The 65,948-nt window shown below is 36.7% G+C and overlaps 1 protein-coding gene, 1 long non-coding RNA gene and 1 other non-coding gene across 12 annotated transcripts; 1 reads left to right on the top strand and 2 right to left on the bottom strand.

Moving 5' to 3' along the window:
• Positions 1–15,109: 15,109 nt before the first annotated feature.
• Positions 15,110–17,919, bottom strand: LOC145605646 (uncharacterized). 5 transcript variants are annotated; one of them, XR_014105126.1, is made up of 4 exons: positions 17,677–17,919; positions 17,400–17,535; positions 16,038–16,153; positions 15,110–15,397 (listed from the first exon to the last, which is right to left on the bottom strand). It is a non-coding gene; the product is annotated as an uncharacterized LOC145605646 (long non-coding RNA). The 5 variants fall into 5 exon arrangements; XR_014105125.1 differs by adding an exon at positions 16,483–16,628 and having other exon boundaries at positions 15,110–16,153; XR_014105122.1 differs by having other exon boundaries at positions 15,110–16,153.
• Positions 17,920–24,043: 6,124 nt separating this feature from the next.
• LOC145604812 (uncharacterized) lies at positions 24,044–35,568 on the top strand. 6 transcript variants are annotated; one of them, XM_081660775.1, is made up of 11 exons: positions 24,044–24,168; positions 24,504–25,006; positions 25,100–25,181; positions 25,257–25,643; positions 27,197–27,288; positions 28,248–28,279; positions 28,383–28,450; positions 31,518–31,706; positions 32,272–32,411; positions 33,323–33,534; positions 34,089–35,568. In XM_081660775.1, exons 1-8 carry the CDS (start codon positions 24,151–24,153, stop codon positions 31,704–31,706), a joined length of 1,371 nt encoding a protein of 456 aa, XP_081516901.1. In that variant the 5' UTR covers positions 24,044–24,150; the 3' UTR covers positions 32,272–32,411; positions 33,323–33,534; positions 34,089–35,568. The 6 variants fall into 6 exon arrangements, with proteins under 6 accessions (XP_081516901.1, XP_081516898.1, XP_081516897.1 ...); XM_081660772.1 differs by having other exon boundaries at positions 33,323–35,568; XM_081660771.1 differs by lacking the exon at positions 33,323–33,534.
• A 2,514-nt stretch (positions 35,569–38,082) lies between these two features.
• On the bottom strand, positions 38,083–38,188 carry LOC145606407 (small nucleolar RNA R71). Its single transcript, XR_014105288.1, has one exon. It is a non-coding gene; the product is annotated as a small nucleolar RNA R71 (small nucleolar RNA).
• Between the last annotated feature and the right edge of the window lie 27,760 nt (positions 38,189–65,948).

Here is a 65,948-nt window from a genome sequence, read left to right on the forward strand (position 1 = left end):
TAACAACCAAGGTTATAGTAATCAAAACTCAAGCCATGGGTATGGTAATCAAGGTCAATCTCAAGGCTTTGGTAACCATTACCATAATGGTGGCAATAGTCAAGGCCGAGGGAATTGGAACAATAACCAAAGTCGGGGAAATTTTCAAAACAACAACCAAAGGGGACCCCCTCCCGGTTTTGCTCCAAAGCCCCAAGCCAATGGTGAAAATTCTTATTCCCAACCATCATCATTTAAGTCAAATTTGGAAGAGTTGATTGATAATCAAACCAAGATCATTAACACATATATGGTGGTGAGTGACAATAAATTTAATGAGATGATGACTCATAACAAAATGCTTGAGACACAAATAACCCAACTTACAAACACTCTTAAGGATTGTGCTAGTCCATCCTCTTTGCCTTCTCAAGGAGTGGAACCTAAGAAACCCGTGTATTCCGTCACCACTAGGAGTGGGAGAGTTCTTAATGAGGGAGTTTCTAGGTCCATTGAGGAGGATGAGGAGAGGAGTGTTTTGAGAGAGGAAGATAAGAAGGGTGTGTCTAAAGGTGTTAGTTGTGAGGAAGAGCAAGAGAAAAAGAAGGATGATGAGAAAGAGCGTGAGGAAGTGAGAATACCCGATCTACCCTATCCACAAAAGTTTTTGAGGCACAAAATGGATGAGCAATTCGGTAAATTTCTTGAGATGCTCAAGGAGGTTCATTTTTCTATCCCCTTCACCGATGCTATCCCACAAATGCCTAGATACTCTAAGTTCCTCAAGGAGATTCTAGATGGGAAGAGAGATTGCAATAAGGTTGATTCGGTCGAAGTGGGAAAGTGCTTTAGTGCCCTCATCCATAGGGAGTTGCCCGAAAAGATGGAGGATCCGGGGAATTTCTCTATTCCTTGCAAAATCAAGGAGTTGATGTTTGAAAATGCTCTTTGCGATTTAGGTGCTAATGTAAGCATCATGCCTTATTCGATTTTCAAGAGACTCAAGCTAGGTGAGCTTCTTCCATCCAATATAACCCTTCAATTGGCCGATCGATCTATTAAGTTTCCTAAGGGGAGAGTTGAGGATGTCCCTCTCAAGATAGGAGCGTTCACAATTCCCGTTGATTTTATCGTGTTAGAAATTGAGGAAGATGAACACATTCCTATCATTCTAGGGAGACCTTTCTTAGCCACCTCGGGAGCTTTGATAGATGTGAAAGGAGGGCGTATTACCTTGAGAGTTGGTAAGAAGAAGGAAAGTTTAAAGTTGAAACCAATGCATGAGTCTTTGTCTCTTGTGCAAGGAATTATGTGTGCAAATTCCTCTCGTTCTATTGACAATGTGTGTATGATTGACTCTTCAACTAACGATGTTCTTGAGAATTTTGATGATGTTCTTTCAAGTTTTGATAGCATGAAGGTTAGTGAAGAGAAAATGATGATTCCCAAGCTTGTAGACGAGGAGGAAATTGAGATTCCTAGTTGGTTTGAACTTTTTCCTCAAGATGAAGGGGATGTCTCTATGATTATGGATGTTGAGGATCCATCTACATTGAGCAACAAGCCAAAGAAGAAGGCTCGTGATTCTAAGAAGTTGAGAAATAGGAAGAAGTTAAGAAAAGAAAAATTTGCATTTGAGAAGTCTTTGAAGGAGGTTTCACCAAGCAACAATGAAAGGTTGCTAAAGATTGAAGAATATTTTGCTCTTTCCGCTACCTTGAAGAAGGTGGTGTTCTTTAACCCTCCGTGATTTGGAGGAAGGGTCGAGCTTAGGACCTTAAGCAAGCGCTTCTCAGGAGGCAACCTGGAGTTTCTAACTTTTCTTTTTGATTTTTGAATTTTTCTTACTTTCCCTCTTTTATTTCCTTTTCTTTTCTTTCACTTTTCTACTTGATTGGATTTGTAGGATTCATTTTCGGGATTGGATTTCACCAAGTGAGCATGAAGAATGAGAAGGTGTTTTGCGGTATTTAATATGATTATGTTCGATTTTATCGAAATTTGAGGTAAAGGGGTAAGAATTTTAGTGAGGTAAGTTAGGGATTTTATGCTTTAAAAGTTGAAGGAAGTTTATGCTTGGTGGGTTCTTATGGTGGGTTCATGAGTCTCTAGCCTTGAACTCACTAAAATTGAATTTTGCTACTGCCTATGTTGGTGTTTATCACCATCATGATTCATGAACGCACCAAAGAACGCACCAATGCCTTAGAAAAAATAAAAAAAAAAAAGAGAAAGAAGGAGGTGCAGCCTGGTGCGGGCGCGCACGCCCTTGGTGCGGCCGCGCACCAGGCTGGTGCGGTCGCCGCGCACCCAGCAGGTGCGGGCGCACCAGCCTCGGCCGAAGCCCTCCTCCTCCTTTTTCTTTCCTTCCTTCTTTCTTTTCCTCATTTCCCCTTATTTCCCCTTACTTGCTTCAATCTCCATCACCCTCATCCTCCATAACCGCACCTCAAACCCTCCTCTACTTCATCAAATCTCATCAATTTTCCACAAATTTTCACTCCAAATTCATCAAAATCATCTACATTTTCATTCTAATCATCAAAAACATACTCTTTCACCAAATTAAACCCCTAATCTCTCTCCTCCAAGTTTGGGTAAAAATTGGGGCTTTTGTGTTTGGTTGAAATTGGTGGCTCAAATTGGTTCAATCTTGCTTCATATATGGTATAATCATCTTCTCTAGCTTCAATTTGTTTAATTATGTCATATATATGCATGTATTGAAATTTTCATGAGCATGAATAGTAGTAGTATGGGTTTTGTTGATTTTGATGATTGATTTTGATTTTTGGATGATTATTTGAGTTGTTTGTTGCTTGATTTCACCTTACATTGTGTTGTTTGTTGATTTTGTAGCAATTTTGAGCAAATTGGTTGAAAATTGTGAAATTTGAATTTTGGTAGTGTTGGTAGTAAGGAACAATTGTGGTTTTTGGTTGGAATTCTTGAATATTGTGTTGATTGTGAAGGATTTTCTTGATTGATTGGGTTGTTTGGTTGTTTGGATTGAATTTGAGTATTGGTGGAAGTTGTATTTGTTGGATTGGTGATTCTTGGAGATTGGTGTTGGTATTGTTGTGATTGTTTTTGGTGATCAAAGCTTGCTTCAAACATGTCAAACCTTATCAAAAAGCTTACCAAGAAACGAAAAACCAACGTTTCCATTGAAGAACCTACCCCTAGCACTTCTACCTCACAAAAACGACCACCTACTCCACTTCCAAAAAGAAAAATCCTCGACCCCAAACAAAATACCCGTTACCACAAACTCAAAGATGAACGAACCCTTAAACCCACTCGACATTATTTCCAACATGACATGACAAAGTTGGGAATTGATGAAGATGTAAGGGAGTTGTTGTTGAATTTAAGGATGGGTTCCTTCATTGCCGACGCCTACCGCACCTATAAAGAGCCTACATTGGAATTCATGGCTACAATTGAGCTTGTGCCCGTGGAGGGGCAATATAGGGTGCAATTTCAGATTTTCAACGAATTCTTCGACCGCTCCTTGGAAGAATTCAATGCGGCTCTAAACTTTGATCCACATGGGGACATTTTGGATCTAGAGCCTTATATTTTGCCGGAGTATGATCAAGATGCATGGTGGGAAGATATCTCCGGGATTGGTGAGTTCATCACCAAAGAGGCCAAGATTAGTAGTGTGTACCAACCTTGTCTTCGGGTGGTACATCGTCTTTTGGGTTATGCGGTGTTCCCCAAGCAAGAGTTGGGGAAAATGAGCAAGCTTGAGCTCAAGATTCTTTGTTTGGCCACGCGAGGAGATTATCGTGGCCGGTTGAACTTGGGATACGTCTTCGCCACGTATTGTATTGCTTTGAGGAACCGGAGCACCGGGGAGATTCCATGTGGGGGTATAGTCACTAGGCTTTTGACGCACCTCAACCTTGATCACTACTTGCCCTATTGCAAGGAAGTTGGGGATGCCTCCACTCTATATCTTGACATGCGACAATTGGGGCAAGTCCAATTCATCTCCAAACAATATGAAGAGGGGAGGTATGAGTGGCTAAGGGACAACAAGCATTGGTGATTTCTTCCCAACCCTTCCTTGACTTCTCTCCACCGGATTGACACTGCCAATGTGTGGCATGTTCCCAAGAGCTACCGGCGGCCATATTTTGACTCCGATGATGAGGAGGAAGATGATGAAGAAGAAGAAGAACAAAATCAACAACAACAACGTCAACGTCAACAACAACAACAACAAGTTCCACAACAACAACAACAACAAGGGCAACAATCTTCCTTTGATAGTGCCGATTTGGAGGCACTTAGCAACCAAATGAGCGGTTTGCAAATCCGCTTAGAGGGGATGTATGACCAAGACTTTGAGGCCATCTACAACCAAATGAGAGGTATATCCGAGATACAACAAGGTATGTTTATACAACAACAACAATTGTATGATGCGGAAGTTAACCGCGGGAACGTTGTTCCCTCGGTTAACTATCCTTACTTTCCGCCCCAACAAGGTCCTCTACCTTCGTATGGGCATCCGTATTGGCAAGGGCCTCTAGAGCCCGATTCCGAGCATCGATCCTACCCGGACGAGCAAGGTAACTATGATTACCGTGCTCCCGGAGGGTGTGACTATAGGGGTGACCCTAACTACCCCTATGTGCACCCTAACCACCCACTCAAGCTTGCTTTGCCCGAGAACTTCACTCCTCTTGCCCCTTAGCAACAAGATAACTTCAAGGGGCATTATGGGTGGCCCGAGGGGTTCACCGGAGGTTGGGATCCATATCCACCCCCAAATTTCGATGACCACATGGGCAACAATGACCCCAATGGGGCCGGGCCGAGTGGTAGTGGTGGTGGTGGTCATTAGTTCCCTAGCTTTTTGTGCTTTTTGCCTCCATCCCTTATGTTTTATGTGCTTGCTTTGTATTGTTGGGATGTTGAGATGTATCATTGTTTAGCTTGGGGGAACTTATTGTTTAGCTTGGGGGAACTTATTTTATGACTCGGTTGCCAATACATGTTGTTGTTGCATGCTTTGTTTGCTTTTATGATTTTTATTTGCCTTTGGCTTGATTGGTTTTATTTTCTTGGTCTCTTGTCCTCTCGTTGCTTGGTTGCTAGCCCGATTGTGCTTGATTTGTAGTTGTTGTTGTGATGCTTTGGTTATGATGATGTTGTTGTGCTCTCACTCCCTTGAATCCAAATCCCTAAAATCCAAAACCCTTTGATCCAAATCCTATGAATCCAAATCTTGTAGTTTAGTTTCTTTTGTTAGCTAGATAGTTGGTTACTTGTTTTCTTAGTCTTTCTTTCTTTTCTTTCTTTTATTCTTTGATAGAATAGTCCTAGTTTTTCTTAGTTATTTATAGTCTTTGCTAGCTTAGTTTACTTTTATTTTGTAGTTTCTTTCTTTTGTTTTGAAGTTACTAACAATTTTCTTTGTTTATAGCTTCTTTCATTTTTCCTTTTCTCACATGGCTCATTGATGATGCCTACGATCTTGGAACGCAACGAAGGTGGTTTCTACATTGCTTTCGTTTATTATGCTAAGCATGGATAGCCCGGTGAGACCTTTCTAGTTTTTCCTTTTATTTTTCTTTGGTTGCATAGATTAGGATTAGTTTAGGGGAAGTTGAATGGTTTGAGGATGATTGCTTGTTAACACGTAATGTGTTTGGGATCAATGACGATGTTGTCATTCGATCACTTGTTTGTCGATTGGGATATATGTGTTTAACTTGCTTTCTAGTTCTTTTCTCCTTTTCTCCTATTCTTCTTTATCTATGACTTTCCTTTTCTTTTCTTTTCTTTTATTTTTCTTTTCCTTTTATTTTCCTTTGTTTTTATTTTGGTTTGTGGTTTGATTTTGAGGCTTATTTTTCATTTTTGATTTCTTTATGAGTTGGACTTTATACATTGGACTTTGTCTTTTGCATAACGTTCTTCCTAGGTGGTAAAGGTATGCACGGTTTGAGACTATGTTTGGTTGACTATAGGATAGGTGTATGCTAGGGTAGTTGGTTTGAACTAGGAGGATCATGAAGCCGGATTCTACTTGTTTGTGGCATGTTAGTAGTTGCTCCCTATGGTCGATTTGACACCACTAGTGAGTTTTTGCTACATCCATGTGAGGTTCATCGTTTTTCAAGCCTTCAACCTATTTTGTATGAGCGGCGTGGATCCTTGACTATGCAAACCTAATCTATAAAGCTTGATGTATGATTCTTAAACCCGAGACCGAACTATCTAGGGAGGACAAAGGCACCTTTTTTGGGGTGGTATTTTTCTATTTTTAGGATAGTTTACTTCATATTTGTTTTTGGGTTTACATTTGCCTTCTTGTAACCATTTGAGCCTATTTCCTTCTTTTCAAGCTACATCTTTAAATCTTTGGCCTTTTGTTTCATTTTCTTTCTTTTCTTGTTTTTGTGAAGCAATTGATCATTCTTGAGGGAGTTGTGGTGATGTAGTTGAGATATATGGTTCCTTTGATGCAAGTTTGTGATTTTATTCTTCTTTGTGAATAATGGCAAATGTATATGAGAAAAAGTCGTCCTACATTATAAAAGGCATGGACAAATAAATGCAATATTGAAAAAGCCGTCCAAATTTAGAAAAAGGCAAGGACAAAGCAAGTCTAAAAGAAAAAACACAAAAAAATTGAAAAAGTGAAAATTCAAAAATATTTTGATGTATTCTTTTCTCCTTCTAAGCATTGAGGACAATGCTTCATTTAAGCTTGGGGGAGAAGCGTTTACACTTTTTGTATATATTTCTTGTGAGTATAGCTTCAAATAAGCTTGGGGGTGTTGTTTTTGTTTGGTGATTTCTTGATCGTGTTGTTAAGGATTGATCACCCTTTTGCTTCACTTTTTAGGAAAACCGCCAAATTTTAAATTTTAGCCTACCTTCACCCTTTTTGCCTTACATTACAACCTTGGGGAAAGACCTTTCGACCTAGAAAGTTGAGTCATTGTTCGGGGGAGGGAATCATGGGTCATTGCCTAAGGAAAGGGGATGCATAGTCAAGATTGTCGAGTAGCCTAAATAAATCTCTTTTTCCGGTTCCTTCGAGGAATCATTGGGATGCTCACTAAGGGGAGATTTGAGACTAGTAGGGAGAATGGGGTAAGATCGTTTGGGATGAACGTGGATTGTGATGTCTAGTTCCTATGCCTAGCATACCCTATGTTTCAATTAACCTTAGATATCTTGAAAAGTGCATACCTTGACTACTTGAGAAAGATTTTCATTCATTTGCATTGTAGTTTCTTTGTAAGTCCATTTCGCAAAGGTTTTGTTTTCCTTTTTCCTTTTCTTTTCTTTTTATGGTTTTGCCTCTTTGATGTTGGTGGAGAGTTGTGGGTAAACTCTTAAGATACCCTTACGAGACCTCACTCGTCCTCATAGGCGACTTTGGGGTTTAAAGGGCTTGTTGTAGCTAAAAACAACCGTGATTCCTACGACAGTGAGTCTTAGTGTATATTCTCGTCTTGAGTTTTTCTTTTTCTTTTTGAATAAGTTTTTCATCCTTATTCTTTCTTGCTTGGTTTTGCTCGAGGACGAGAAAAAGTTTAGCTTGGGGGAATTTGATGAGTGTCATTTATGGCACTCATTTGATCTCTTTTAGGATGATTTTCATTTCATTTTGTAGCTCTTTTCCTTAGTTTTTCTTAGTTTTGCTCTTTATTTCATTAGTTTGTGCTTTTCGTAGTTAGTTTCCTTGTTTTGTGCATTTCTTTGTTTATTCATTCTTTTTCCCTTTTATTTGTTTGTTTTCGTTTGTTTTAGGTTATCATCGTGTTTCCAAAGATTCCCGAGCCTTCCTCTTACATTTCTCATCAAGTTGGATGCCTTGTGTTCGCTTTTGGAGCTTCAAGTTTGAAGGAACGTAAGGAGCAAGTCAAGAGATCGATGCACGTATGCGGTGGGGGCGCCATCTTTGCCACAAACCCACCAAAATATCCATTTCAAGACTGCCTACCTTGGTGTTCATCATCATCACCTAGACGAGCGCACGAGGTTGAGCTAGGACGAAGAAGAGGACTTGAGAGCTGCTGCCAGGTGCGGGCGCGCACGACCAGGGTGCGGCCGCGCACCTGGGTGGTGCGGCCGCGCATCAGCTAGGTGCGGCCGCACCTGCCTGGGTGCTCTGTTCCGTACCCTTCTTCGTGCGCCCGCGCCTTCCGGGGTCTATTTTTGGACGATCTAACCGACTTTTCTTTTGTATCTTTCTTATATATAGTATTTCCTTCTATTTTTAGAGGGAGAAAGAATTAGAGAATCAATTAGATAATCATTAGAGAACTTTTGAGATCATATTTTAGAGAGAGAAACTCTAGGTTTTTAGAGAGAGAATTTCATGGTTGATTGTTGATGATTCAAGATTTCTTCATTTCAATTGATCTTTGATCAAGTATTGTAGGATTACTCTTCTTTGATTCAATATATAGTTTGATCTTTGTTGATTTCATTTGTTTTTCATATGCTTGGTTAATTGTTTTAGTTTGATTGATATTTGATTAAAGTTTGATTGATTTCTGTATTGATTTTAGATTTCTTAATATGATCATGATGAATGTGTTGATTTGCTTTGTTTTGATCTTAATTACCATGATTAGTGAGTAGATTACTTGCTAGGGCAATGGTGAAGCATGTATGAGTAATGGATTAGTGCTAATTGGGGATAATTGATGGAGTTGATAGTGTGATTAAATTTGGTTGATGATCATGTGCATGTGTGTGATTAATTGAAGATTGGCCAACTTTGATTGTTGCACTAGATTGCATTGTAAGTTCACATTGATACGGACCATTGATTTGTGGCTTGCATTTACACGATTGTGGTGTCTTGTGATGTTTCCTAGCTAAGAGTTTATCGTAGTTGACCCTAGTTAGACCTCTAGGAGAATAGCTTGATATGCTCTATTAGTTGCATGATTGATCTTCCCTCACATTGTTTGACTTAGCCAATTTGACCTCCCAATTAGTCAATTCCATTATGAATGCATGTGGATCCTAGCCCTAGTGCTTATCACATTTGATTTCTTCAAGTTTATTTGCCGTGTTCGCTCTAGTTTTAGAATTCACAACCCTACCTATAGACTTCGGGATAGCTTGACTATAGACGATAGACAATAACCCACCATTCCTTTGGGTTCGACCCTTGGCTTACCATATACTTGTATAGGGTTGGTTAAGTGTTTATAAATTTTGTTTGACCTTGGGTAGGGGTTAGCCCCAACGACCTAGCTTCGACCCTCGATCAGTGTACGGGAAGAAAATGTTTCCAAAGAAATCAAGGCTTTATCCCAAGGTCCTGACTATACCGTGAGAATTTTTAAAGGATACCTTATAAATGGTAACAAATTTCATACAACTGCACATGGGACAAAAAGGAAAACTCAATGTAGTGGAGTTAGTGTAACATCTTCAATGTCGAGTTTTGCAAGTTCTAGGGATCAAAATCCTGTTGTAGGGGACGTCAAATATTATGGCGTGGTTGAGGATATTATTGAGTTAGATTATTTTGGACATTTTAAAGTGGTATTGTTTCGCTGTAAATGGTTCCAAGTAGAGCAAGATGAGTTTGGGCTAACATGTGCAAATTTTAAAAGGTTCTTCTATACTAATGACCCTTTTGTGATGGCTAATCAAGTAAACCAAGTTTTTTATGTGCAAGATTCCAAGGAAAAGCATTTGCATTATGTTATGGAAACTATCCCCGGAGACTTCTTTAATATGAGTGAAGAATCAGATGGTGATGTTGGAGTTTCTTATTGGAATGAATCTACTAGCGATGGTGCTCGCCCATGGGCAACTATTGATGATGACTATGATGTTAGTTAGTTGAGAGAGGACTTGCCTGCCACTACTGTCGACGTTCCAGAATACATGTTAGATATGCAAGCAGAGCCGGAAATTGATGATTCGGATGATGAAATCGAGGACGATACTCTATGGGATTTCATGCAAGCAAGTGAAGATGAAGCTTAGGAAATATGATTAGTCCTTGATAGTATTCTTTTTTTTTTTAGTGTACTATGAAGTAATAAAAGCTTATGGATTTTAGCTTAAACAGTTTTTGTTTGGTTTGACTGCAAAATTATCTGTTTTAATGACCAAAAGTTTGGTTTTTTATTTTCTTTTGGTTTTGCGATTTTTTGATAATCTCTTGAAGCTTAATTTGTTTGTTTTGGAGTAGAATCAGCCAACTGCCCAAATAAAATAAGTATGATGTTCCTGTAGTCATATCTCATCTTGTCCTGGGTTGCTTGGCTCAAAGCTTCTTGCTTTCTTGACTGACCTGTACTTGATTGATTTCCCCTGTTTTATGTCTCACAGGCTTGCAATCGTTACGGGGTTTCAGAAACTGCTTTTGGTGTTGGTATAACCTCTTAAACTAGCTTTTGTACATGGCTTGTAACGCTATTAGATCAGCTTATGAATGTTGGAGGAGATACTAAAGAGTATTCTAGCAGCCAGCCACCCGCAATAGCATGTAGCCACCAGCCTGCCATGCTGCAGCCAGTTGCCAGCAGCAGCAGTAGCTAGCTCTAGAAGCAGGCAGCAGATAGCCGCCAACAGCATGCAGCAAGCAGCCACAAGCAGTAGACACCAGACCACCTCAGGCAGCAGCAGCTTGTAGATATTGGGATAATATCATTTCAAGCTTTAATCTAGTAAAAATATGCTGAATTTTTCTGCTGCCATGTCAGATTTTAGAATTATAACTTTTGAGAATTAGATTTTGGGCTGAAATGTTGCTTTATAAACTTGCTTTCTTAAGAAGCATTTCCATATTCCAAATCAAAGTGAATTGTATTTGTCAAGTTCCAATTTTCATACTAAAGATTCAACCTGTGTGTTTGAGGTATATAATAAAGAATATACCTATGCTCTCTTGTTTGGGCCCTAGTATGTCATGTTTTCAGATTTTCTGATGTATTGGATGTTCAAGTGCTTGTTACCATTCACTTTGACATTTAAAGATCTTATCTTATATTCCTGTTTGTATGTGAGCTTATGGATATAATTGATTTCCATGTTTATGTTATAACTGTAATCGTGTTGTCTTCCTTTTTAACTAGCATAAGTAATTCCTCTGTGTGTTTGTGCTACCTATCGAATCTTGCAATTTATTCTGAACCTCTTTCTCTCCTGGTTTGCAATATCATGATGTCTCGATACGGATGAGACTGAGACCACCTGATGAGTGTAAAATTCTAATACCAATAATTGACGAGTGAGTATCACACCAATAATATAATTGACAAGCGGATTTGTTTTTTTTAGTTAGCTATTCGAAATGGAAATTTCTACATTGATAAAAGCTCCACTCTTCATGTTTAGGTTTGTGTTTGAATTCAGATTTTGATAAAAAAAATTTAGTTCTTGGTAAAGCTTTGAATTATGAGTAGTTTTCTTGATTTTTATTCATAATTAATACAAGTAATATATAGGCACTATGAGATAATTATTAACTCAATTTAGATTGGTTGATTAATGGTTGAGATAAACTGTAATGTAAGTTTCTGATTGTGATTTTCTGGTTTTGATTATAGTCACTTATGATCGCATCAATTCTTAATATAATTGGATGGCTTGACATGTCATTTGCTAGATAAGTGTGAAATTGCATAAGCATTTTGCTAATGGCCTAGTCTTTGTTTATCCTGAAATAATATATGGCATTGAATCTGGCATTCTGTTTGGGTATACCTAAGATCTCTCTCTGAAATTCATAATTGTTTCCAGAGCTTTTTATTTTTGTTTCCTGCCTTTTTCTGTTGATATGCGTCTGTAGTAATTGTCTATTGGCTATTTATACTTAAGCAATTGCAATAACAGGATTGATTGGATGATACAAAGGTGTAACCCGTTCTCTTAATTTAAGACCACATATATCGTATGTAATTTCATATCCCTAACTAATCTTCGTTTCTTGATGTTCAGAGAGAAGCATTGTAAGGTAAAGCTCATCCCTACTTTCTTATTTCTGTTCCTTTGCAGCTTCTCATTCACTTTCTTCATGTAGCACTTTGTCCTTTTGCTTTACTCTCTATGGATTTTTCTAATTTTCAGAATTGATCAGTTTATCAGAATGGATTATAGCTACTAGCTAACAATCCTGACGTTTATGCACATGTTTCTATCAACATTTTGGTTCTGCCAATGGCCCTAGATTGCAGTGTCTTTAGAGTATTAAACATCAAAATTATCACACCTTAAATATTCCCAATGTCCCACACTTAGCACTGTCAGCATGTCTCAAATCTGTAGCAGTTAGCCGTTCGCAACAGGCAGCACTTAGCATTGTCCCACACTTAGCACTGTCAGCTGTTAGCAATCGCTAGCCGTTAGCAACAGCTGGCAGCCAGCTAGCAGGCAGCAGCTAGCAGCCAGCGGCCAGTAGTCAGCAGCCAGCGGCCAGCAGCCACTAGCAGGCAGCAGCTAGCCGCCAGCCACATGATGCAGCTAGCTGCCACCAGCAGGCAGTAGGCAGTCGCCAGCCGCAGGTAATCGCAGGCTGCAGCAGAAACTCTGTTAAAATATGCTGAATTCTTTCAGCTACTTTTTAAAACTTGTGACATGCTTAATCAAGAATTCTAGCTTGAGCAATTTTGTTTTTGTTTGATTGCAAAGTATTTGTTAAATTGGACTTTAGAATAAAATTTAGTTTGAGAAAATTTTACTTCGAGTGAAATCATGTCGGTAACTAAATTAGATGCTTGTAATTTTGTAAGTATTTTTATTCTCACTAGATATATGGTATATATCCCAATTAGACACAAATATTATAAGATCTTGGGGATTTTGTGAGTTAGTTGATATTCTTAGAACATCCATGTCAGATTTTGGAATTATAACATTTGAGAATTAGATTTTGGGCTGAATATTGTCAAGTTCCAATTGTTATAATAAGGATGCAACCTCTGTATTTGAGGTAAAATAAGGAACATAACATATGCTTTGTTAGGTGACTGTAAGTGATTTAGCTTTCTCCTGGTTTTCTGATTAAGCAACTTTAGGTTCTGCGAATAATGTGCGGTACATTATAATTTCTAGCAGGATCTGGAGCTTCTTCAGGTTGATGTGGAGAGGATACAAAGGCAGAGGCAGTGCACCTGTTTTCACTAGCTCACCCATTCAATTTGAAGCCCTAGTTGCTTTATACACCCTCGACAACAGCATTTTGGACAGCAAAGCAATTGAAGTTTGGATTGATTCATTGGAGGTTGTTAAGTACTTCTGCAACGAACATTGTTGCTCGTGAGGTCAACGCAATTAACAGGGACATCAAACTTAATATTTCAACCTGTTGCTCTTTCCACATCAAAAAAAGTTAGTAGAAGTTATGTTATAGAGGCTCATAATTTGACTACCACAGTTAGAAAAAAAAAAAAGCCTTATTGGACAATATCCTTATACTTTTGATGATTCGAAAATTTGAGTGTATTCTTAGCTTAGCTAGGCACTTTTGGTATTGAAAAATAATATATCTCAGCCCATATGATTTTTTTCTAAGTGTTATTGAGTATACTATAGTAATTACATTGTACCTTGAATACTCTTTCTAAATAAAATGTCTTGATTGTTTTTTTTTTCTTTTTTTTTTACACTTTATTAATAGAGACTATTTTTTTTTTTTAAACAATAGAGACTATTAATATAATGCTAAAAAAAATAATAAATAATTATATAAGAGATTATACCCAATTTAGTATTAATAGTAGTTATGATTACATCTAACAAATTAATATATGGCAATGTTACAACTGTTGGCAATAATTAATTTAGTAATCAATATGTTTTTTAGCAACATGTAAATTGATAAGTTGTATTAAATAAGACAATGGATACACATGAAATAATCAATATGTTTTTTAATAAAATTGTTGCATAGGAAACAATTTTATTGTTGTTATATTTTTGGACAACATTTGAAATAAAATGTTGCCTTATGTAAAAAAAAAAAAAAAGCTACGTTTTACTAATTGTTGTCTTACATATTCTAAAGCAACACTTTTTAAACCGTTGCAATGTAGTGTAGTATACATTGTTTAAGATCAACGTAACAAATATGTTTTGTTGCCTTTTACTACAAAAGGCAACATTTGTCAAATTGTTGCAATTCTGTGTGTTGCCTATTCTCTGTTGTTTTTTTTTTTTTTTTTTTTTTTGTATGCTGAACCATCACTAGGCTTCCAGACTAGCTCATAGGTAGCGCACTCACTGCCGGAAGAATAATCAGAAGGGCTCACCAGCCCGGCAGAGTCAGCTCGCAGGCTGACCAATTAAGCAAGGCCGAGTCAGCCTCCAGGCTGACCAAGTAAGACTCTATACAAAGGAGATCGTACACCTATAAATAGAGGACAAAGTACAACGAAAAGGAGGTTAGACACACAAGTTATTACACTATTTACATCTCTCTAAGTACACTTTCTCTCTCTAAACACATTTTAACTTAAGCATCAAAGGGGGGGTTCCTCGAGTCACCCCCGAGGGCTGTTCACGTGTGTTGTCTTACGCAGGTCATCAACGGGACCCAGCTCGTGCCACACTAGTACAAAACTAACCTTAAGTAACACCCAAAAAGTGTTACATAATGTGGTAAATTTGTTATTATAGACAATAGGTAACACTTTAGTGGGTGATACTTACGCTCATGTTCCCTAAGGTCTTATGTAACACTTTTAAAAATGTTACTTTAAACCTTCTTATGTAACACTTTTTTATATTGTTAGTATCATTTTTAAAGTGTTACCTTTTATTTCTTGGGTAACACTTACTTATCTTTAGTAACATTTTTAATTATACAATAACACTTTATCCAACTTTATGTATCAGTTTTTCGATCTAATGTAACACCTCGTTGATTATTAGGTAACATTTTTCAATCATCTTTTGACATATTATTGTAGTACTTTATTTGACATTATGTATCACTTTTTCCAAACTATTGTAACACTTTGTTATTTAATAGGTAACATTTATTATTATTATTATTATTATTATTATTATTGAGGAAATTTACATCTACTACTACTAATACCATGATTATTTCGAATATGCACAAAAAAATAATTAAATATATTAAAATAATATTAAAACGTACAACCACTACACGAATGTGAAAGTAACATATACGATAAACATTAATTTGAATTGAAAAAACTTCATATCCTTACAACAAAAAAACCATAAACACCAATTTTTTTTATTTCGCTGAATAATCTAATAATCCAAAAAAATAGTCAACTTCGGTCTCTTAGAACACCAAATCCCAAACAGAATTGGTATAATCGCAATCAACGCAGTTGCAAACAAACATTGGTAGTAACCGAAGACAGCAGCAGCTTGCAGCTCAGCGGAAGCAACAGACATCAGTTACAACAGCAATAACAATAGCAGCAGTCATCAGTATCTGTGACATCAATAACAGCAATAATAGCAGCAGACAGCTCCTTGCTTAAGACAAGGCATCATGGAAAGAACACACAATTTCATCCACCAATGCAATCTCATATAAGCGAGTTACACATGTTCTTTATTTACCCTATCTTTAGCCGTGTTAAGATCATGCACACATAACCAAAAAAAAATCAACAATCTACTTCGCTAAAAACCAACTTTATTTACAAATATCTAACGTCCGCCCACTTTTACCCATTATTCGTTGTTTTATAAACATAAAAGAGCAAATCTGATATCATAATTTCCCCTGTGCCTTTTTCAGATTTATTAGAATCAGTCTCAATTGGAAAGGGGTAAACATACTCAAGACCCGACCAAATTAGGTTTGATCCAAGGATATTTTACCAATATTCCTTTATTTACAAATGCCATTAGGTCCACAGAAATCATTTCAATCACCATCATAGCATGTCTCACTATAAAGAAAAGGCAATATATTACTAAATTGCGTAAAAGAAGTATGTAAATCACACAATTTTAAATATATATTCAAATGAGCTTCTAATCTTGAAAAGAACATAAGTAACGTTTATTTATATATCTAGCATCTTTTGACAAGAAATTCCCAGGGCGAAATCAATAATTCTTACCTTAAGACCAGCTTTAAGTTCCAATCTTGAACATGTGCTTTCCACTTCGTCCATGAAGTGTGAACAAGAAACTAATTTCTCGGTATCTTTCCTCGTAGCATATGTAACCCAATTCCCTAAAAATGATATTGATCATAATATATAATGCAAGGACTATAACTCATAATTTTAAGTTATTTAGCAGTAAAAATAAATGAAATAAATTTGGAGCAAGGTGGCAGCATTTAGACATATATCAAATATAGATCATTGATTTCTCATAGACCATCAATTCTATTCGATTCCAATTTAAACAAATATTCTAAGCAAATTCTTCAATAATAATGCTCTGCTAATTTACCCACCTTCTATTTTAACAAAGATCTGTTTGATTAGAAAATCTCAAAGTCAACTATTTTGCACACAAGAGAAAAAATTTTGAAAACACCTAAAACAATTAACTTACCAGAGCTAGCAGAGCATCTTTTTCTTTGCAAAAATAGTTCTTGGTAAACTTAAAAGAGGTTGAATGTTGATTTTAAACTGCCAATGTCTCAGATATAGGAGTCATCATGCATTAATATCATCAACCTTTTCCAGCCTGGTTACAACCTTCAAACCATTAAAGATAGATACAAATTTACATACAATGAAATATCATCGACATGGCACAGCTAGCCTATTCCTTTTTATTTCTTCAATACTCGTATTTTACATGTTAGCCTCATCTTTTCATTGTATTTTAATTTAAAGTCAACCAAATATCATACTCCATATAACATTCTGAAAACTCTCACATTTCACTTAAAAAGACTCCCTTATATACATTTCGAAAATAAAGTCCATATTTCACCAATTAGTTAGGAAAAATTGCAAAAATTAAGGAGATAGATTCAATTTGACATGATTTGTAACTCACATGAATAAAAACACCCACATGAAAGGTATAGTTCAATATCTCACTCAAATTCATCCTTCAATAAAGTATACATAATTTCACAACAATCAAATAAGCTAATATCCGTAATTAGAAAAATCAGTTCAAAACTCAGCAAATCAACAAGTTAAATTCCAACCCACAATCTTTTCATTTCAATTTCTTGATCAAGTCGTTATTCAACAAATGTCACCTAAATTTGCAACAATACAACAATATACACTAATATTCATGATTGATTTCAGCCCATAAGTAATGCAAGGTACCTAAGACAGAACCTAATTCATAAAACTGGTGAAGATAAGACATTCTTATCAAAATATTGAAGCTCAAATTAAAATCAAATAACCCATTTACAGTTTCAAGCTAAAATAATTAATAGATGAAATTAAAAGATAGTTTCATAAATTTCAAATTTTTAAGCCTAAATATAAAAGAAAACAAACCTTTTTTCAATTCGAACCTAATAATTCGCTCATCCATTACGAGATGAAGTTCTCGCGGTTCAGGGGACACTTTATTCAGCCGTCGGCAAGTTGATGCAACCGGAATGGTTGAAGAAAAGGAAACCCCAACGACCATCTAGATTCAAAAATCGATATTAGTACTTTACGGTTTGTATGCTAATCTATTACGAATGTAGGAGAGAGAAAATTAAAATCAATTAATTGACGATGAACCCTAGATTTTGAAATGGAAAATTGATGATTTAAAACACTTTACCTCGTAAGCTGCTTCAAATCTTCATTTAAGGGGAAAGCTCGGATTTGCGGAGGATCGAAGAAAGTTCGGAAGTCGCTTCAGAGAGAGATTAGAAAGTCGCTTCAATGAAGGTAAATTCAGAGCACAAGCTTTGATGATGAATTAATGACTTGATAATGGAGTTCTGAGTATAATAGAAAAGAATAATAAGAGAGAAAATGTGGTTTGGGGATGAATTTAGGGGAGGATACAATAGAAGCCAAATCAAACCAATCTAGAAAAATACAAGGAAGGGGGCAAAAACATAAATGGATTTTTATAGGGGCAAATTAGTCCGAACACTGTAAATAAGAACTTTTTTTTTTTTTTTTTTTTTTTTTTTGAGAAGGTAGATAAGGATTTCTTGTTAATGGGCATCCTTATTTTCATGATCTGACTTTTATAGGTTAGGAAGGAATTATAGGGATAAATAGATTCATAGATAATATAGTTATATAGATATCTTAAAGAAATAAGTACTTCCTCCGTGTTTTAATAAGTGTTACATTTATCAAATCCGGCCGTATTTTAATTAGTGTTACACTTTTCTTTTTGGCAAAAACCTACATTATAATATTATATCTCTCTCCTCTTATGGTCCCCACCCAAACCTAAAACTACTTTTTTTTATTATTATTATTATATCCACACCTGGAACAATAACCTTGTGGAATAATAATAAATTCATTCCACTTAAACCATTCAATTCCAATCATTTAATAATCCAAATGTGGTTAACAAACCAATCCAATAAAATTATGCTTGTATCAACATTTCATGCATACAATTAATCCAATATAATTCAACGTGCTTGCATCCATAATTCCAAACAAACATAATCAATTCACCAAAACATGTCTCATAAACATAAGCACATAAATTAATTAAATGTATAACCAAACAATTTCTATCAAAGCAAGTGTTCTCTAATCATGAAATTAAATTCTTTTCTTTTGTTACCTAAACATGATACCACTTACAACGAAGTAGACATGTACGTACCTCGTGTAAACAATCCTTTGTGCCACTTTTAATTACTTAAAAGTCTCATAGGGAATAATCACCTCCTAGAAAACAACCAAAAATCAAGAATTAATACCCAAATAAATTTCTAGCAATATAATTAGATTTAAAAATGTTTTTATGCTTAATTAATCAATAGAAATCCAATAGGAATAAAAGCCCCAAATTAATTGATCATAAGAACCCTAAAATCCCATTTTAAATAAATTAAAACCCTAGGTTTTATAATCACAAAATCTGAAAATTTATAACACAATTAAAATTTGAAGTTATAAGTTTAAGCTATCAAAAACATGAATTTGATACTAAAAATATAATCTTTATATCACAAAATCAAAACCCAAAACTAATACATTAAAATTCATACAAGGTAAATAAAACAAAGGGGGGAGAAGAAGAGGTAGGCCCTGTGGGCTACTGGTGGGCCGGCAGGGTCGCCGGAGGTCTGGCGGCGGCGGCAGATGGTGCGCCGGAGGTGGCTGGGCGGCAGTGAGCTTTGCTCACGTAGGAAGAGGAAAAAGGAAAGAAACAAAAAGAAAGAAAAAAGAAAAGGAAAAGAAAAATAAAATAAATAAAATAAAGAAGAAAGAAAATAAGTCTAACCTTTTGTGTGGGGAAAATTTAGGGGATTAATGGGGTATTTATAGGAGAGAGAGTTGTAGGGTAAGTAGGAAGATTGGACCTCATATAATAATGGGCCAAATGAATGAAATGGAGTAGACTTAATTTGTATTGGGGGCATAAATTGTAGAACATAGGTTCATAAAATAGTTTGTGCTAAAATAATATTCAAACCAAATTAATAATTTGAAAATTTTGAAATTAAATTCCGGAAAAATACAAATAAATATTATTAATAAAATTAAATTTTATTTATAAATTATTTAAAAATACGGGGGATTACACTCCGGCCACACGGTATGACTAGCCACACATACAAATCTTCCCATTTAAAAATGAGGTGGCCAGTGGCGCAAGTAGAAATGAGGGAAAAAATATGACTTAATGTGGGTGTTGATTGTTAGTTGATTGAGTTGAATTATTTTTCAATTTCTATAAAATTTAAGAATAAAAAAAGAGGTTGTTTTCAAGTTGTACTTCGTATGTCATTATTTTGAGGGTTAAAAATATGACTAAGACATCTTGATAAGTAAATTCATTATTACTCATTAAATCATTTTATTTTAAAATTTTTGTGAAAGATATATGAGTATCAAGATTTGAAAGTCATGCATTGCACGGGCGCTATACTAGTTATATACATAAAAAAAAATACTTTGGTTATATATTTTGTCCACATGCAGTATACAAAATATGTATATATTTTTTTGTTTATTTAAAAATATAATGTTGAATTATAAATAATACTCCGTAGTTAAATTGCCGTGCATGACACGTGACTTAATCTAATTTATAAAATTTAGAGGTCATCAACATTGACCCGACTCGAAAATAGAGCGGATTTGGGCAAGCATAAAAACGCATATTTAGTTTAAAAACCCGAACTTGGTATGAAAAAGCCCAACAAACTCACTTTGGCCCAATAAACCCGCTACTTTTTGCATATTTGGGCACAAAAAATTGTGTTAAGGCCCGACTTGACCCGATTTTTTATCACCTCTATTACAAATGTGGCGGGTCATGGCTTATTAGTAGGGGTGTTCAAATCCGGGTACCCGGGTTTTCGGGTAGTTGGTAATCTGTCCCATGTCCCGACCCGAATATCTCGGGTACCCGGGTTTCGGGTACCCGAATTATTCGGGTCGGGACATCGGGTACCCGGATTTTCTCATTCTCTCATTCTCTAATTGTCATTCTCTCATTCTCAAAAAGCTCAAACACGCAAATACCAAGAATAGCACGCATACAAGCATAATATAATCATAAAATCACCAATTAAAAACCTAAGAATGAATCAAATAACCTCAATCAAACAAATACTCAATAAATTAATAATCTTTTAAAAAAATTCAATTACAAGAATAAGAGAACAAAGGAAAATCAGAATTAATTCGAACTTTCGAAGATCAGACAAAGGAAAATCAGAATTAATAATTTTCAAAGACGACGACAGCCGCTCTCCTCACCCGGAACTCAGTCGAGACCGCCATCAATCCATCATCAACAACACAAACCCTTCGAAAAGTACTCAAAATCAACCCATCATCATCAACAACACAAATTCTTCGAAGATTACTCAAAATCAATGGCTTACTCTGAAAAGCTCAGATGGTGAGACATTCGAGGTAGAAGATACGGTTGCTTTGGAATCTCAGACAATTAAGCATATGGTTGAAGATGTTTGCGCTGATATCAGAGAGGAAGAGAGGAAGGTCCGTAAGAGGAAGATCTGTGAGAGGAAGAGAGGAAGAGAGAGAGGCACGAATTGAAGCAGAGAGAAGAAGAGAAAGGAGAGGAAGAGAGAGAGCGGCAGAGAGAGGAAGAGAGAATCAGATAAATGAGAACCCTAATGGAGTAATGGGCTGGGCTAAAATTTGAGGGGTTTTTTTTAAAGAATATTAATTTATTTTCGGGAATCCGGGTACCCGAATATAAAAAAATGCGGCCCATGTCCCGACCCGGATAACATGCAATTTTCCCGGGTCGGGTACCCGTCCCGAAAAAATAGATTTTTTCCCCAAATTTCCCATCGGGTATTTACCTGGTCATCGGGAAATCGGGTCGGGATAATCGAGTCGGGTTTTTTTGAACACCCCTACTTATCTATACTTAGTATTTAAAAACTCAAACCATGATACACACATGTCCCCATCCTATGCTCTCTTTTACAATCCAATGTGCCAAGTGTTCACTATTCCAATCCAATGTGCCACGTGTTCACTATTCCAATTCAATGTGCCAAGTAATCACTATTCCAATCAAATTGCCACGTGTGCAATTGTCCTATCTATCTATCTATCTATCTATCTATTAATAATAGTAAACTTATAATAATACTACATAATAATATTATTTAAAACTTATAATAATATTACAGAATAATATTACTCCGTATTAAGAGATATCATTATTTGGATAATCGCAAGAAATTGTATACATCCCAAAACCTTACGGGTCTGAGCTTGAGTCTATATCATTATGTATGCAAGCAATATTTTAAAGCATAAAAATTTCATAAATAATATTACAAACAAATTTGATTAAAGATAATTAAGCAAAGTAAACAAATTAATCAAAAATACACATTGCCGCACTTTTACCTTCATTCCACCTGTACAATTTAGACTACGCAATCTTCCTTGTTTTTTTTTTTTTTTTTTTTTTTTTTTTTTTTTGACACATAATCATCTTCTCTCTTGATTACCTTTTATTACACATTTATTATTTGTAATATGTAGTATATGCAAACCGAAAACGAACCCAGCAAATTCCATGGCCGCTCCATCTTCATCGGCAAATTAACCCACAATAATCCCACACACTCTTCCTCTTCATCTCCCCTCTTCAATTCCCACAAATTTAATTTCTTAAATCATGTTTTCGGTTACAAATTCTTCTCATAATAATGATGATAACGATTTTTGGGTATTTATTCACTCATCTCTCAATGCAATATTAACTCTGTATAACATAGTACCTCCAGTATCAAATTTATATGCAGATTCGCCTTCACATTTGGTGAGTGACTATCATGTTGTGCTTTTTTTTTTTTTTTTTTTTTTTTTTTTTTAATTATTCTTATTTTGTAGGATTTATATTGTAACCCCCAATTAACAAGATTTGGAAATGGTTGTTTGATTTTGTAGAGAGCTTGATGCAAATTGAAGGTTGTTGCAAGATGTAAAGCTCTTTGGCTAATTTAATCTGATATTTGTTATAAGCTTCAACATTTTTGGGGAATTGAAATTGTGTTGTTGCATTAGCTTATCTGAATTTGGATTGTTTTTTCTTTGTTTAGTGGGTTTGTTTTCTCTGTGATGGTTGTTTACTTTATGGCATAGTCACGTGTTGCTTTACATTTGAAGTCTCATATGGTGGCTTTTTATCTGCACTCCCGTTGTTTTATAAATTCCCAGTTCTGTTTTCTTATCATCTCTTGCATTTTGTTTAAGATAAATTATAATTAATTATTAATTAATTTCTGGACCTGTCCATAATGGCATCATTGGATAGCTAGATCCAAGGATAGCTCCTATGAAAATTAGTCTTGAAATATTAGTGGAAACTATTACCACTTTGATGAAGTGGATGTTGTTGAGCATTCAAATAGACTTAATACCATGGAGATACCTTACTAATCTGTATGATTCGGAAAATATGTTGTCATATGAAACTTATTACACTTTTTATCATGCTATTTTTATTACACTTGAACTATTTTTATCATGCTTGCTTCTATGATTGAAGTTCAGAGAAAAGTGTATTTTTGCCATTGAAGGAAGCTTTTGGATAATTAACAAGTTACTTCATCAGGAGAAGAGACAATTTAGTTAAGAGAGATGTTTGTCAAAGCACTTGCATTGCATTTGTTCTCTCCTTGGTTTCTATTATGTTGAACTTAGGGCTTGTGGTCAAGAGTTGAAGCTTTGTATGACTAGAGTTGATCAAGATTTCTATGAAAAATTATGGTTGATTGATTAATAGCTGCAAGGGAGCATTTAAAATAAATGTTGGAATTATATCTCTTTGAATTACTAGCCTTGTGGTAAAAACCAACCAGGAAGCCTTTGTATCTAAATTGAGCTTAAGCAAGAAGAAGTGAAGCCCGATATCGTAACAAAGGCAACAACAAGCAAAAAACATAAACCAAAAAGGTAAACAACCATCGTCAAGTTAAAGTTTATTAAAAATAAAAAACCCCCTTACTCATATTTATATTATTTCATAGGAATGACGACACATTCCCAGAAATAGAAGAAATTCAAGACAAAAGTACCACATAACGCAAAATCCACGACATGAAAAATGGAGTCCAAAAAGAACACACAAATGTGGATGCTACACGACGAAGAATGAAATCTCATACCCCATCTATCCTATGTAAACATAGTTACTCTAGACATATATTAAATAATATTTTGCAAATCTATCTTCCAAAAGACCATGCATACTCTCTTTTAGAAATACATTTCAGTCTCATATTTGATATAAAATGCAAATATAAAAAGTCATAGTGACACATAAGATAACACACAAATAAAAAATGACGTCTACATAATAATCAAATCAAACGTGCAAAAAAAAAAAAAAAAAAAAAACCAACTAATAACAAGCCCGTACATTGTACGGGCCAAAAGACTAGTTAACTTTAATAAAGGCCTCCAACCCTACCTCTCTTTTTTTTTTTTTTTTTTTTTTTGTTTGGACAAATCCTACCTCTCTCTCTCAGTAATCGCAGTTCACGTTATCCATTGGAGCGCAGTTCAAGTTCTCGGTTGATTCGCACAGCGCCTTCTAATACTTGTATTACCCATGGAAGACGATCATGGGGTAAGTTGTTTGCTTTTTTGTATCATCTTACCAATTTCACAATCTAGGGTTTATCTCTGATCTAATCTAATTTAATTGTCAGTGCATTAAGTGTAGGGTTCGAAAATCTCAACTATTGGTTCTAAATTCTAAGATTGTGAAACATCATAACCAAAAGAAAAGAAAATTATGAGCCTAATTTTATTATGAATCAAAATATCCCTAAACTTATGTATTTTCTAATTTATAATTAATAATTTTCATTTATTTCATAGAAAGATTTGACCTTTATATTAGAAGTGTAATAAAGTAGTAAAATTTCATGGTGATGTGATGTTGGGGTCTTGTGTGAACAGATAGATGAAGGTTTTATGACTCCTGAAGAACAACTTGAATGTTTGATATTGGGTCTTGGGAATAACGCCCCCCCAAGGTTTTTTTTGGGAGTGGCTGAGAAGATTGGTGTTACTCATAAATTAATTGAAGCAGAAGGGGCTGCTTACCTTGTTCCATATTATAACTTATTGACTGAAATCAAAAGGCTTATTGGTATCGACGACAAGGATCAATTTGCCTCTTTCCTGATAGCCAACCGTGAGTTGGTGCAGGAATATTCTCCAGTTGAGGTTTTCGAGTTGATCTGCCAGCATTCTGCTGCTGCTTGTGCTGCTGCACTGCTTGAATCTGGACTCGATGTGGATGTAAATGTGGAATTTTTTGGGGGAGATTCCCCTTTGAACATGGCGGCTAGGAACTTATCTTATGGCATGACTAAGGTTCTTTTAGATCATGGAGCTGACCCTGATCTTTCATGTTTTGGTTTTGGAACCCCACTTTGGAATGGGGTATATGCATTCAGGTGCGTGCCTCGTTCCCAAACCTTCCTGTTTCATGGTTTCTTTATTTGACTTTTAGGAGATTTACTCTTGGGTTTGCGTTTTCAATGTCACAGTAAGCATAAATATTTTGAAAAAGGTTGCGCTGATGAAAATTCCATCTTCAAGCTTTTCTACCTTTTCTGCTTACCAGAATTGGTGATCATCTACTTTTATTGTTCTTTCCAGTTTTTACTTACTACTCTTGAAAATAAAGTTCATGCTTTGACTTAGTCCTATGCTTGGCAGAAAGAACCCATTGATACTATCAGACTTCTGGCGTCACATAGTCATAAAGTCAAGGTTTTTTGCATTGATTTGATAAATTGTAGTTCTGCCCAAACATATGCTGTATTGTTGTTGGTTGCTTGGGATAAGCTCATGGTCTCGTCTGAGGGGGACCTAGAGACCACCCCAGTTGGGCAACACATATGTCGGGGGTTAAGAGATGTATCATACCTGCATGAGATATGTGGAGTCACTTGCAAATTTTGGGATAAGTTCCAATTGAAAATTAAAATGGAAAGGGTGATGAAGAAATTGACGATAGCATGGTATGTGGTCAAAACTATGTCGATGGCTAGAGGTGTCATTGAGCGCTATTGTCACTCAAGGGTTGAGGTACACCTTCTCAGTATTTCGTATTTATCTTCTTTATATCTTCTTTCTCTTACATCCTTGATTTTACTGACATTTAAATCCAAGATAAATATTTAGCAAAAAAACCTTGCTATTATTAGAATTGTTAAGTAGGTGCTAAAGCCAAGTAGTTATAAAAAACAATGTAAAAGCCTACTTGACTAGAAAAATAGCCAAAAAATACTGTAAATTTGTGTGAAAGAAAGAATTAAAAGAGGTGAGAAAATCGATTAGATTATCATGTGGCCAAAGGAAAAGAAAAATGAAAATTGAAAAGGAAATTGTGGTCAACAACTGAATTAAAAAAAAAAAAGGAATGGTAATTAAAATTCTTATGTTTTTAAAAGTCATGTGAATAAAAAGAGAGTAGTAAGTGAGAGAAAAACAAGAAATGGTAAACCATCCCTTTCTTCTTTCATAATTATGGCGTAGATTCATGAATTTCGTGGGTGTTCAAATCCGCGTTGGTTGTGTGATTTGTGTCGACATAGGTTCGGCGGCCTTTAAGCCAAGTTCGAGTAACATAGCAAATTTAGTATTTTTATTACAGATGTTACAACAACAGTACACAATCCGTTTCTCCATGTGCGAAGTTTTAAGAGAAATTGGATAAAGTAATAAAATATGGAGGTAGTAGGGTAGGTAAAAAAATAAAAAGTTGTAAAAAGCAAAAGTAGTTGAGAAAATTGGAGGAGAGAAAATATGAAATTAATAAAATATGATTTATGTTGGGTCTACTAGTTGAGTGAAATGAATTAAATATAATAAAAGCTTTCCAAATTAGGAAATGAATCAAGTATTTAAAAACGGTCGGAAATGAAAAGTGGAGCAAGTATCTAAAAACGGAGGGAGTATATATTAGGGTCATATAGACATTATCGCATGAGTTATATACATAGATCCTTTCTCCATTCTTCTTTGACATTTATCGCTTTCAACCACCCTTGTCCAAGCTTGCTTTTGTCGATCATATCTCACCTTCTCTCTTTGCTACTCTTCAAGCCTCCTTATCGATGCGGTATACTTTGTCTTCGTATTACATGACCAAATCTTCTTAAATGATACACCCTCATCTTATAATTTTGCTTTTAATCGAAGATTTTATATGAAAAATCTACAATATTGTTAAATCTCAAAAGGAAAAGATGTTGATGATATGGCACTCTTATGTCATAATGAGTTTTATGACTAGGTGCCACATGGATAATACCTTTAACATGGATAAGTATCAAATGTCTACCTGTAACGTGGAAGCCATTGCAGCAACCCATCTCTAAAAATAAAAGGGGAACTCTTAAAGGTCAAGAAGGAATTGAATGACAATTGGAGTTATCTACATGGAAGTGGTTGTGAGTACTAGAGACTAGTGTTCGTGCTTTCAGAAACCTAAACTTTGTGATAAAAGCTCTTCTAATATGTTTGGAGTAATGACATAGGAACTTCAACGTCTGTTACCTTTATTTCTGTTTTGTTTTTCTCCCTTTTTCCCTTTGCATTGTTTTTTTATTGACATTTATTTTCCATCTCTATTCAAGAGTGTACCGATGTCTGAGCTGCCAATCCACATTATATCTGAGCTTGAAGATGCGGGACTTAGCTTAAAGCCTGGTGGTGCCAACATACAGGGGTAAAGAGAGTTTGATGCTATATTACATATGCACTAACATTTGGTTGAGCAGTCTGTTTTTTACTCCTACTCCTATTTGGTTGGCTGAATAGTATGTTTGTGCTAGTGTAACCCCTTAATTTTGGCAAAAATAGTCACATGAATATATTGTCTTTGAAAGATACATGACAAAGTGTGTGTAGTCATACAATTTGCATCCTCCCCTGTTAACTAAAGTGCTAGCATAGGAATCGTGAAGTACTGCTGAAATTATGCCCAATAATTTGGGTAGGTTTATGGTATGATGAAATCCTTAAGTTGACAAGCAATTTCATTAGAGATGTAAAATGAACAGAACATTGTCGAATAATTGCAGACTTGCAGTGCAATTAATTCTTGAGAGCTTTTGTATGAATGGATAATTTGAGATTTGGGTGTTTGCATATGTAGTTACTTGAGAATTGCTTATACTACCTCCGTTACAGGTTATGTGCAACGATTAGACATTTTCCCTCTCTGCTTTATGTTATGTATATATATATATACATATATATATATACATACATGTATACATATACATACATATATACATACATGTATACATATACATACATACGTACATATACATACATGTATACATATACATTTCCATTTTTTATGAAAGGCAATTTTTACTTTTATTAATTTTTCATTTACTTTTTAGAAAAAAACTTGAAACTATTTTGTAAAGTTGAAATATTATGAAAATGCCATTAATGATACGGGAATCTTTTGAGTGTCTAGTTAACATGGTCTAAGGGCCTAGATTAGTTCATGTTTCCTTTTTAGCCTTGGCTCTCATTATATTTATTTATATATTGAAGCATCTCTTTGTAGTTTTATTATATTCTATTTTATTATAAAAATTCTGATAGAAGCATCTCCTTGTAATTTACATTTTAATATATCACTTAATTCGTTTGTGATCATGATTGGTGCAGTTTGATGCCCAAGCTTACCTCAAAGGCTAAAGGTATGTAGTTTTGATGACAATTGAACTAAGATTTCAATAGAATTCCGTATATGGAGTAAATGACATGATGTTAAGTGGTAAAAGGGCTTTTGATGTCATACAGTGCTTCCGGAGCGAAAATGTTATGTGGAGCCATACCAATCTGGTCCAATCTCATGTTCTTTTCTTGGGGTAAAGATTCCAACTTTTTTTTTACTAAAATGCTTTTTATTATTATTCTTTTCGTTTTTAATGATAGTAATTTCTTGTTTTATTACTATATATTCTCAGTTTTTCTTAGTTGCGACACTTTTTATGTGCACAAATTCCAATGCAATGTAATATAGTATAAATTGAGGGAAGCCACGTGATTTAAAAAATTGAAGTTTGGTTAAGGCTTCCTATCACCACCCCCTCCATTATCTTCCACCAGTTTGCCACCATCAAAAAAATCGCAACACCACACTGGCGACCACCACCCACTCCACAGTCCACACACACTAACCAACCACCATCATCACCCAAATATAAAGCACCACCACCTAAATCTAAAAACACCAACTAAACACCACCACCTCTTAAATCTAAAATTACCTAATCATTCACCACCGCCCCAAAACAACACCATTCGAACTACCTAAAGCACCACCACTTATAATAAAACACCACCACCATTCAAACCACTCAATTCACCATCACCACTAATAACCAATCAAAAGTTGCAACATTTCCTCGTATTAATATTTGCAACACATTCCTAAATTAGGAATGTACAATATTTGCAACACATTATATGAAAAGTTTTTTTTTTATTTTTTTTTTTATTTTAAGCTGTACTAATACTCTTAATTTAGTCTAATGGCGCATTAAAATATATTTTTAACAATATTAACCCCTCCAATTTTAAGAGGGTGTGGCAAAATATAGCTATAGAGGTAGTTATAAGATGTGGTAGTAGCTTTTAGCTATATGTGTAGCTCTTAGTTGTGGAAATAATTAATTAAGTATGAGTGTTTGGTAAAATAGTTTTTAACTAGCTAATAATTATAAAATTCTAAAAAAATAGAATTAAAATTCCAACAACTATTTAATTTTTCACAAAGTATTAAATCATGTAGACTTACTATTTTAAAAGTTCTGCAAGTGTGTCTTGCTAGTATAAATAAATGAAGGAAATGTATATATACATCCTCTATTCCTAAATAATTGATAAGGTTAAATTTGGCACACATGCCAATACACTAGTTTGACCTTAAATATATATGACCAAGTATTATTTTAAAAAAAATATTAAAATGTTAATATTATAAAACTTTGGAAAAATTGACAGGAATAATCACAACTTAGCTCGATTCGTCCAAAATAATTCCAACTTTTAATTATTTTTTAATAATCTGAACTTTTATATGAATTTGCTTTTAATGGTCCCAACAGGTTATAAAACTCAAAACTCAAGTAACCTGACACGTGTTAGGACGTGATTGGTAAAAAAAAAAAAAAACTAAAAAGTAAACAAAAATAATTTAAAAAAACTTTAAAAAAATTTATAAAAAAATTAAAAAAAAAACCACAACCACCGCTGCCACCATGATCCCACAATATCGGCTGTCGACGCCTAGGTGGCCCACTCCTCGGGTGGAGGAACTCGCCGGCGAACGTCCCCTCTCCCGCCGGTGAAGCCCGCCTCACCTCTTCACCCTTTCCACGAATAACCCATCTGATCCCCAAATTCCTCCACCCCGCCGCGCCGCCTTCCTCCTATTTCCCCCACCCCGATCCACTGCATAAACGCTCTCCCTCCTCAAAATGATCCTTATCCCCTAGTCGCCGGCCTAAATCCAACTCAAACAACATAGATCGAAAACCTAACGCGAAACCTATTACCCACACCAACCCAGAAATCAGACGGGAATGGGAGAGAAGGGTGGGGTGGGATTTGTTGGCGGGGTGGGGGGAAATGAGACAACATGATAGGCGCCGGCAGCCAAGGATTCAGGTAGGCGCTGGTCGTCGATAGTTGGGGTCGGGCTGGGCTAGGGGTGGTGGTCGGTCATATGTGGTTTTTTTTTTAATTAATAATATTTTTAAGTTAATTAATTAAATGATTAAACCAATAATAAAATAAAAATAAAAATTAAACTTATTTTTGACCAATCATGTAATTACACGTATGTATGTATTATTTTTTTAAAAAAAGATTACCTATTCAACATGTTACTGGTCACCTGTCACCTGGGACCATTGCAAACAAATTCATATTAAAGTTCGGATTATTAAAAAATAATCAAAAGTTGGGACTATTTTGAGCGAATTGAGCAAAGTTGGGATTATTCCTGTCAATTTATTTCTAAAACTTTAAGTTAATACTTACGTATTTAACAATATATTTCATGATGAAATTTGTTTTTTATACATCAAAAAATGACCGTCAAAGCTAGTTTATGAATAGGGATTTCATTTGACCTCACCCTAACTTTGAAATTTTGGTCATTTTCTTAAAATATATTGTAATATTCTATAGTGATTTCAAAAAAGTGATATCACTTGAGTGACTTTGACCGACTTAACCTTTTTTCTATTTTCGGTTCATTTTCACTTGAATTTCTTGTAAAGCATGTTATACACTTGATTTTGTTGATTTTATTCGTGCTCATATAAAGGCATCTTAGGATTCACTCTGTATTATTACCCATCTTTTAGGTGCATTTGAATATTAATTCGTGGAAGTTTACTGCAAACAATATGGTTTTTTCACCATATACCCGAGTTTTCTCACAAATACAACATATATTTTTGATGAATGATGATTGTTAACTCGTCAGTCATTAGGGACCACTCTAAATACATTCCCCTACCTCGAAACAACCCTATTTCTTCCCCCCCCCCCCCCCCCCAAAACCACGCTAAATTTCCTTTTTTCATCCTTGAAACCAATCATACGGATATATTTATGGAGATTTGGAGTGGTTTCGGGTGTTGGAAAAGGAAAGGAGTGGTTTTGGGGATATGGGGAGAGTTCTAACTTCTAAGGTGGTTATGATGCATAATTAACTAGATTTCACTCACCTTGTTGTTTTAAGGGTAAAAGGTGAATTTTTTTAACAATTCAGGGGTATATATAGTGAATTTGAAAATTTTTAAGACTACATGATGAATAAACAAAAAACTTGGGGGTATATGGTGAAATAACCGTTAGACTTACATTATTGGTTTGTATGTACTATATGTTGATGTTGCATTAATTAATTATTTTGTGCAGAAGCTTGTGACAGGTACTTCTGAGTCAATGTCCTTGTCATGTGCTCAATATCGGTCAATTCGCATCCTTAATCCTATGGAAAATCATCTCTGGAAATCCCCACAAGTGAAGCCATCGTCGCATAATGTTTTAGCGTTAGCTAAAGTATGTGCTCCTCTAATGTGGTTTGCCAAGAGGAGTATCAAGTAGGTACGAATCTATAACTCTTATAAAAGTCCATAGCACATTTACTGTAGCACAAAATGAGCTCCCAAATTTACTGTTCATTAGGAACAGGGAAATACCGCCCCTGCCCTTTGCCTCCTTTACTGAATCACCAACATTTCAGGGATAGGATTGTCTTTTTGTATGAAGACTCTTCTGCCCCCTTTCCCTTTCTTTTTCCTTCCTTTCCCTGATTTTACTGTCTTCCATTCATTTTTGAGTTGCTTTTACGTGCGTACTCTGAATACTCCATTGAAGCGTCTTCTTAGCTCTCTCTCCTCGCTCCTTTGTGATGAATTTGAATCGTTTAAAGTAATCAAATTCATGTGAGATTTTTGAGAATTGGGGTAATTGATTTTTCAATTGACTTGGCAGCAACTTTAGGGTTTAGTTTTGGTGCAATTGGTAATTGCTTTTCTCTTTTCTCTTTTTTGAAATTCTCCCCCAAATTGTTTGAATAAAATGTGGGATCTGAACCTCCTCTATTGAAGCGTACCTCTGAGTTCTCGATTGAAGCGACTTTTGATATATTTCTCTTCCTTTTTAACAGCTTATGTGCTGAAGATGTTTTCTCTTGTGATCATCGAATATCAATTTCACAATCTAGGGACTCCGGAAGAAAATCAAAACTCCATCGGTGGTGCAAGAGAAGGAGAACCTGGAAAGCTGCATCATCATCAGTTTTGTTGGGTTTTTTTTTTTTTTTTTAATTTCTTTTGTTTTTTTTTGGCTTTTAGTTGTTAGTAATTGAGATTGCTAATTGAATGTTGTTTTCTTTCAATGAACATTGCTTTGTGCTGAAAATACATGATTTTGCCAATTGCAATATATGGTGTTTTAAATTTCTGGGTTATTTTGTTTTTTTTTTTTTTTTTTTTGATAATTTTGATGGTTTTGCTTTGATTTTCATGATAATTTGCTGGGCCATTTTTGTTTCATGATAATTTTGATGGGTTTTTGCATTGTGCTGGGGTTTTAGCATTGTATTACATTATAATTTCCTTTTTCCATCTAGGGCTTGTGCTCTGGGGAGATTCTCTTTTTGAAGTTGCAATTTATCTTTACGTATTAAAAGTAATTGGAGTCCTGCAGGAGGACCAATGTTAGTTGTGACAATGTGATGAATGGGAGTCTTTATTCATATTGGATTCGGTAGAAATCTAAATTTACAAATCATCTCTGTAAGCACATGATTTTAAAGCATAAAATTGCATGTAATACTGTAAATCTTTAGTTTGCAGTACACTCCGTATTTTTCAAGCCATAAATAGTTCAAATTCCATCTTACCATTCCCCCCCCCCCCCCCCCACCCCCCCCCCCCCCCCCCCTCTTTTTTATTTTCTTAAAGTAATATGTATTTTCATTTAATATTAAAGCTAGATATACATTTTATAAAGTATACAAAATAACAAAATATATTTTCTAAATTAATGAAAGATATGGAGTTGCTCATGAGTTTCTTGAGTCGTGTTTGAGGTCAATTCAATTTGCCTCTATAAGGTTTCAAGACCAAGTGGAACTTGTTTTAGTTAGTTGCCGATTAAGATTTGATACTATGTTGATCAAGTAGCTTTTAGTGATTTTGTCTCATTCTTTATAGGTTCATAGAGGGACTGGAAAGGCTGATATATACGATCTTGCCTTCTTTCAAAACATTCAATGGTTAATTGTATCAAGTGATAGAGACACTATCCATATATTCAGTTTTAGAGTCCGTGTATTTGATGATGTTGAGTAGCTCGACCTTATTCTACTCCCGAATTGCAGCATCAGAATTCTTCATCTTCTCTTGATTCCCTCGATCCTCAGAATGTTAGTGTCGGTGCTAATCCGAGTTTATCTCTTCCTCTTGTAAAAAGTATGATTAATAGTATACCTGCTATATTATGTGGTAGATATTAATAGAAAAAATTCTGTAGATTGTTTCTTGGGGGGGGGGGGGGGGGGGGGGGTAGGTTGGGGAGGGAGTATGGGTTTGTTGGTCAGTTGGTTGTGAACGCAATTGAGCATTCAAAGAAGGCAAATCCTTTATCCCTTTTGTAGAACTATGTACTGTCACAAAAGAACTAAATGTAATTAAAGAAAATTCTAACGTTTGTCTAACTCTATCCACGCAACTATCTGAAAAGTTCTATAGTATCAAACTACTATAAGTATATTGATAATTTAGTACTCACTTGTTTTAAATTAGGAAAGAGTAATGTTATAGCAGAAATAGGGGGAAAAAAGGTTTTTTAATGATAGCAGTCTGTTTGTGTTTCAGAAGAGAGTTTTTAGTGCATCATGAATTAAGCTATTAAAGGATGTGCTTTAGTAAGTTGCCTTCATTGACCAACACTTTATATCCCTTGTTTTTCTTTTGGCAGGAGTACTACCAAAATATATAAGTTCTGAATGGTCATTTGCGCGTTTTCACTTACCTGAGAATGCCCGATGCATTGTTGCATTTGGATCCCACAACACTATTATTGTGGTTGGCTTGGATGGAAGGTATATGGAATTTATACTCTATTTATGTTGATCTTATGATTGCCCCTAGACTTGGAGTGAATCATATAGTGACATGATAGAGTTTTTTATTAACTTTTTTTTTTTTAAAAAAAAATATATATTTAAGTTATATATCTTTTATGTGACAATGACAGCTATGCTCTTGTTAATTTGTTATGACTTGATGAGTGAAGGTTAAATTACAATTTCGAAATGGATGATTTTATAACTTAGTGTAATATGTAGCAAAAGAAACAAACCAATATGTAGTGGGTTGATTTGAGTGAGGACGTTCAAAATAAATTTATGCAATAAGTGAGGAGTTTCGTCAAAAAAGTATGGAGTCGGTAGAGTGGTTAACTAAAGTAATAAGTCTGTATTGTGCTGGGTTTTTTGTATTCTACTACATTATAATTTGTAAGATAGTGCTTATACATGAATTGATATTGCTGGAATTATCAACACTATCTTATATCTTCATCCAAGGAAAAAGCTTATTGTATGGAACGTTCTTGCAACAAATGCTAGCTTGAAGTGAGTAAATGCCTTATAAGTGTCTTGTATTAGAATGGATAGAGGAGTACTAAAGATAGTTGAGCTTTATGGCCTTCATCTTCTTTCCTATATTAGTAGGTGGCTGAAAGTTGTGATTAGGCTGCTGCTTCTTTCCTATACAAAATGTAGATATATAGCCTGTTACATGGAGGAGGTAAAGTCAATAAATCATAAAAAAATTTCTTTATTAGAATCTCTATGCCGAGTGACGCAATCTTAATTACCGTGTATTCTTTTTAAGATTTGATACGAATGAAAAATATACTTATATTAGACAATGTACATAGTAATAACATATAACTATTAGAAAATTGTGGGATATTTAAACACTTTATTGTCTTTTCGAGTACCTGAACATGAGATTGTGCTTGCATCTACAATCCTTATCATTTCATATTTGTGTTGATAAATTCATTTTGTTAGTTGTGTTTGATGTTCATTTTAGAACACCTGGAAGTGTATATTTAGAGGCTAAATCTGTTAATTAGGAAATTTTTTTTAGCTTTGTCTTGCTTGTGCAATAGGGATGTGATCACCCACAAGCTTATCACTCTGAAAGGCGCCCTTTTATGTTGCAATATGTTATAGAATTATAGTATGAAATATCAAAACAATTCAGCTTTAATGCACTAAATGTGAGCATTAATACAGTTGATTACCCATGTTTTGATATTTCATACTATAAGTTTATTACATACTCCATACTCTATATGTATGTCCAAGGTTTTCTTTTAATTTCTTAATATTTAACTTGAATTCAGCACAATTTCCTTATCATAAAAGGGGTTTCCACTTCATTGAGGGGGAGAAGAGAAAGAGGGGGGGGGGGGACGTAAGACTACGATTACTAAAATTGTTAAAACCATTAAAGAGAGAGAGGGGGTGTAGAGAAACATAATAAGCAAGAGAAAGGGGAAAGGGGAAAGGGGGGTGAATGAAGGAATGAGAGGGGGATAAGGAAGAGACTGAGAGAGAAGGGTTACTAGGTGATGGCTAAGATGATATAGAAAGATCGAGGTCCTCAAGGATACAAGGCAAAGAAGAGTCAAGAAAATTACAGCTCTTTTAGGAGACCGTTACAAACCGGCAACTCCACTGGGGAGGATTTCTATCTTAATTCCTGAAATTTATTTTGGTAATGATTTAGAATAAACGGATGAGACTCGAAAAGTTCTAAGTATTTCATTGATGAGTGTCATTTATGGCACTCATTTGATCTCTTTTAGGATGATTTTCATTCCATTTTGTAGCTCTTTTCCTTAGTTTTTCTTAGTTTTGCTCTTTATTTCGTTAGTTTGTGCTTTTCGTAGTTAGTTTCCTTGTTTTGTGCATTTCTTTGTTTATTCGTTCTTTTTCCCTTTTATTTGTTTGTTTTCGTTTGTTTTTAGGTTATGATCATGTTTCCAAAGATTCCCGAGCTTTCCTCTTACATTTCTCATCAAGTTGGATGCTTCGTGTTCGCTTTTGAAGCTTCAAGTTTGAAGGAACGCAAGGAGCAAGTCAAGAGATCGGTGCACGTATGCGGTGGGGGCGTCATCTTTGCCACAAACCCACCAAAATATCCATTTCAAGACTGCCTACCTTGGTGTTCATCATCATCACCTAGACGAGCGCACGAGGTTGAGCTAGGACGAAGAAGGGGATCTATGAGCTGCTGCCAGGTGCGGGCGCGCACGTGTGGGGTGCGGCCGCGCATCAGCTAGGTGCGGCCGCACCTGCCTGGGTGCTTTGTTCCGTACCCTTCTTCGTGCGCCCGCGCCTCCCGGGGTCTATTTTTGGACGATCTAACCGACTTTTCTTTTGTATCTTTCTTATATATAGTATTTCCTTCTATTTTTAGGGAGAGAATCAATTAGATAATCATAAGAGAACTTTTGAGATCATATTTTAGAGAGAGAAACTCTAGGTTTTTAGAGAGAGAATTTCTTTAATTCCTTTGATCTTTGATCAAGATTGTAAGATTTCCTTTTCTTTAATTCAATCATTAGTTTGATCTTTAGTTAGTTTTCAATTGCTTTGTTGAATGTTCAAGTTTGATTGAAGTTTGATTGATTTGTGATTTGATTTTAGTTTGTTCAATTTGATCATGATGCATTGGTTGTTTAGCTTTATTTTGATCTTGATTTATATGGATTGTGAGTAGTTAGATTGCTAGGGTAATGGTGAAGCATGTATGAGTAATGGATTAATGCTAATTGGGGAAAATTGATGGAGTTGATGATGTGATTAAATTTGGTTGATGATCATGTGCATGTGTGTGATTAATTAAAGAGTAGCTAACTTTGATTGTTGCACTAGATTGCATTGTAAGTTCACATTGATACGGACCATTGATTTGTGGCTTGCATTTACACGATTGAGGTGTCTTGTGATGTTTCATAGCTAGAGTTTATCGTAGTTGACGCTAGTTAGACCTCTAGGAGAATAGCTTGATATGCTCTATTGGTTGCATGATTGATCTTCCCTCACATTGCTTGACTTAGCCAATTTGACCTCCCAATTAGTTGATTCCATTATGACTACATGTGGATCCTAGCCCTAGTGCTTATTGCAATTGATTTCTTCTCGTTTATTTGCCAAGTTTGTCCTAGTATAGAATTCATACCCTATTTCTAGACTTCGGGATAGCTTGACTATAGACAATAGACAATAGCCCACCATTCCTTTGGGTTCGACCCTTGACTTACCATATACTAGTATAGGGTTGGTTAAGTGTTTATAAATTTTGTTTGTTCTTGGGTAGGGGTTAGCCCCAACGACCTAGCTTCAACCCTCGATCAAAATGGCGCCGTTGTCGGGGAATGGTGTCGTGATTGTGTATTGTTGTTGAGTTTATTCCATTTTATTCAAAAACACAAAAAGATTTTCTTTTAGGCTACACTTGTAGCCATGCTACTAATAATTTTGTTTGAGATTGTGTGCAAGTGAACATGGGAGAAGCTCATAGAGTGACATTGAAGGAGTTGGGCACTCTGGGCGCTTACAAGTATGAGAGCGGGATCGCTCCATTATTGATCCTGGATGGTGATTTTGAAATCAAACCGGCTATGATCACCTTGATTGAGAGAAAAAAATATGGTGGCACAAAAAGTGAAAATCCTCTCAACCATCTCAAGGATTTTGAGAAGTATTGTAATACAATTATGGTAGCCGGAGTTGCTCAAGAATATATAAGGCTCAAGTTGTTTCCCTTCTCTCTCATTGGAAGAGCTTTAGAGTGGTTGGACAAGGAGGTAAAGCCAAGGTCCCTTAGGACGTGGGATGAAGTCACAAAAGCTTTCTTGTCCCTTTTCTACCCACCAAAGAAGACGGTGGAGGCTAGAGCCTTAATCCAAAGTTTCAAGCAATTGCATAGAGAGAATCTCTATGAAGCATGGGAGAGGTACAAGGATTACCAAAGGGAATGCCCTCACCACAGAATTCCAACCTATCAAGTCATACAAATTTTCTATGGTGGTTTGAGCTCTCAAGGTAGATCGAGCCTTGATGCCGGAGCCGGAGGGTCGATTATGAACAAAACGGAAGAAGAGGTTGTGGATGTAATAGATGATGTGGTAAGGAACTACATGGATTGGCATGATGTAGAGAGGGAATCGGCAAGCACAAGTGGCTCAATCGATCAATCTAATGTCGTCAACGATTTGTCCACATTGGTCTCGGAGTTAGGAAAGGAGGTGAATTCTCTCAAGACCAAGCTCGAGAGTCCTTCACAAGCTTCTAGTCTTCCCTCCCAATTTAAGGGGAGAGGTACATCTTCCTACTCCAACCCCCTTTTTGCTTCTTGTTGCATGCTAAGAGAATGCTTGGTTTGTGATTTATGTGGAAAGAATGATCATAATGCTTCTAATTGCCCCAATGTTCCTTGTGATAGATATGATGGATATGAGAATGTGCATATGAATTGTGTTGATAATAATGATTTTGGACCTAGATTTAATGCTCAAAAGAATTTTGGGAATAGGAATTATCACAATCATGGGAGCTATGATAATTATAACCAAAATAGTGGTTATGGTAACCATGTGACCCAAGAATTTTGTGGTAACCATAATAACTTTTGTTGTAATGATCAAAGCCATGGCCAAGAATATGGGGATCATAACCAAGGTTATGGTAACCATAATCAAAATTCCAGCTAAAATCATGGTAAGGGTAATTGGAGTAATCAAAGTAGGGGAGATTTTCAAAATGATGTTCAAAGAGATACCCCACCCCAAATTACTCCAAAGACTCAAAGCCAAGGTGATGATTTCTATGCTCAACAATCCCAATTGAATAGGCTAGAGAATTTCATGATGGCTCAATCCGAGAAGTTGAATGAATTCACATTGTCTTGTAACAAAATGTTTGAGTACCTATTTACTCATGGAAAGAAGCTTGAGAACCAAATTGTTCAACTAGCCGACCCTTTGAGAGATTGTGCTAGTCCATCTTCTTTACTCTCACAAGAAGTTGACTCTAGGGAACTGATGTGTGCTATGACCACTAGGAGTGGTAAGGTCCTTAAAGAGAGTGTTCCTAGGAAGAGTAAGGAGAGTGAAAAGGACAGCGATCCGAGTGAAGGGAATAAGCATGAAGAGCCTAGCAAGATGAGTGAGGATTCCAATGATAAGCCTAAAGAGAAAGAGCGGAAGCAAGACGAGGTTTACAAACCTAGACTTCCTTACCCCCAAAAGCACAATAGGCACAAATTGGATGAGCAATTTGGGAAATTCATTGAGTTGCTTAAGCAACTTCATCTTACTCTTCCTTTCACCGATGTGGTAGAACAAATGCTAAACTATGCTAAGTTTATTAATGAAATTTTGAGCGGTAAGAGAGACTGCAATATGGTGGAACCGGTGAATTTGGGGGAGTGTTTTAGTGCCTTTATTCATAATGACTTACCCCAAAAGTTGAAAGATCCCGGAAATTTCTCCGTACCTTGCAAAATCAAAGGAAAATTGTTCCACAATGCTCTTTGTGATCTTGGTGCTAGTGTTAGCATCATGCCTTATTCCGTTTTTAAGAAACTTAAGCTAGGTGAGCTCCTTCCATCCAACATGACCCTTCAATTGGCCGATCGGTCTATTAAGTTTCCAAAGGGAAGAGTTGAGGATGTTCCTCTCAATATAGGAGAGTTCACCATTCCCGTTGATTTCATTGTGCTTGAGATTGCGGAAGATGACCATATCCCTATCATCTTAGGAAGACCTTTCTTAGCCACCTCGGGAGCCTTGATAGATGTTAAGGGAGGTCGTATTACCTTGAGAGTTGGTAAGAATGAGGAAAGTTTTGAGCTAAAACCAACGCATGAGTCTTTGTCTCTTGTGAAAGGAATTATGTGTGTTAATTCCCCTCGCCCTATTGATAATGTATGCATGATTGGTTCTTCAACTAACAATGTTCTTGAGAATTGTGATGATGTGCTTTTGAGTTGTGATTGCAAGAAGTTTAGTGAAGAGAAAACGAAGGTTCCCAAGCTTATGGACGAGGAGGAAATTGACATTCCTCATTGGTTTGAGCTCTACCCTCAAGAAGAGGATGATGACCCCAAGAGTGTGGATGGTGTGAAACCATTTACAAAGAAGAACGAGGCAAAGAAAAGAGCACGAGCTTCTAAGAAAAAGAGAAAGAGAATGAGATTATGGAAAGAGAAGCTTGCTTTTGAGGAGTTATTGAATGATGTCTCATCAAGCAACAACGAGAAGTTGCTAGAAGTTGAGGAGAAATTTGCTCTTTCCGCCACTTTGAAGAAGGTGGTGTTCTTTGACCCTCCATGATTTGGAGGAAGGGTCGAGCTTAGGACCATAAGCAAGAGCTTCCCGGGAGGCAACCCGGAGATTTCTAACTTTTCTTTTTGATTTTGATTTTTATTATTTTCCTTTCTTTTAGTTTCTTTTCTTTCACTTTTCTACTCGTTTGGATTTGTAGGTTGGATTCTTGGGATTGGATTTCTTCAGGTGAGCATGAGGAATGAGAAGGTGTTTTGCGGTTTTTGATGTTATTACACTCGATATCATCGAAATTTGAGGTAAAAGGGGAAGAATTTTAGTGAGGTAAGATAGGGAATTTTGTGCTTTAAAAGTTGAAGGAAGTTTGTTTTTGGTGGGTTCATGTGGTGCTACCATTATTTTGGGATTTTGAACCCACTAAAATGGGGTTTTGCTACTGCCTATGTTGGTGTTTATCATCATCATTATTTGTGTACCCACCAATGGCCGCACCCACTGCCATGCCCCCTTATCTTCTCCTTCCTTCTTTCTTCTTTCATTTCCCCTTATTTCCTCCTTCTACCTTCGACCCCCATCACCCTCATACCCTCAAAACCGCACCAACCTTCTTCCATAAGTCATCAAATTTCATTTATCCAAAACCTTTAGATCCAAGTCCCTTTGAATCCAAATTTTGTAGTCTAAATGTCTTTTAATTAGCTAGTAGTTTAGTTGGTTACTCAGTGTTACTTTGTAGCTTCCTTTTCTTCTCTTTTTGGTTTTGAAGTTACTAACCATTTTCGTTGTTTATAGTTTCTTTTGCTTTTCTTGTTCTCACATGGCTTTTTGATGATGCTCACGATCTTGGAACGCAACGAAGGTGGTTCTTTCTATCGCTTTTGTTTATTATGCTAAGCATGGATAGCTCGGTGAGACCTTTCTAATTTTTCTCTTTATTTTCTTTGGATGCATAGATTAGGATTAGTTTAGGGGAATTTGAACGGTTCGAGGATGATTGCTTGTTAACACGTAATGTGTTTGGGATCGATGACGATGTTGTCATTCGATCACTTGTTTGTCGATTGGGATATATGTGTTTAACTTGCTCTCTAGTTCTTTTCTCCTTTTCTCCTATTCTTCTGTATCTATGACTTTCCTTTTCTTTTCTTTTCTTTTATTTTTTCTTTTCCTTTTATTTTCCTTTGTTTTCATTTTTGTTTGTGGTTTGGTTTTGAGGCTTATTTTTCATTTTTGTTTTCCTTATGAGTTGGACTTTGTACATTGGACTTTGTCTTTTGCATGACTTTCTTCTTAGGTAGTAAAGGTATGCACGGTTTGAGACTATGTTTGGTTGACTCTAGGATAGGTGTATGCTAGGGTAGTTGGTTTGAACTAGAAGGATCATGAAGCCGGATTCTACTTATTTGTGGCATGCTTGGTAGTTGCTCCCTATATTCGATTTGACACCACTAGTGAGTTTTTGCTACATCCATGTGAGGTTCATCGTTTTTCAAGCCTTCAACCTATTTTATATGAGCGGCGTGGATCCTTGGCTTTGCAAACCTAATCTATAAAGCTTTATGTATGATTCTTAAACCCGAGACCGAGCTATCTAGGGAGGACAAAGGCACCTTTTTCGGGGTGGTATTTTTCATTTTTAGGATAGTTTGCTTAATATTTGTTTCTGGGTTTACATTTGCCTTCTTGCAACCATTTGAGCCTATTTCCTTCTTTTCAAGCCACATCTTTAGATCTTTGGCCTTTTGTTTCATTTACTTTCTTTTCTTGTTTTTGTGAAGCAATTGATCATTCTTGAAGAAGTTGTGGTGATATAGTTGAGATTTATGGTTCCATTGATGCAAGTTTGTGATTTTAATCTTCTTTGTGAATAATGGCAAATGTGTATGATTAAAAGCCGTCCTACATCATAAAAGGCATGGACAAATAATTGCAATATTGAAAAAGCCGTCCGAATTTAGAAAAAGGCAAGGACAAAACATGTCTTATAAAAAAACACAAAAAAATTGAAAAGGTGAAATTTCAAAAATATTTTGATGTATTCTTTTCTCCTTCTAAGCATTGAGGACAATGCTTCATTTAAGCTTGGGGGAGAAGCGTTTACGCTTTTTGTATATATTTCTTGTGAGTATAGCTTTGAATAAGCTTGGGGGTGTTGTTTTTGTTTGGTGACTTCTTGATCGTGTTGTTAAGGATTGATCACCCTTTTGCTTCACTTTTTAGGAAAACTGCAAAATTTTAAATTTTAGCCTACCTTCACCCTTTATGCCTTATGTTACAACCTTGGGGAAAGACCTTTCGACCTAGAAAGTTGAGTCATTATTCGGGGGAGGGAATCATGGGTCATTGCCTAAGGAAAGGGGATGCATAGTCAAGATTGTCGAGTAGCCTAAATAAATCTCTTTTTCCTGTTCCTTCGAGGAATCATTGGGATGCTCACTAAGGGGAGATTTGTGACTAGTGGCGAGAACGCGGTAAGATCGTTTGGGATGAACGTGGATTGTGATGTCTAGTTCCTATGCCTAGCATGCCCTATGTTTCAATCAACCTTGGATATCTTGAAAAGTGCATACCTTGACTACTTGAGAAAGATTTTCATTCATTTGCATTGTAGTCTCTTTGTGAGTCCATTTCGCAAAGGTTTTGTTTTCCTTTTTCCTTTTCTTTTCTTTTTACGGTTTTGCCTCTTTGATGTTGGTGAGAATTGTGGGTAAACTCTTAGGATACCCTTACGAGACCTCACTCGTCCTCATAGGCGACTTTGGGGTTTAAAGGGCTTGTTGTAGCTAAAAACAACCGTGATTCCTACGACAGTGAGTCTTAGTGTATATTCTCGTCTTGAGTTTTTCTTTTTCTTTTTGAATAAGTTTTTCATCCTTATTCTTTCTTGCTTGGTTTTGCTCGAGGACGAGCAAAAGTTTAGCTTGGGGGAATTTGATGAGTGTCATTTATGGCACTCATTTGATCTCTTTTAGGATGATTTTCATTCCATTTTGTAGCTCTTTTCCTTAGTTTTTCTTAGTTTTGCTCTTTATTTCGTTAGTTTGTGCTTTTCGTAGTTAGTTTCCTTGTTTTGTGCATTTCTTTGTTTATTCGTTCTTTTTCCCTTTTATTTGTTTGTTTTCGTTTGTTTTTAGGTTATGATCGTGTTTCCAAAGATTCCCGAGCTTTCCTCTTACATTTCTCATCAAGTTGGATGCTTCGTGTTCGCTTTTGAAGCTTCAAGTTTGAAGGAACGCAAGGAGCAAGTCAAGAGATCGGTGCACGTATGCGGTGGGGGCGTCATCTTTGCCACAAACCCACCAAAATATCCATTTCAAGACTGCCTACCTTGGTGTTCATCATCATCACCTAGACGAGCGCACGAGGTTGAGCTAGGACGAAGAAGGGGATCTATGAGCTGCTGCCAGGTGCGGGCGCGCACGTGTGGGGTGCGGCCGCGCATCAGCTAGGTGCGGCCGCACCTGCCTGGGTGCTCTGTTCCGTACCCTTCTTCGTGCGCCCGCGCCTCCCGGGGTCTATTTTTGGACGATCTAACCGACTTTTCTTTTGTATCTTTCTTATATATAGTATTTCCTTCTATTTTTAGGGAGAGAATCAATTAGATAATCATAAGAGAACTTTTGAGATCATATTTTAGAGAGAGAAACTCTAGGTTTTTAGAGAGAGAATTTCTTTAATTCCTTTGATCTTTGATCAAGATTGTAAGATTTCCTTTTCTTTAATTCAATCTTTAGTTTGATCTTTAGTTAGTTTTCAATTGCTTTGTTGAATGTTCAAGTTTGATTGAAGTTTGATTGATTTGTGATTTGATTTTAGTTTGTTCAATTTGATCATGATGAATTGGTTGTTTAGCTTTATTTTGATCTTGATTTATATGGATTGTGAGTAGTTAGATTGCTAGGGTAATGGTGAAGCATGTATGAGTAATGGATTAATGCTAATTGGGGAAAATTGATGGAGTTGATGATGTGATTAAATTTGGTTGATGATCATGTGCATGTGTGTGATTAATTAAAGAGTAGCTAACTTTGATTGTTGCACTAGATTGCATTGTAAGTTCACATTGATATGGACCATTGATTTGTGGCTTGCATTTACACGATTGAGGTGTCTTGTGATGTTTCCTAGCTAGAGTTTATCGTAGTTAACGCTAGTTAGACCTCTAGGAGAATAGCTTGATATGCTCTATTGGTTGCATGATTGATCTTCCCTCACATTGCTTGACTTAGCCAATTTGACCTCCCAATTAGTTGATTCCATTATGACTACATGTGGATCCTAGCCCTAGTGCTTATTGCAATTGATTTCTTCTCGTTTATTTGCCAAGTTTGTCCTAGTATAGAATTCATACCTTATTTCTAGACTTCGGGATAGCTTGACTATAGACAATAGACAATAGCCCACCATTCCTTTGGGTTCGACCCTTGACTTACCATATACTAGTATAGGGTTGGTTAAGTGTTTATAAATTTTGTTTGTCCTTGGGTAGGGGTTAGCCCCAATGACCTAGCTTCAACCCTCGATCATTCATGTGCGTAATTTTGATTAAAATTATTGTCATATGCATAAAAAAGGTCCTCATTGAATAGACCATCCGAAATGAGTAAAAACATAGGATTTTTACACGTAGGAAATTTGAGAAATATCTTTCACAACTAGAATCGAAATAATACTGCGAAATCTGGAAAATCCTAAGAACACAAATACCTGCTGAGGCATGTAGGAACTGTAAAGAGCTTCTGTCGCTTGGCGACAGAGGTTCTTTTGCGGCGACAGTCCCTGTAGTCTGGCGCTAAGTTCTTCAAATACCAAGCAAGAACTCTGCCTTCTTACTTTGACCATTTCTAGTACTGTTGGCTCGATTCTACTTCTAGATTGAGTTTTTCTCTCTTTTCTATAACCCATATGTGTTCTACATATGGCCATAACCTTATGGGGCTTCACGCTCCATCAACCGAATTGAACGCTCCTGGTAACGCCGGGTACATCCGAGTTTGTGAAGCCACCAAACCGTGGAAGCAAGTTTAACTTGCGGGGTCCCATCCATACGCGCCAACCCTTCCAAAGGTAAGGCTTCCGCGCGATGCATCCGGACTCATAACCATGGACCCTCTTTGACTAACCCATATCCTTGAACTTTATTGAACTAGAGCCATGGTTAGGTTGCAAACTCATTACATCATGTTGTGACTGTTTGAACTACTTGTGCATTCTTTGCTTGTGCATACTCTATATGTGCTAACCGTTTGTTTGACTTGTGTTTAAGTCTAAATAAACCAATTAATGACTAAAAAGGACTTTGTCTAATTAATTAATTAATTAATTAATTTGACCAATTAAAGACTAATAAATTAATAAATATGACGTAGTATGACTTTAGGCAAGTCCCCTTAGAGTGAAATTACTGGAAACAATCCAGATTAATGTTCCAGCAATGGCGCAAAAATTTGGAATGTGGCGCCTCTTTTTACTGTCTGTCGCCTGGAGACAACTCTGCCATTTGGCGACAGGCTTTAAAACAGTGGCGACAGTTCTGTTGTACTGGCGACAGTCCAGATTCTCACTCGAGTCATCACGACGAGTCTAATTAAACAGTTTGCCAGTCAGTTTAATTGATTTATTATTGGTTTTAACCATGTTTAAGTTTTTTAATTGAGTTTAGGCACTTAGTCCCATGGTCATATACAAAGGTCAAAGCATGTCACTTGCACTCACTTATAAAGCACACACTTAACATGTTTGTCACACCATGACCACATCTAGAGAGTCTTGAATGCGTGTTTTTTCCGTCATTTTTTTAGGGGGGTAAGTCGGATATTAATTCTCCAATTGAACCACTTGTTTGAACCCATTCCCAAAAATATGCACCCTATTTTTTTGCTTTTCGCTTTCTTTTTTTTTGCTTTTAAAACCATAAAATCAAAGTCAACTTGAGTCAAGTCATTAAAACGAATATGGTTTAATTTACAGCGCGTGGGGCAAGAAAGGAAGGGCGTTTAATCAAGGACAACACTTTTGTTCAAGTTCTACTTTTTGATAAGCCAATTGGTAGGAAAAGGAAAGCTAAGAAGATGATGGCAAGTCAAGAAGAACTCAACGAAGTTAAGGGACAAGTGGCTACTATGGCTGAAATGTTGAAGAACTTAACTCTTCAAATGAATGACCCTGCAAGACAACAACAAATGGAGCTCATCTAGGAAAGTTTGAGAAAACTATCCAATGACTATAGATTCCAGGGGATTAGCTCGCAAGGGGTCTCGGTGGACAAGAACCTTCTTCCGCAGAAGTTCAATGCCAACGACATCCCGAAATTTAAGCCTATGGACAATCCTTATTTTCATTTAAGAGCATTTGAAACTGTAATGAATATTAAGGGAATAGATAAGAAAGCTTTTCATTATGTGTTTTCTTTATCTCTAGAAACTGTGTGTCAACAATGGTACTTCTCTCTTGATAAAGAGAAACTCTCTAGTTGCGAGTCTATTGTAAGTGCTTTCATTGATAGATATGCAATGTTCAAGTTGAAACCGATCATAGGGAACTTGAAATTCTAAAACAAAAAGAAAATGGAGGGAGACTTCTGCAAAGATGGTTGAGGTTCCAAGTGAAAAGGAATCTGTAAGGATGTTCATTAAGAACCTCCAAGATAAATATTCTAAACATCTCAAGTACCAAAATAATCTGCACACTTTCAAGGCCGTCTATGACATTGGTATCAACATTGAAGACGACCTAGCTAAGCAAAAAGCTGCTAACAACAGTAACTCCAATAGTGGCTGGAAAGGCAAGGAGAACGATAATCCTTCTTCTTCCAAAACCACCCACTCAAATAATGTTAGCACCTTTAACTTAAACGAAGTCCTAGCTATGAATAATCAAGGACAAAAAGAAACCATTTAGGAGGAACTTTACTCCTATAGGTATGAGTTATGACACCGCGTTTGATCGTCTACACGCAAAAGGTCTTATAACTCCTATTGGACCATTGGGGGACCTACCTGTCGAAAAGAGAACGGCTAGCTGGAACCCCAATGCACACTGCAAGTATCATCAAGGTAGGGGCCATCTCACAGAAAGTTGTTGGAAGCTAAAGGAAGCTATCCAAGATCTAATTGATAATAATAAACTTCCATTGCCCCCTGCAAGCAAGAAGCCAAGTATCCATAGCGCACCACTGTCGGATTCCTTAGCCATTTCTGATGAGGAAAATTAGGTTGATCCCTCAAACCTTATTAAACCCATTGTGGAGGAAGAGGAAGTATTCGAAGACGCTAGAGATCACTTTCCTTGTGGACAAGAACCCGCGACTAAACAAGAAGTGTGCATTCTTATTGAGGTCATCTTGCAAGCAAGTCATTTGTTACGCGAGGCCATGGAGGTTGTAAAAGAAAAAGAGCAAAAGGAGTTGCTCAAGAGTAGGCCTCCACCTAAGGATAAGAAACCATTCTCTCTCCAAGTGATTGACACCCCTAAAAGGAGTAATAGGCCGTACACTCCAATTGGGACAACTTATGCGAACATGTTCAAAATGCTCTCCGAGAATGGTAAAATTCAACCTCTCGAACCGAGACCATTTGAATCACTTAAAAGGACAGATAGGTATTATTGTCCATATCATCAATTGGGAGGACACACAATAGAGAATTGTTTCAAATTCAAAGAACTGGTTCAACTATTGATTGATAGCAAGAAACTAATCCAAATTCCACATCAACAAGATGCTACCATCAATAGGGTTTGGGATAGTGATGACGAGGATGTCTACCTCAAGGATGTCGAAGAAACTCCACTTTCGACTATATATCCAGTAAGCGACATTTGGGACGAAGAGGATTCACCTATTGATGTCCTCACGAGGTCCGGGAGAATGCAACCTCCCATTACAACACAACCTATACCTACTATTCAACAAGTTCCCATACCAATCATAGAGGACAACGATGTTGTCAAAAAGTTAAAAAAGACTAAGGTCGAAATGAATGTATGGAAACTTCTAGCTACATCCCGAGAACATAGAGTTGCGGTTATGGATGCTCTAGCTAAAGTAGGGATAGACTCGGACACCACTTCTGAGGGGTTGGATAACTTCCTCACGAGTGATCTCCCAAGTCCCATCAATTTGATCACTTTTCCGACAAGGATCTAGCGTCGGAAGGTGACAAGTATAACAAAGCTCTTAACCTCACAGTAATCTGCAAGAGGATGAACGTCCCTATGACTCTTGTAGATAATGGATCGGCAATTAATGTTTTCCCACTTAGAACTGCGAGGATGTTAGGAATAAGTGATGAGGATATATCCCCATCAACACAAGGAATAAGAGCCTACGATAACTCACGTCGCAAAGCATTAGGTACAATTATTATGAATATAACGACGGGAGCAATCGAACATGCTACTACGTTCCAAGTGGTAGACATCAAGGCTTCGTTCAATTTACTATTGGGACACCCTTGGCTTCATGACCTAAAGGCCATCCCTTCATCTCTTCATCAACAAGTAAAAGCCATAGTTGGAGAAATACCGATTACGATCGATGCATCACCTATGAGAATCAAAACAATAGAAAATCCACTAATCAATGTGGAGTATGATGAAAACAATGAAGATTTGTGGGGCGTTAATGAAGAGGTCTCCTTGATAGAGGAAGATGAAAGGACCCCTCTTCGCTACGACCTCCACTCAAACATGGTAACCAATGCTATCTTGAGAAAACAAGGGCACTTCCCTGGAATGACTCTAGGAAAGAAGAAAGAGATAGCCAAACAGATGGGACTACCTGGCCTCCCTAAGTTAGACACTTTCGGACTTGGTTTCAAACCAACTCTCGAAGATCTTAAGCGAGCCCGGGAAAAATCAAAGGCACGTAGGAATGCTCGCACGCAAAAGAAAGTAATTCCAATGGATCAATACCCTCTTAACTTAAATGGACAGTTTATAAGAGAGGGAGAGGATTATCCATGCTATGAATTTTCGAAACCTTTCGTTGTAGATGGCATAAGACAGCCTGGGTTCGAGATATGTCTGGATTGTTGCTTTCTAGATGAGATCCCAACTCCTAGCTATAAGGAGAAAGCACCCCCATGCTTTGACTTTAATGTCATGGGACTCCTCTTTGGGCGAGAAAAGAATGAGCCAAGATATGTAGAAGATAACTCTTCACTCATTCAAACAGTCCTACAAAGTGAGAACTTTGATCCTTCGAAGCTCATCACTCCAGCGGATGATTTAGTACGAGGATGGCGCAAGACAGTAAAGGTGACTACTACAAATGGAAAGAAGATCTCTGTAACTACAAGACAGGGGCCAATGTTTGAAGAATTGTCTGAGTCAGAGTCCGAGTCAGAGTCTTCCCTTATCGAGTCCTCTAAGTCTTTAGTTGTAGCACCTTCCTCTAGTTCTTCTATTTCTGCATCTATTCCTAGGATAGTTAGTAATCAAGTCCCAACGGACATTTCCTTGTTTGATGTAATGATTTCAGAGTTCAATAATATGTTTTCTTCCCCTTACTCTTCGTGTTTTTCTTTAACTCAAGATGACGAGCATTGCTTAACTAATGATGAAAATGACAAAGAAATTATTAAAGCAATGGAAACACTTGAAAAAAAGACACCAATAATTGAGGATACTGAAACGGTTGACATCTCAAAAGATCCAACCACTAAAAGAGAAGTTAAAATCGGACTCACGCTAAACAAAGATGAAAGAACCGATTTAATTAATCTACTCAAAGAATTTATTGATGTATTTGCTTGGTCATACGAAGATATGCCAGGCATTAATAGAGAAATAGCTCAACACACTATACCACTAATCCCAGGAATGAAACCTGTAAAACAAAAGTTACATCGAATGAAACCCGACGTAGCCCTTAAAATAAAAGAAGAAGTACAAAAACAAATAACTGCAGGTTTTATCAGGGTATCCAAATCCCCCGAATGGGTCGCAAATGTGGTCCCAGTTCTGAAAAAGGATGGTAGGGTTCGAATGTGTGTCGACTATCGAGATCTAAATAAGGCAAGTCCAAAGGACGACTTCCCTTTACCACACATCGATATTTTGGTAGATAATACAGCGAATCACGCACTTCTCTCATTTATGGATGGATACGCAGGGTACAACCAGATTCTCATGGCCGAAGAAGACATGGAGAAGACAACATTCATAACACCTTTGGGTACTTACTGTTACACGGTAATGCTATTCGGGTTGAAAAACGCGGGTGCTAGTTACCAACGAGCAGCGACTGCCCTACTCCATGACATGATGCACAAAGAAGTTGAATTATATGTGGACGACATGATTGTAAAATCCAAAGACTGTCCAGGACAGCAAGTGGCCTTAAGAAAATACTTCGAGAGGTTAAGGAAATACAATATGAGGTTGAATCCATCCAAATGTGCTTTTGGAGTGACCTCAGGAAAACTCTTGGGATATGTCATAAGCTCTAGAGGAATAGAGATAAACCCAACCAAGATCAAGGCAATCATGTCAATGCCACCGCCCAAAACCGAGAAGCAAATTCGAGGATTTATTGGGCGGTTGCAATATATAAGTAGGTTCATATCCAAGCTAACAACGATATGTGAACCAATATTCAAGAAACTTAAGAAAAATGTGCCAATAATATGGGACGACGAGTGTCAAAAAGCCTTTGAGAAGATCAAAGCCTATCTCGCCAATCCTCCCGTATTAGCCCCAGCACTTCCATGAATCCCTCTAAGGTTATACTTAACAGTCACCAAAGAAACGATGGGGGCTATTCTCGCACAAGAAGTAGAAGGAAAAGAAAACGCCATCTACTATCTAAGCAAAAAGATGCTCGAATATGAAACACGCTATACACCACTTGAGAAATTGTGCCTCGCATTGGTGTGGGCCACAACCAAGTTAAGACACTACATGCTTGTCCACACAGTTTTTGTAGTGTCATGATTGGATCCTCTCAAATACTTATTCGAGAAATCTACGCTTAACGGACGCATTTCGAGGTGGATAGTTAATCTAGCTCAATTTGATATAAGATTCATGCCTCAAAAGGCCATTAAAGGATATGTGGTCTCGGACTTCCTAGCGGATTTTCCAATAGAAGATTTGATGCTAATACATGACAATGAATTTCCAGATGAAGACCTGATGGTCACAGAAGATGATACTTGGACTCTATACTTCGATGGAGCCTCAAACCAAAAGGGATGTGGCGTAGGGGTCCTATTAGTATCTCCTAAAGAGGAACATATTCCAATTTCAATAAAGCTAGACTTCGACGTTACCAACAACGCTGCAGAATATGAAGCATGCGTGGTAGGCCTCGAGACAACTTTAGCATTAGGTGTAAAGAAACTTCGAATATTCGGAGATTCCTCTTTGATCATCAACCAAATCTCCAAAAGATGGAAGGTTAGGAGCGAAAGCTTAGTTCCTTACTAAACCTACTTGGAAACTCTCACTGATCAACTGGAAAAGGTAGAATATACCTATCTACCTCGAGAAGAAAATCAGTTTGCTGATGCCTTGGCAAGACTAGCCTTAATGGTTAGAATTCCCAAGGAAATTGAACAAATACCTCTAACTATAGAGAAAAGGCATAAACCAGCGTACATTCAAGCTATAGAAGATGATGAAACAGTCCAAGAAGAAGAAGAAGAAGAAGAAGAACCATGGTATACCGATATACTCAACTCTGTCACCAAAGGAGAATACCCTCCTCATGCTGACAAAAGAGCAAAACGAGCTTTAAGACTTTTGGCTTCCCAATACGTGCTCATAGCAGATGAGTTACACAAACGGGTACCTAAAGGTCGAGCTCTCTTATGTGTAGGCAAAAAGGACGCTCGAAGATCTGGCAAATGGGTCATTCGGGTCGGGAATGGGTTAGGTCATTTTGGGTCGGGTCAAGTTCGGGTCAAAAGGTTATCGGGTCAAGTTCGGGTCGGGTCGGGTCATTTCGGGTCTCGGGTTGATTTCGGGTCGACTGATAATCGGGTCGGGTTGGGTATCGGGTCAACACTTCGGGTCGAGTTCAGGTCGGGTCAAGTTTTGGTCGGGTCAGTTCGGGTTGGGTCGATTTTCGGGTCAGGTTAATTTTCGGTTGATGTATTAGGTTACACATTACAGATTAATAAAAAAAAATTAGGTCAATTTGATTACGGTGTTTTTCTATTTCGTTTTGATAAAGTCAAGTCTTTAACTTAAATAGATTCTGGTCATTTCAGGTATAAGATAATTTTGGTTCGGGTCACTTTGGGTTTTGAGGCTATTTGGGTCAATTTATTCAATTTAAAGGTCGGGTCAACTTCGAGTCTCAAGTCAACTTCGGGTCGGGTCATTTCGGGTCTCGGGTTAACTTCGGGTCGGGTCATCTCGGGTCGGGTCGTTTCGGGTTTCGGGTAAAGGTCGGGTCAGTTCCACTTCGGGTCGGGTCGGGTTGATTCAGGTTTTGGGTCAATTTCGGGTCACTGGTTTCAGGTCGATTTCGGGTCATGGGTCGGGTCATTCGGGTCGGGTCATTGGGTCTGGGTCAGGATTGCCAGCTCTAGCTATGAGAATAGTCCATGAAGGAATATGTGGAACACATGTTAACGACAAAATGCTAGAAGGACTACCATGAATAGGGATTGTCATCAATATGTAAAAAGATGCCCTAAGTGCCAAATTTATGCAAACTTGCAACATATTCCTCCATCCCTCCTTTACACATACACATCACCATGGCCATTCTCAACATGGGGAATTGACATAATTGGAAAAATCACACCTCATGGAACAGGAGGTCATGAATACATCCTAGTCGCAATTGATTACTTCACAAAGTGGGTTGAAGCACAATCATATGCTAAACTCACTGCAAAACATGTAGCACTCTTTATCGAAAGGAACATAATTTGTCGATATGGAGTCCCACATGAGATGATAAGTGACAATGGAACTCACTTTCAAGCCGAATGTGAAGAATTGTTACAAAAGTATGGTATTCAACATCATCATTCCTCCCCTTATAGGCCTCAAGCAAATGGAGCAGTTGAGGCAGCCAATAAAAATTTAAAGACTATCATCGAGAAAATGACAGAAAATTACAAGGATTGGCCTGACAAACTCCATTTTGCACTTTGGGGTTATCGCACGTCAATTCGAACATCAACAAGAAATACGCCATTCGCCCTAGTCTACGGAATGGATGCCGTACAACCTGTGGAATTAGAAATACCTTCTCTACGCATTGCGTTAAAAAGTAAACTCGATGAAGTCGAATGGACTAGAGCACGGTATGAAGAGCTAATTCTACTTGACGAAAAGCGACTAGAGGCACTACAACATACCCAATGCTACCAATCTTGTATGGCCAGACACTTCAACAACAAGGTCAAGACTAGAAACATCAAGGTTGGAGACTTGGTACTAAAGGCATTAAGGAAAAATGTTTTGGATCCAAGAGGCAAGTTTAGGCCCAATTGGTCCGTACCATACATTGTCAAAACAATCTTGTCAGGAGGCGCGGCTAAATTAACTGACATGGATGGCAATGAATTTTCAAACATGACAAACCTTGACCAACTTAAGAAGTACTACCCATAATTACTTGAGTAAGGACACTCAAGAGAGCTACGTTTGGCCTGATTCCTTAGGAAAGGATACGTAGGCAACCCTTTAAAGGGTGCAGCCACTTTAATTATTAAAATCTCGCATCCCAGTATCAACAAAGGCAGAAGCACAACGAAACAAGTCTGTCGCCGTAAAAAAGACCCTGTCGCCAGGCGACAGGTGGAAAATACTGGCGACAGACCCGAAAAAGGCAGCGCCAGTTTTCTGCAAGCATCTGGGCAAGTTTGGTGCATTCTGGAAATTTTTCGACTTCCGTACTCGAAGAAATCTTTTGGAAAAAATATTTTAAGTTGTTTTCATTGCTTTAAATAAACAAAATGTAAAGTTAATTTAATTAAAAGCTGAAATTTCATTAATAAATAAAAAATTACATTATTGATGAGATTTAAATAAAGTTTAAAAAATTAAAATTTGTTGTAAATTGTTATTATTATGGATGTCCATTATGGCTTGTAACTCCCACATCTTATGACTCCCATTGTAACCCCCTTATATTATGACTACTTTACTACATTTTGTAACCTCTACTTAGATGGACTCTTCGTTATCTTATGGATTATCATATGCTCAAGTATAAATATGGCATAGCTTAATGAAATGGGAGATAGAACACATTTGCATTACCATCTATATCTTTCTCTACACTATTCTCTATTCTATTTATTTTATAACACGTTATCAGCACAAAAGCTCTAATCCATTTGATTAAATTAGAATCCAATTTGAAGAATTTTATTTATTTGAATAAAGAACATGGTGACTGAATTTATCTCAATGAAGTAGTGTCACAATTGAATATTGAATCTGTCACCAATTATGGAGGAAAATATGAATTTCCTACTTGTATTATACAACAACTAGCATGTAATATTCTCGCGGTCGAAGCTTTTGTTAGCTCGCTGATTTTTGGTGGACATTGTGTCATCAAACTCGTCAAAATCCTTGTTATAGGCGCCCTACATCAATTGAGAAGGCCCAATGCTGTGTTAAACGTGCTCTAAATCAGGGAAGTACTCCACTCAGAGTTATGTTTGGTTTTAATTCTAACTTTTCTAGTTAATTGTCTACCTAATAATCTAATATACTGTATTTATTATTATGTGCCCATCTACTTTGCATAATAATTTGTTACATATTAGGAAATTTTGTCCTGCTATGTTCTATGTGGGCTGGGTGAGTTAAATTTTATGAACTAGTGAGTGTTTGGAGGTGGAAAACTTTCACGACTCATTGTTTATCTAAGCTAATGTGCTAGTTGAATGGTAAAGTTGCATGTTTTATTACTTCGGCTAATTTGTTATCCCATCGATTCATTGTGTTTTATTATGGACTTTGTTATATGTATTATCCTTCATAGTACATATTAGGGATATTGTTCTAATATTTGGCAGTATGATCTAAGTTTTATCTTATTTATTTCCATATCAGTTTATAAGGTTGATTAGTTATTATTGCTGAACTTAGCCTTTTATTAAACTTGAAATGTATATACTATTTTTATAGGTGTAACATTTATTTTTCTTGATATAGATAGCACCTATTATACCTCTATGTTTGATAGCAAAGGTGAAAAGCTCGGTTCAATAAAATACCAGTAAGCAAGATTATACAAAGGTTAGTTTGTAATCCACATATGATAAAAAAAAATAGGAAGTTTGAACCTCTATTTCTTGAATACTTGTGATTATTTATATGGGGTAGTAAATCTGTTTTAGTGATTTATACATAATATATGTTATTTATCCAAGATGTTAGTTATGATTTTCTTATTCACATGTCATATACATATTGTGATGCATAGGGTTCTTTAAACTATGAAGAGTTAATTTCTCTAAAGTGTTTTACATAATGCATAGAATTTATAAAACTATGATTGATGTGTACACTGAATTATGCACTACATAAGTTTATATATGACCTTGATATATTGAATTCTGTGAAATATCCAAGTATGTTTTTCTTCATTTTTGACATGGCATGTATGTTAGCAACCTTATACGTTGATATTATCATGAAATGTACTGACATGATTTCTATATTGAAAAAGTTATTGATGTGTGATTAAAATAGATCATATATGATATTATATGCCTACATTAAGTTGGATTATAAGAATAATGAATCGATTGAACATAATATACTCATACAGATGGACCTGAAGTTCCTTAAATTTATGAAGGCTCAATAATCCTAAAAATGATATGAAGATACATATATGACTTAGAAACTTCTACTACGTATTAGTTTCTAGAATATGTTGCTTAAATATTCTACAATTCACAATACTAATGTGATTTTATAAACAAGAAGTCATGAGAATGATTATACAAAAGTTTAGAAAAGTTGACATAATGTCTTTTAATTTGGTGGTTATTTTAGATACCACAGTTTGGGTGAGTATTAATAATTCATAGATAACTAGATTCTTATACCTGAAAATGAATGAGAAATAATTGTATGATTGAGATGATATATGCATGTTTTCGTGAGAATAAAATTCATGCAAAAGTTATACGATCTACGTATTAAACATGATTGCACAATATATATATTTGAGCAAGAGATGGATGACATTGTGGAAAACTTGCTTGAAAAATGTATTTATCATGCTCATAGTTTTAAAAATTTTCAATATAAAGATTAATAAAATTGGGCAAGAGTTACGAGTAAGTGTTTATAAGAATAATTTTATTATGTTTGATACATGCATTGCTAAAAGAATTTATGGCTTGAGAAGAGAATGGATTTAAAGATTGTTGGACTAGTTTTATACCCCCATATGCAAGGATTAGGGGGAGATAGTGTTTATTCCATTGTTTTTATGTAATCTTGCACATGAATAATTAAATATGTTAATGGTCAGTTTAGTACATACACTAGCCTAAATATCAATAATTTATTTAATAGAGGTGGCCACATGATAGTCAAATATTTAGAAAGATACCATCCTGAAGATGGATATGAATAAATGTCATTACCTATATACTAGCTATAAATGTACATATTAAGTTGATGTCCTAGTTGGACAAGATCAGTTGCTATTGAGCTAGCACACCTGAAGTGTGGTAATGCAAAAGGTTACAACGATAAAAATCCTTGAAAGAGGAAAGGAAGCACTAATTGACAATGACAAATTTGAGAAAGTGACACATTTTATGGATCTTTTGAAGAGATCATTTCTAGTATATTAAAATATGTTATGATTATATAAATTACTCCAGAAGAGCGAGTATAAAATGTTGTCCAACAAGATTAGCATGTATCAAGATTACAATCAATTGAGTATTAGTTAATTGTCTTGCCAATTGCAGAAAGAAACACATTGGTGTACTTATATCACATCATACTCATGGCCATGCATAAAGTATCTCTAATAAGGTGATCGCCAGTATTATAAAACTGGCCATAATTTAAATACTAAAGGAAAATTGTTTGGATGTGATAATTAAAAATTAGGCCATTCGCGGTTTAATAAACTTCCGTTATGGAAACCCGAAGTTTAATTTGATATGATAGAAATAATGTGTTGACGCTCTCTCATGTTGAATATATGTAATAAATAGAATGGCAAGACATAACATTGAGATTGAGCTATATTTGGATTGCGATTTTTAATAGTTTGTGTTAAAAGAGATGCTCAACAGATAATATAATATGTTGACAAAAATTAGGGGACCAGAAGCTCACCACGTACAAGTTATATGTGAAAATTTTAAGTAACTAGTATTATTATCAATGTTTTTAGTGATCCCGAAGATCACCACCTAGTGAAATTACAAGAAAGTTTATATTTGTATAACAATTCTCTTGATTGGGGCTATTGTATGTCAGCACATAAGAATAGAATAAGAAATTAGCAACTGCACAATTTATTACCCCCTATTAATATTGATCTCTAGAAGAGAACAAAATTTCATTATTCTCCAGAAGAGATAGAAATTTGTTGAATATATATGATTATCCTACGAGATGAAATTTGATGCACATGAGATTATATTCTAAGTTGGTGAAGAATTGCCCCAACATTTGAGATATTTTACCAACTTAGGGGGAAGAATTGAAGTAAGTTGGCAAAATTATAATACTATAAATAGTTGATCCCTCTAATGATACTTTGTAAAGTTATATGTCAACTTATTATAGCGATAATGATATTATGCGCATACATTAAGATAGATCTTGCCAAGTTTTCTTTAAATCACTACACCTGAAGTGTAGATTGTATGATCGGTTCCAATATAAATATGTGACATATGGCAAGATAGTGCAGTTGATACTTTTAAAGTATAATTATATAGTATATTAATACCATGATGTGAGAAATACCCTTGATAGGTGGTATATATATCTGAATTATTATAATAGATGGCCTATTATGTGAGAAAAATTATAATGGTACCAATGAGAAATGTATTCAGATATCATTGTTAAAATAGCATGCAAATTAAAATTGTATCTTGAGGAATTATATGATACCGATATATGATGAAACCGATAAATAATATGCATATGCAGAAGGAATGGACTTGTGAATAAGGAGTCAGAAATATATGTCCATTTTGATGTCGACACGAAACTAAGATAATAAATCAAAAGGTTATCATGGACAAGAAGTCCAACGAAATATGAATGCTAATGATCAAAAGTTTATCATGGACTAGTAGTCCAATTAGAAAATGGATTTCTGAAATCCACACCGTACATTATTTAATTTGAATTTTTGAGTTTTTAATTTAATTTATGTGCATGTTCAAGTTCTAGATTTATGCATTATTCATTGTATGTATAGGATATAGTTTGATGCATTATTCATCACATATATATATATATTTTTTTTTATATTTTATCATGAATTCTACATTTTATATTGCATGCATTAGTTCTACACAACAATTGTGTTATATGTGAATGTTTATGGTATGACGAATTTATAATTATGATGAAAGCTTACAAGAAGAAATTTATACTTCAATGGGCTTATAATTGTGATGAAAGTTTATATGATGACGATCCAATATCATGTTATAAATCATGCATGAAAAGTTCCCGAAGAACTTCATACAACATACTCAAATATATATAGCCCTTCAAATTCTATATTTTGACAAGTTACAATGTTGATATTGTTATCAAACTCATTGAGAGTATAAGTGACTAAGTTATTGAGATATCAACCTGAAGTTTAACCATGTGAGAGTTAATTGATTTTGTATTCATTGGAGAACTCTCGTATAAAATGCGAAATGTCTAAAGAAGAGTAGTAATGAGATATATTACAGCAAGAATAATGTTCTTATGGTCCAGAAGAACCATGTTCTTATGGTCCAGAAGAACCATGAGTAAAGTATATAGTAATTGCTATGTTATATAATTACTAATTCATATAAGCTTAGATAATGACATCAAGATATCACGAGTTGCCATAAATTATAATCAATATTTGAGTTAATAGCTAATTTTACGACCTCTAGAAGCAGGCATAATTTTGATGGTAAGGCAACTTGAAACAAAAATGTCATATACAAGTAAGATAGTGGTAAACGCAACATAGGCTTGTTCTCAGAAATATGGAGAAATAAATGAAGATACATCACAGTGGAGATTTGAAAATTCAAGTTTGATCAGGGAGGATCAACTATCAAAGAATGTTATTTAGCTACAAGTGTGAAGTTACTAAGGCATTGGATTCATTACTTTGGAAGATCTCAAGTTATGCTTTCATCAGGGGGAGAAAATACGCGCTGCACTCTTTTTCCCTTAACCATGGTTCTGTCCCACATTGGGTTTTCCTGGTAAGGTTTTTAACGAGGCAGCATGTCAAGGCGTATTACGAAAATGATGTACTCTTTTTCCTTCACTAGGGTTTTATCCCACAGGGTTTTTCCTAGTAAGGTTTTTAACGAGGCAGCATGTCAAGGCGTATTACGAAAATGATGTACTCTTTTTCCTTCACTAGGGTTTTATCCCACTGGGAGGCAAAATCTTCGATAATGGACATCCAAGGGGGAGTGTTGTAAATTGTTATTATTATGGATGTCTATTATAGCTTGTAACTCCGACATCTTATGACTCCCATTGTAACCCCTTTGTAACCCCCTTATATTATGACTACTTTACTACATTTTGTAACCTCTACTTAGATGGACTCTTCGTTATCTTATGGATTATCATATGCTCAAGTATAAATATGGCATAGCTTAATGAAATGGGAGATAAAATACATTTGCATTACCATCTATATCTTTCTCTACACTATTCTCTATTCTCTTTATTTTATAACACTGGCGACAGACCCGAAAAAGGCAGCGCCAGTTTTCTGCAAGCATCTGGGCAAGTTTGGTGCATTCTGGAAATTTTTCGACTTCCGTACTCGAAGAAATCTTTCGAAAAAAATATTTTAAGTTGTTTTCATTGCTTTAAATAAACAAAATGTAAAGTTAATTTAATTAAAAGCTGAAATTTCATTAATAAATAAAAAATTACATTATTGATGAGATTTAAATATAGCTTAAAAAATTAAAATTAACTTAAAACAAATTGTCTAATAAATCATAAGAAAAGTAATGCTCTAGTCTTTCTTTTCTTTCTTGATTCTTTTCCAATTCTTGTCTGAGTTTTCCTCTTCATCCATCACTTTTGCTAAGAGACATCCATTAGAAGATCTACATTCTATTTTAGTATGGATGGTCTCTCCCTCAGCCAAAACTCCATGTTTCTTCTCTACCCAAATTTTCTTTTTTGTAGAGTCAACTTTTCTTTTTCCTTTGTCCTTATTAGAGCTTTTCTTCTTAGGCATGACAGGAGTCTTAAACTCAATCTTTTCACCTAGGCGTTCTTTAGCAGGAATTTTCTTGTCTCCAAGGCGAGTCTTCACATTGGTCTTCTCTACTTTGATTTGGTCCTTTTGAGATCTCCCATTTAACCATTGCTTCACATTATTGGACAAAGAAGGTGGAACCTTATGGGTAATCACCTCCCAAAAAGGCCTAGCACACCAATACTTGTCAAAGCGTTCAACTTCTTGTGAAACAGGAAATTCATAAGGACGACGAAGATCTCCCGTAGGAATGGTTTGTGCAATCCCATATTGTCTCTTCACTCTACAGGGATAATAAAAGGTCAATTTTGACAAGCTAGGAAGACGGCAAAAGGGTTGAGTATTACAACCAATCATCTTTTCAAGCTTCCACCAAGGAACGACCCACTTAATGGAATAGTCACAAGAGGCAAATACTTTGCCCCACTCACGGCGGCCTATCTTCATGGAGAAGCGCTTCTTTCGCCGAACAAAATAATTGGGAGTATACTTTTCAATATTATCAGGAGGACTAATAAATTCTAGTCTCTCCATGAGCCATATCTGTAAAAATTCAATGCACATAATTAGTATTGCTATACAAAAATAATTTTTTAATTTCTGTAATTAAGAATATTATTTTTCTACCTGTAATATAATTGGAGAGCCTCGAAGAGGTGCTTTTGGATTTCTTTTTAATTCATCAAGACTAAGCATAGTCTCTCCAACAATTAATGGCATTAGATTTCTCCTGATTCAATTTGTTCTAATATGGATATCATAATTGCTTGGCCTTCATTATTTTTACCACTAGTAAGAAAGTTTTGGCTAAGCATGTAAAAGAGCAAAGCCCTTCTTCTATAAACATGAAAAGATTCAGAGCGTGGTCTATCAAAATAAAAACGTGCAAATTTTTTTAAGTCAACATTATTACCATGCACTATGTTTTTTAGATCTTTACCCCTAAGATCAAGAAAACGCTCATAATCTTTATAATAATACTCACTCACCCTAGGCATTACCGCAAGATTTAAGGAAGGGAAACCTAAAATAGCACCAAATTCTTCCGGTAAAGGGCATATTTCATCATAGCCTAATCTAAAACAGTGAGTATTAGAATCCCAGTATTCTAAGGCGGTATGAATAAAATCCATGTCAAGATCTACCCCCTTTATGCCATAAATACCCCCCATATGGTAAAAGTCAAGTTCTTTTCTCTATTTAGCAGTTAAAGAACGACACCACTCACGTGTGAAATCACAAAAGCTTTTCTTAGCTAAAGACATGATTAATGGTTAATTTAATTAATTTTTAATCTGTTCGAATTATACAGAAGTTGACAGATTTGGGGGCTATTTATAAACAGATTTTTGCCAGATTTCGGAATTCTGAAAGGATTTGGAAAATTAAGTTTGTCGCCACACGACAAGCTTGTCGCGTGGCGACAAAGGAAACGCATGGCGACAACGCGTTCCAGCCAGCGACAGCCACGCGCCATATGAACCGCGTTTTTCTGACTCCGATTCCACTTTGATTTTACATATTACACCACATTATTTAACACTTCTATATCCTAATTCCTTTTTGCTTTTTCCTTCGATTAAATTAAGTTTAGGCTTATTTTTAGTCGAAATTATTTTTTTTTCTTTTTTTCTTTTGGGAGAGAAAGTCGGACACCCTCCATTGATAATAAAAATGACAGAAATTTTTTGCGCAAAAATTAAGTCACAATTTTTTCGCACACACTCACATGCACATAAAATGAAAAATAAAATGCAAGAATAAAATGAGCTTAATAATAAAATTTTGTATATATATAAAGTGTCTAATACATGAGTCATATAATACAATTAGACAAAGTCCTACAAAGTCAAATAAAAATAAACACAGACACAACTATGGTGCGGGAGGTCGCAAATGACGAGGAACGTTGAAAGTATCAAAGAACTGTGTAGTACGAGGAGTATGCCCCTCACCATCTCCTGATCCATCAGCCGCCGGAAACCTCAGCTCAGGGCCAGTCCAACCCGACTCACCCTGATACCCAATCGACAACGGCTAAAGCTGCAAGGGCTGCTGCGACGACGAGCCAACCTCGTACGTTCCACCACCCATCGAAGGAGCCGATGTCGTCCCTCCTTGGCCTGCCGGCCCGACAAAGACCTCCTCGGGCGAAGAAGCCGAGTCCTCCGTAGGAGAAGCCTCAGACCGACCACCGCGACCACTGGAAGAAGTGCGGCGACGCCTCGAGTTGGACCTAGTCGACTCTCTCCTAGGCTCGGGCCTCGACCGAGTGCACGGAGAAGGAATAGGCCGTCCCTGCAAAAATAAATCAAGTCAAATACTAGACAAAAATGTAATGAAAGACAATACAAAAGATATACAAGAGAGATACCTCCTCGACGTCGTTGCTACGACAGGTAGCTCGGTTCCGCAGTCTCACGAGCTGGCTGCGAAACGCGTCAATGCACCTCGCCATAGCTGTCACCACCTCGTGAGAAAACTATCAAAGGGACAAAGTCAGTAATTATACAGAACAAATGCAAAAGCTAACATATATACATGCTCACCCGAGTCAGGTGACGAGGAATAGAACGCTCCACGAAACGCTCCTCCTCGGCAACTGGAGGAATCATTTCCTCGATCGGCCCGAACATGGCCTGGTAACGAATGGACATCCTCGGAGGGACGAACTCCCTAGGCCCAGCCTGATAAGAATAAATCCAGATGATTAGAATTCACCTGGGGGCTACCTAGTGGAAAATAAAAAGAAAGTAAAGCATACCGCTGCCTCCTTAGAAAGAACAGGGGCCGGCGCTAGCAAAGGCAACAGGTCCTCCTCATAGCTTTGCCCCAAATGGACATGAGACCGCCAGGGAGTACCCCGAGACGATCCACTCGCCCGATCGCGCAGCAACGCCTCATGAAACATGTGTCGAGGCGGACGAGCAGGGACAACAAAGACATCCGAGGAGTGCTGGATAGCCACTCTCTCGCCTAGATATACTACATCGTCATATGTCCCCTAATTGTAGCGACACTCGGTAGTGTACTGTGCCGCTAGCGCGGGTACAACGAAATTAGCCCAGGGTCGGTAGACCACACCAGGCTCCTACAAAACAGCTATGTGAGATAAATTCTATCAAAGGAATGATAATTAAAAGGCAAATGTTCACGAGAACCTACTGAGAGGATCAACTCTTGAAGACGTGCAGCCTCGACCTGACCGCGGTGACCTCCCCAACCAGCACCAATGGGAAGCTCGCAAGGAGAAGGTCTCGCCGACGCGAGTGAAGGGAAATACTCGTTGAACCAAATCTACATAGATAACGAAAAATCAGTAAATGCTTGCACTAGTCTGGAGCTGAATTTCAAAAAGGAAAGAAATATACCTCTACGACCCTCCAGAAGCTGGAAAGCGCGATCTCTCCAGACAAGGCGTTGTAACGACAGGAACGTCGCAAGCCCAGAAGGAAATCAGCATAGGCCAAACTGGCCCAGTCATATGTCCTGACCAAGTGAAGGTGGCGAACATCTCTAAGGTAGTAGAGGAGCACTCGACTACCCTTGTAAGGGGAAAAGGTCCCTTACAGCAAGATCAGCACAAAGATGCGCACCCGCTGCTCGCGAGTGGTCGCATCATCCTCGAAAGCCGCTACCAGCGTGCAACGACGAATGCACCGGGAACTGAGCTGTCCCGACTGAGCCTCAGCACGGGCCCGAATAGCAATCGGACCCAACAACTCCAGAACGATCGGCGAGTAGACAGTGATGTCGCTGTCGAACGGTAGCGGAGTAGACTGAAACTTCAGTCCCGTGATGAGACTGAAACTTCAGTCCCGTGATGAGACTGAAGTCGGCTGGAGTGACTGTCATCTCACCCCATGGGAAGTGGAAAGTGCTGGTGGTGTCCCAAAAGAACTCCACCAAGGCTCGGACAATGAGGTTACCCCCGTCGTAGGAAAATATGGCCCGGGTGGCCCGCAGAAGAGGAGTCAACCCACATGACTCCCAAAGCTGTCGCAACGCGTCATCTTTACTGAAAAACGTATCGTAAAGCGCGCCGATGGTGGAGTTGCCCGAACCGTGACTACGGGTCCGTCCACTCTCAAGACCACGCCGCACTCACTCCGACGGGTGGTGTACTGTAGCGAAGAAGAGGGTGTGCTCATCCCACTCCGGGAGAGGTCCTAGTCTAGTAGAAAGGTCCTCAGTCTCGCTAACAGGCTCGTCCTCTTGGCGCGAGTCCCTCGACCGAGAACCAGAACTGCGTCGTCTAGCCATGCTATATTATGCAAATTAATTAAATTTAAGGTTCTATAGTATCTAAAGTTCGCCTAGCCGCATGATACTATGTTCGCAAAAAAAAAAACAGAGTACGTAGTACTAAAAACAGAGCACAAATTTAAACTAAGCATAATTAGCATTTTCAAGCAACCAAACAATTTCTTGCAATACTATGGAAAATATTGTGACAAATTGTACAAGAAAAGCTAGCAAAAACGCAAAAAACGGGTTACATTGTTCTTCACGACCTCAAGGGGTCCAACAATGGTGAATCGTTCATTTCTCTACCAAATTGAGTCACACAAGTCTCAAAATACTCCCAAGGTGCAATATACAAGCATAATCAAGTAAATTCATAGCATAAAATTCGATAAACAAAGCAAATTAAGCAAGATAAGTTTCGAATTTTTCAAAAATTCGTGAACAAGAACGCACAATTCATCAAAAACCGGAGTGAGTTTGCAAAAAACTTACATAGGTCGGGAAAAAAGATGAGATAAGCTTCGATTTGCAACAAGTTTGAGCGAATTCAGCTAAGAAATGTGCAAGAACAAGAGGATCGAAATTTTGAGAAAATGCGAAGAAGCAGAGCAGCAACGAAATGAAGAAGAAAGGGCGGATATTTAAAATACCCGACCCTGTCGCCAAACGACAGGTCTGTCGCGCGGCGACAAGCCTAAAACGCGGCGTTAGGCTGTTCTGGCCAGCGCTGGAGCGGCGACAGAGTGCAGGGCTCTATATAGTGGTTATATGGACCTCGTGCAGCAGTTTGGGTTCCTTGG

The sequence above is a fragment of the Chenopodium album genome, chromosome 22 (assembly GCF_948465745.1).
Source record: "Chenopodium album chromosome 22, dcCheAlbu1.1, whole genome shotgun sequence".
Taxonomy (NCBI): Eukaryota; Viridiplantae; Streptophyta; class Magnoliopsida; order Caryophyllales; family Amaranthaceae; genus Chenopodium; species Chenopodium album.

Coding starts and splice junctions, on each gene's coding strand:
- LOC145604812 (XM_081660772.1), top strand. Junction 25,644..27,196: donor ATTGTCACTCAAGGGTTGAG/GTACACCTTCTC, acceptor TCTCTATTCAAG/AGTGTACCGATGTCTGAGCT. Junction 28,280..28,382: donor GCTTACCTCAAAGGCTAAAG/GTATGTAGTTTT, acceptor GATGTCATACAG/TGCTTCCGGAGCGAAAATGT.